We start from the raw sequence: 72089 nt of genomic DNA, 5'->3' as shown, positions 1-72089 counted from the left end.
AAAAGGACCTAGGGGTTACAGTGGACGAGAAGCTGGATATGAGTCAACAATGTGCCCTTGTTGCCAAGAAGGCCAATGGCATTTTGGGATGTATAAGTAGGGACATTGCTAACAGATCGAGGGACGTAATCGTTCTCTTCTATTTGACATTGGTGAGGCTTCATCTCAAGTACTGTGTCCAGTTTTGGGCCCCACACTATAAGAAGGATGTGGAAAAATTGGAAAACGTCCAGCGGAGAGCAACAAAAATGATTAGGGGACTGGAACACATGACTTATGAGGAGAGGCTGAGGGAACTGGGATTGTTTAGTCTGCGGAAGAGAAGAATGAGGGGGGATTTGATAGCTGCTTTCAACAACCTGAAAGGGGGGTTCTAAAGAGGATGGATCTAGACTATCCTCAGTGGTAGCGGATGACAGAACAAGGAGTAATGGGTCTCAAGTTGCAGTGGGGGAGGTTTAGGTTGGATATTAGGAAAAACTTTTTCACTAGGAGGGTGGTGAAACACTGGAATGCGTTACCTAGGGAGGTGGTGGAATCTCCTTCCTTAGAAGTTTTTAAGGTCAGGCTTGACAAAGCCCTGGTTGGGATGATTTAGTTGGGGATTGGTCCTGCTTTGAGCAGGGGGTTGGACTAGATGTCCTGCTGAGGTCCTTCCAACCCTAATATTCTATGATTCTATATTTCTGTGTCAGCATCAGGAGAGTGATATAATTCATGGTCACCTGATTGAAATAGGGGAATTTTTGTAAGGGAACAGTAAAAGAACACGGTTCATTTTGGGCTGTTTGTGCTTGGCTAAAAGGGATAATCCCAGAGAATAGCCACATGGTAGGGGGATGGGTGTGCTGCACGTCCACTCCAAAACTGTAGCACCTCCTTTTAAACGGAAAGCCCAACTGGCATTGCTTGCTATGGGAAAGGAGGGTGCTGCGGTTTGAAACCATTCCCACATGTTATGAAGACGGAAGAAGCCAACCCCACATACACTTTGGCTTACCTTGGCTGCCTGGAAACCGAACTCTGTTGCCCACCTGTGTATGATGTGTCACCATACCGGCAGGTGCTCAATATAAAAGGCAAAATGCGATCTTGTACTTAAAGCACACGTGCTGTTAGCTGTGAATTGCTTGATTCACTGTGAAAGTCTCTCTTTTGTTCTCAGAAATGTATCTTCTTAAATTTTACTCTCCCTTATTATCCCCCCTGCAGGTGCAAATGTTTCTATGCTCCCCATATCAACTCCGTCTCTGAGGTTATCGCAGATTAGAAGGCAAAAAAAAAACGCACTCGCGATGACATAGTTCTGAGCTCATGCAGTCCTCCTGCACTGATAGGGCACAGCTGAATGCATGGACTTCAGAAAAGCAGACTTTGACTCCCTCAGGAAACTGATGGGCAGGATCCCCTGGGACAATATCATGAGGATGAAAGGAGTCCAGGACACCTGGCTGTATTTTAAAGAATCCTTATTGAGGCTACAGGGACAAACCATTCTGATGTGTAGAAAGAATAGTAAATATGGCATGCGATCAGCTTGTTTAACAGTGAAATCCTTGCTGATCTTAAACAGAAAAAAGAAGTTTACAAGAAGTTGAAGATTGGACAAATGACCAGGGAAGAGTATAAAAATATTGCTCAGGCTCGCAGGAGTGAAATCAGAAAGGCCAAATCTCACTTGGAGTTGCAGCTAGCAAGAGATGTTAAGAGTAACAAGAAGGGTTTCTTCTGGTATGTTAGCAACATGAAGAAAGTCAAGGAAATTGTGGGCCTCTTACTAAATGAGGGAGGCAACCTAGTGACAGAGGATGTGGAAAAAGCTAATGTACTCAATGTTTTTTTTGCCTCTGTCTTGACGAACAAGGTCAGCTCCCAGACTACTGCACTGGGCAGCACAGAATGGGGAGGAGGTGACCAGCCCTCTGTGGTTCGGGACTATTTAGAAAAGCTGGATGAACACAAGTCTATGAGGCCAGATGCGCTGCATCTGAGAGTGCTAAAGAAATTGGGGGATGTGATTGCAGAGCCATTGGCCATTATCTTTGAAAACTCATGGTGACCGGGGGAGGTCCCGGACAACTGGAAAAAGGCTAATGTAGTGCCCATCTTTAAAAAAGGAAAGAAGGAGGATCCTGGGAACTACAGGCCAGTCAGCCTCATCTCAGTCCCTGGAAAAATCATGGAGCAGGACCTCAAGGAATCAATTCTGAAGCACTTAGAGGAGAGGAAAGTGATCAGGAACAGTTAGCATGGATTCACCAAGGGCAAGTCATGCATGACTAATCTAATGGCCTTCTATGATAACTGGCTCTGTGGATGAGGGAAAGCAGTGGACGTTTTATTCCTTGACTTTAGCAAAGCTTTTGACACGGTCTCCCACAGTATTTCTTGCTAGCAAGTTAAAGTAATATGGGCTGGATGAATGGACTATAAGGTCGATGGAAAGCTGGCTAGATTGTCGGGCTCAACGGGTAGTGATCAATGACTCAATGTCTAGTTGGCAGCTGGTATCAAGTGGAGTGCCCCAAGGGTCGGTCCTCGGGCCGGTTTTGTTCAATATCTTCATGATCTGGAGGATGGCGTGGATTGCACCCTCAGCAAATTTGCAGATGACACTAAACTGGGAGGAGAGGTAGATACACTGGAGGGTAGGGATAGGATATAGAGGGACCTAGACAAATTTGAGAATTGGGCCAAAAGAAATCTGATGAGGTTCAACAAGGACAATTGCAGAGTCCTGCACTTAGGACGGAAGAATCTGCTACAGACTAGGGACCAAATGGCTAGGCAGCAGTTCTGCAGAAAAGGACCTAGGGGTTACAGTGGTCGAGAAGCTGGATATGAGTCAACAATGTGCCCTTGTTGTCAAGAAGGTTAACAGCATTTTGGGCTGTATAAGTAGGAGCATTGCCAGCATATTTAGGGACATGATCATTCCCCTCTATTTGGCATTGGTGAGGCCTCATCTGGAGTACTGTGTCCAGTTTTGGGCCCCACACTACAAGAAGGATGTGAAAAAACTGGAAAACGTCCAGCGGAGGGCAACAAAAATGATTGGGAGACTGGAACATATGACTTATGAGGAGAGGCTGAGGGAACTGGGATTGTTTAGTCTGCGGAAGAGAAGAATGAGGGGGGATTTGATAGCTGCTTTCAACTACCTGAAAGGGGGTTCCAAGGAGGATGGATCTAGACTGTTCTCAGTGGTAGCAGATGACAGACCGAGGAATAATGATCTCAAGTTGCAGTGGGGGAGGTTTAGGTTGGATATTAGGAAAAACTTTTTCACTAGGAGGGTGGTGAAGTGCTGGAATGCGTTACTAGGGAGGTGGTGGAATCTCCTTCCTTAGAATTTTTTAAGGTCATGCTTGACAAAGCCCTGGCTGGGATGATTTAGTTGGGGATTAGTCCTGCTTTGAGCACGGGGTTGGACTAGATGACCTCCTGAGGTACCTTCCAACCCTGATATTCTATGATTCTATGATTCAGTGGCAGAGGCCAGGAAAGCATTCAGGGAGTGTGATTAGAACATGCCAGAGGAGATGCTGAGGCTAATGGGGAGGCAAATGGATATGATCAGGCATCTGGTGGAGCTGCAGGAAAGGCAACAAGAGCACAGATCGCCACTGCATCCACTGAATAACTGCCTGCACTCCTCGCCAACTTTCATATCCTCCGCACCCAGATGCCCAAGAATGCGGTGGGGAGGCTCTGGGCACCCAGCCACTCCACTCCAGAGGATGGCCCAAGCAACAGAAGGCTGTTATTCAAACAGCTTTGATTAGTAGTGTAGCTTCAATAAGGAATGTGGCCTTGTTCTTCCCTCCTCCCTTATCCAGTCCCGGGCTACCTGGTCAGTGATCTCACTTTTTTTTTTTATAAAAAAAGAATGCATGGATTGAAAACAATAGGCTAACAGCGCCAGCGGGCTTTCAAACGTCCAAAGGCGCATTCTACCAGCATTCTGCACTTGCTCAGCCTATAGTTGAACTGCTCCTTACTACTGTCCAGCTGCCTGTGTACGGATTCATGAGTCATGGGAGCAAGGGGTAGGCTGGGTCCCCAAGGATAACTACTGTCATTTCAACATCCCCAGTGGTAATTTTCTGGTCTGGAAAGAAAGTCCCTTCTTGCAGCTTTTCGAACAGCCCGGAGTTCCTAAAGATGCGAGTGTCATGCCCCTTTCCCGACCATCCCACGTTGATGTCGGTGAAACGTCCCTTTTGATCCACCAGTGCTTGCAGCACCATTGATAAGTAGCCCTTGCAGTTCACGTACTGGTTGGCAAGGTGGTCTGGTTCCAAGATAGGGATATGCGTTCTGTCTATTTCCCCACCACAGTTAGGGAACCCCATTGCAGCAAAGCCATCCACTATGACCTGCACATTTTGCAGAGACACTACTCTTGCTAGCAGAAGGTTACTGATTGCATTGGCTACTTGGATCACAGCAGCCCCCATGGTAGATTTGCCCACTCTGAATTGATTCCCTACTGACCAGTAGCAGCCAGGCATTGCAAGCTTCCTCAGGGCTATCGCCACTCAGTTGTCAGGGCAGCTCTCATCTTGGTATTCCTGCACTTCAGGGTGGGGGAAAGCAACTCACAAAGTTCCAGGAAAGTGGCCTTACACATGTGAAAGTTTCGCAGTCACTGGGAATCATCCCACACCTGCAATATTATGCAGTCCCACCACTCTGTGCTTATTTGCTGGGCCCAGAATCGGCGTTCCACTGTATCAACTGTATCCACTGCCACCATGATGTCCCAGTTGCCACATCCTGTGCTTTCAGGAACATCTGTGTCCATGTCCTCCTCACAATTGCCCTCGTGCTGGTGGCTTCTAGCCAGGTTCTGCAGATACTGCAGGATAATGCACGAGGTGTTTACAATGCTCACAACAGCAGCGCTGAGCTGAGTGGGCTCCATGCTTGCTGTGCTATGGCGTCTGCATGGGTAACCCAGGAAAAAATACGTGAAACGATAGTTTGCCATTGCTTTCAAGGAGGGAGGGAAGGAGGGAGCGGAGACTGATGACATGTACCCAAAACCACCTGCGACAATTTTTTTGCCCCATCAGGCATTGGGAGCTTAACCTAGAATTCCAATGGGCAGCAGGGACTATGAGATAGCTACCCACAGTGTACCACTCCGCCGACTTACTGCGCTTAGTGGGGACATACACAGTCGACTGTATAAAATCGCTTTCTAAAGATCGACTTCTATAAAATCGGCCTAATTTCGTAGCGTAGACATATCCTAAGTCCAGGAAAGTGGCAGGAATGGACAGAATATACCCCAAGTTGCTGAAGAACCTTGGCCTGAAGGCAAGAAGTTGACTGGCAGACTTCTTCAGCAACATCCACTCTTCTGGCATAATACCGAAAGAGTGGAAGGTAGCCAAGCTCATAGCATTTTGAAGCCTGGAAAAGAGGTCACTGGCTCCAAAAGCTACCAGCCCATCTCCCTCCTTAACAGTTGCTATAAACTGTTGGAGCAGGTCCTATTTCAAAGGATACAGTCAACTCTAGAGCAACTGGTTTTCAAAGAACAGGCTGGATTTAGAACTGGTCGCAACTGCTGTGGCCAGGTGCCAGCTTTAACCACCTACATAGAATCTGTCTACCAGCGAAAATTAAAAACAGTAGCAACATTCACTGATATTTCTTCTGCATACAATACTGTATGGCACAAAGGTCTCCTGCTGAAGTTATCATTAGCTCTCCCATGCCAATCAGTCATTAGACTCATCACCGAGATGTTGAGTAACAGAAGATTCACTGCACACCTTGGTGAGTCTTCTAGCAAATTATGAAAATTGAACAATGGCCTCCCACAGGGATCTGTTTTCATGCCTCCACTGTTCAATCTCTATACCAGTGATATTCTGGTCACATCATCCCATAAATTCATGTATGTGGATGACATTGTGCTAACAACACAAGCATCCTCTCTGAAGGCCACAGAAAAGGTCATGAACAATGAACTCTGGACACCTGAGACATATTTCAAAGCTTGGTGACTGAAACCCAACATTTTGAAAACACTTATTTCTGCCTTCCACTTGAACAACCACGATGCCAAAGTCTGCTGAAAGTGGACTTTTATGGTCTACCTCTTTTGCATGACGACAAACCATGGTACCTGGGAGCTACTCTGGATTGGATGCCGAGCTATCACCACCTTGACAACACTAAAAAGAAGATAAAGATGAGGGTTTGCCAGACGTTTGCTGGCACATTCTGGGTATGTGATGCACATAAGCTTTGAACATCAGTACAAGCCCAGATTTTGTCAACAGTGGAGTATTGCATGCAGGTTTGGTGCAACAACTCCCACACCAATCTCATTAACACTGAAATGAATGCTGCACTCAGGATTGTTAATGACTATCTCGCATCAATGCTAATACTGAGGCTCCCATTTTAGGTGCGCATCACACCCGCCAACATCAGGTGAGACATTGCTGTAGTCTGGAAGTTAAACAAGATTCTGGCCATTCCGGACCTGCCAATAAACCAAGACTTCAATTCACTGTCACTCTCCTGACTCATATCCAGGAAGCTTGCTGAAACAATGCATCAAAGCCACAGGCCAACAGAAAGGATGCTAGCACTCGCTGACTCAAATTGTGGAATGGTCCCAAACAAAGACCTCATTGAAAACCCAACAAAAGAAATCCCAGGATTCTGTCTTCCCTATAGGCGGTGGACTGCATGATCTTCATTCAGACAATGTATGGAAAGTATGGCTAACTCCTTCATGAATGGAAAATAAAGAATCACCAAATTGCGACTGTGGTGAGGTACAAGCCATGTAACATCACAGATAACTGCCCCTCTCACGCTTACTGTGGTGGTAAATGTGGGATCCACCAAGGTCCTCTAGGAGCATCAGAATGGCTTTTGAATCTTAGGATTCAATTATAATCCCAGCCCACTTCTTTTCGATTTGACATGAAAGAAGAAGAAGAAGAAGAAGAAGTGGAAACTCATTGATTCTGTGATCCCCAACACACTGGTGCTGGAGGACTTGTGGGTTTGGTATTTGGGATAATAATAGGTGTGATATTCGAGAGTCTGTGAAGTTGAATGTAAATTTAAAAATTAACAAAAAGCAGAAACAGTAGTGATAAAAATAATTAAAAAAATAAGAACTAGGCTGAGGTTTAAAAAATAAAAATTAAGATAAAAAGTTCAAATTAAAAAAAACAAAACAAAAACTCTACTTCCTCTCTCCCCCCAAAGAAAAAGCTAACAACAACATGATGTAATTGAATCAATTTCACACAGATACAGATGGTTGGATCATATGACTTTCTACAATACTGCGGTAAGTAACTGAAGTCAACATAGCTTAGGTGGACTTACCACAGTGTCGACACCCCACTGTGTCGACAGAAGATGCTCTCCCGCCAACTTACCTTATACTTCTCAGGAAGCTGGAATCAACCAGAGAGCAATCTGCCATAGACTTAGTGGGTCTTCACCAGATCCACTAAATCAACACCTGCTGCATTGATCTCAGATCTACCTGTAAGTGTAGACATGGTCTTAGTACTGTTAACATAATTTTCCCTATTTTCTCTTACTTGTTGAATCTTATTTTAACTTACAGTGTAAGCACTTCAGAACAGGGGCTGTGCCTTTCTATATGCCTGCACAGTCACAGTACAGCCCCAGTCAACAGTAGACACTAACGTAATATAAACGATTACAATAATTATTAAGAACATTAGACTGGCTATACTGGGGTCAGTGCAATGGTACATCTAGCTCAGTACAGTGGCCAATGCCAGGTGCTTCAGAGGGAATGAACAGAACAGGCAATCATAAAGTGATCCATCCTGTCGCCCATTCCCAGCTTCTGGCAAACAGAGACTATGGACACTCAGAGCATCGGGTTGCAACCCTGACCATCCTGGCTAATAGCCATTGATGGACCTGTCCTCCATGAATTTATCTAGTTTTTTTTTTTTTATTTATAGTTTTGACCTTCACCACATTCCCTGCCAACAAGTTCCACAGGTTGATTGTGCATTGGAATCTAAATCTGCATTGCCCATAAAAAGAGTCCATAATACAATCATATAAGTTGGATTTTAAACATAAAATCCTCTCTGGGTTTCCCACTGTGTTCTGCTTCTTCTGTATCGCTCTTGCTTAGACCGTAATAACACTAAAAGAAAAGGAGTACTTGTGGCACCTTAGAGACTAACAAATTTATTAGAGCATAAGCTTTCGTGAGCTACAGCTCACTTCATCGGATGAGCTGTAGCTCACGAAAGCTTATGCTCTAATAAATTTGTTAGTCTCTAAGGTGCCACAAGTACTCCTTTTCTTTTTGCGAATACAGACTAACACGGCTGCTACTCTGAAACCTGTAATAACACTGGTAGTGTGGCCTTTGAGAACTGGACTAGGACTCAGGAGTCCTGAATTCTATTTGCAGGTCTACCACTGGCCTGCTGGGTTACCTGATTGAGTCACTTCACCTCTTTTACGTCCCCATCTGTATAACGGGGATAATGATGCTGACATCCTTTGTTAAGTGCTTTCAGATCTACTGATAAAAAGTTGTAGGTATTTATCTGGAGCAAGGACTATCTTTACTGGATGTTCTGTATGATGCTGAGCCCCTTGATAATAATATGTTGAAATTAGATATATTTTTGCCCTTATGAACCAACTCCATGCTAATATCCATGGATTTGCCACCAGTCCTGCCACCTACTTTCTGAAGCCTTTAACAGCTTGTTGCTCTTTTGGGAAGAGCTCCTCGGGAGGGAGGACTCCTGGAAAGCAGGCACTCATTAATGTCACTTTCTGGCTGTAACATGAATCTCACATGAACCCCATTAGTTTCATTTGTTTCGAAGGGCTGCTGTGACTAACTGTGTTTCCTTGAATATGCCTTGGCGCCGGAGTCTGTATTTATCACTAGCCCAGAAAACATGCACTGCCAATCTGGAACTGACCTTTGGGGTGGGGAAAACAGTTCAATTTCCCATCCCTTCTAAATGTCTTGAAGGGGCTCCTAAAGTATGTGTTGCTGTTGGCATCAGCCTCTCCTGCCAGGTACCCACTGACCATCTCCTCCTGCTAGATAGGTCTCTTGATCTCTCCCCATCACTTATACTGTGGTAACGGCAGTGGCAGATAGGTAAGAACCTACATAGATCAGACAATAAGCTGAAAGTCTGAGGCAGACGGTTGGCTCGCCCTGGACCCTGTGCTGCCCTCTAGGATACAGAGATGGAAGTTTTTATAACAAGTTATCAAGCGGTGGGAGATATTGAACAAAGAGAGGAAAAATATAGCATGGGTGGTAAAATTATAGCTGATTATCTCTCCCTAGTTGCACTTCCAGAAGCCCTGTCACTGGCAGAGACATGGCATGACATTAATTTGACCTTTTGGGTCAAGGCTTCCCAGGGCTCCTGCATTTAAGTAGCAGTCATGTGGAATATCATATTAGATCATATTGGTATAGCCTTACATTCCTGTGGGGGCCTGAGTGTAACTAAATATTGCCCATGTTGAGCAGTGGAATGTGACATCAGCCTTCCCTGCAAGAGCAGGAGTCCAAGATTCCTTCTCCACTGCTCACAGAGTGTGTGCTACAGCTCCGCCAATGGCCCTCAGACAGTGTGTTATTACAGCATGCAGGGATGGCACATTGTTTGGAACAAGTGTAAAGCAAGACCTGGCTTTCAGATCAGCAGCAGATGCACCCAGAGTTTTCACCAGTGACTTTGCTTATGTGTTATGAATTTAGAGAGGATTTAGGCATTGTAGAAACAAGCAGAAGGAGCAGTCTGGGGGTGGGAAGTCAGCAGTCTTTCAGAGAGCAAAGTTTTAACAGGAGCATTCAAGTGGCTGAAGTACGGGACAAAGAGCCAGAAACATGGACAGCATTAATCCCAGAACACTAACTCCAGATGGATGCAAATGCTTGGAAGGAGAGTGATGCCAGCTGAAAGGCACAGACTTACCACCTGCTTGAAAAGAGCCTTCTCACATGTCTGCTGGCTAATGAATCTTACTCGTGTTCTGTAATTGCTCTTCTATGGCTCTGCCCCCAACAGATTATTTTCCCCATCTCCCTCTGTGATAATGTGCTATTTCAGGGCCCTCTCTACTCCATCATCAGTTTTCACTGGCACTTCAGCTGCCTAGAACCTGAAGAAAGATATACGATTAGCTGTAAATCTGTCACTATGAGCACTGATATAAACACTTCATTATTACGTTTTGGCTAGCTGGCTGCTATGCTAGATTCCATTCCGGTGCCCATGGTTAGAAGAGAACTTGAAGCCTGGTTTGTCAAAACTTGGTTAATTTTCATTGGCTGGCTGAAACAACCTGCTATCTTGGTTTGACTTAGAATTCACCTTACATGTTCTTTCAGAGTGGAGACTCTCTTCCCATCTAGAAGAAATGCCAAGGTCTAAATGTCCAATACACCTGCCCAGTCCCTCAACAGTTCAGCCTATCAAACAGTCTATTTTTGCCTGCTGCAGCTCCTTGGGGGTGGATCCAAATTCCAGTTTGATTCCAATTATGAGACAAAAGAATAGCATAAACAAGGCAATGTCTCTTTTTGACAAGAGCAGGTAGAATAAATAGCTTGGGAGCAAAATCTGATAAGAAAGCTTGAGCCATATAGTTTTTTTTTTGTGTGCACAACTGGGATAACTGCTATCCAGATTTACAAACAGGCTATCAGTTGATGGATCTGGTGACTAGCTCTTCTAAGATCTCATCTTTGGAATTTGTTTCCACGTATTGGACCATCATAGTTTGAATGTATTCACCTCTCAGGCAAAGCTGACCTGATCACTCACAATTTTGCCTAATGAGGAGATTGTGGGGAGTGTGTTGAGCTTTATTCTGTAAATGAAGTCTATGTTGTCTGACATGTCAATCAGTGAGAATATATGTGTATTGTTTTGATTTTCTGTCCATGCATCTAAAGAGGGTGCAATAAGCCAATTTTATAACAAACAAAATAAAGTTAGCAGAGTGCAGTAACCAGAAGAGAAACAAAATAAGCAGCATTTCTCACCACTGGGAAATTGTGACCTGCATTCGATAATTAAGTTCAAAATTGAAAATTATGCCTTTTAAAAATAAAGCAAATTTGGTGCTTGTTTAAAACTGTGAAGTCCGAAAGCCTTGGAGGCTGAAATCCTCTGGGTATCCACAAAAAGATCTGGCATGGACAGTAACAGTCCCTTTGCTATCTTACTTCTTGGGTTCTGCAAAGATTTTCCTCATCTCAGCTAGTACCTTTGTTGACATGTGTTTGCAAAGACCTGGACTGAGATCATAAACTAGGTCACACAAGCACTGAATAGATGGACAGCAAGAATCTTCAGTCACTATCAACCTAGTAGCTTCTGAAGCAGCAACCTAGAGGTAAAATGATCCCTATTGCCCCTACTCTAACCTTTGTGATATACACCCACCTGCTTTACTATACTTTTGTTATTGTTATTTACATCATTGGGAAAGGTTCTCTCAAAACTAAGAGCTGAAGAAAAGAGTTCCCCTCTGACACAGATGGCAAGAATATCAACTCTTGAGAACTATTAGAGTGCCCAAAAGGCACCTCTGGTTGTATTTGTAGCATAAGTACTTTGGGATATGGATCCATTAGGAGACAATAACGACCAATTTCTATCCTGCCTTAATACTAATGTAACAATCACAAGAACTTTACTGGGCACCAGTTAGACATTTTGTTAAAATTCTTCCTCCAAATGTTAAAGCAGTATGAAACTGAAGGCAGAAAATTGAGGTGGGGGTGCTATTTCCTCCAGACCTGGACTGCTCTAGAACCTGATCCAAAAGCCCGCTTAATTTACTGGAAAGACTCCTATAAAGCTGTGGATTGGGCCAATAGTCCTGATATTTCATGCTATGGGTCAGATTGCCCCCTCCCAGGGGTAAACCAATGGATCCTGTGGGATGGGCAGCAAAATGTCTTGAGATTCTCCTTGTGGAGTATCCTGCACATTATGATGACTGCTCATAGCAATGCCAATTTGAATGTAACAGATTCTGCCCAAGAAATGCTTCCCGTCCTGTGAGCTCCAATGACAGAACAATGAAAAGAAAATGTCACCCAGTTTTTTAACAAGAGAAGAACAATCCTTTAGAAGAAACAAAGATGGAGATAATTTGAAGGTCTTGTACAAACCTGTTTTAAGTGAATTTTGGTCTCCAACAAAATACACATAATATTAATAAAGCCAAATTGTATTCACTCCATGTTGATAGGCCTGTACCTGAGCTGACGAAGGAGAATTTCTAAAGCATTGTTACAGCTGAGACAAAGGTGAAGTAGATCTGCTGTGGTAGTGTTAAAATGTACTTTATGGAGAGCATTCTTTATGATTCTTTCGTTAGGCAAAGCCAGTCTTCAACTTTCTCCCATTCACTCACCTGCAGTAGTGTCCAATCAGCATTGATAGAGAGGTGTGTGTGTACACAACTAAAGCAAAAATCCCATTAGCAGTTACTGGTAATGAGTGGCAAAAAAATTAGAAACTTAAATTCAGCAGGCTTTGGATCAGCCCTACAGCAGTTCAGTCTCAGAGGGGAAAAAAACCCACCCAATTTTCAGCCTTCCTTTCATACTGCTTGGATGGCAAAAAATATAAATTCAATAAATGCACTGAGTATTTATATGACACATTGCTTAACAACATGTTCCATGTGGTAGAACTGTTTTTCCAAAACTCCTGGCCAGAGCTCTGGTACAAACTCAATTAAAGGAGCTGGCCAAGGGCATATGACTGCACTCTTCGTTCCCTGTACTTTTCAAAATCCCAGGACCAAAGAGCATTAAATAGGTCATGCAAGTATCTGGTCATTACCTTCATGTCTGGGACCATGGATGCACACATTACACACTTATATTACCATAAACTGCTTTTGTTAGCAGTGATGTCTCAGTCAATGCCTGACTTAAGTGGCAAGTAAAGGAAAAAGTTGAAACTATCCTAAAATTTCCCTAGTTATGATTAGCTCCTAACTCCCACAACTGCTCCCACTCTCTTCCTCAGAGAATCATGTTGTGTCACACTCGCCTCCTTTTACCGCAGCTATACTCATCCAGCTAAAAAAAATGCATCCGATGAAGTGAGCTGTATCTCACGAAAGCTTATGCTCTAATAAATTTGTTAGTCTCTAAGGTGCCACAAGTACTCCTTTTCTTCATCCAGCTAGGAGCAGAACAAACACCATACAGCTAAGATGCTTCATTAACCACACAGCAGTGATAAGACATGCAGCAAATGACCCAAAGCTGAAATATGTTCGCATAAAACAGTCACACAATTACGCAGTACAAACAAAGGTGGGGCCATTTGCAAAACTTCAGATCTGTGGTTTCAACCACTCCCTAAGTTTTAGGAATGATCAGATCTGTGGTTCTGATTCAGGCTCAGATCTAGTTTAAAAAAGCACAACTAACTTGTTTGGGATAAAACATCATTCTTTTCTTCAGAATTCAAATATCCTTACTAATTTACATAACAAGCCACACCCACTCCCAATCCCTATACCTCCACTGAAAATTCTAGATCTACTAACATCGGGTTGGTTCAACATGACCAAAAACAGTGACAAAAATGGGGTGTCTTTTTAGACCTTATTTATTTGTATTGCCGTAGTGCCTAGCAGCCCCAGTCATGGCACAGGACCTCAGTGTGCTGGGCGCTGTACAAAAACACAGAACAGAAAGGTGGGCCCTGCCCCCGAGAGTTTACAATCTAAGATTGGGTTCTTTATTACTCCTCAATTTCCTAAATAGTGAACTGTAGTGGGCAAACCTGCAAGAAGTCCTGCCTGCTGCCTTACCCAAAGTACAAACTACTGAAAGGCCTAACTAAAAAAAAAAAGTGGTTGATGTTGCCATCTTCTCCTTGCTGGCAGAGCTGATATACTCACATCAGCATTGCTGATTGTGGGCTGACGTTATAAACTGCTGGGATATACTGGATTCTTACAGGGCCTCATAGATTACATGTTGATTTCATAGCCAAATGGAAGTTAAATCCTGCAAATTTACAAAGCCTAATCTGCTATATTACAAATATATTAAATGTCACCAACAGCTGAGCTATAGGCCCTGGTCCCAGAAGTGAGAAATTTTGGACCTGTAATAAATGATTTCTAGCTCTGAACCTGCAAAAGACATTATCATCCTACTGGATCTTCCACTCCTAGGCCTTACCTTACAGCATGCAAAAGGTGTGGTGTGTGTGTGTCAGGATGGATTCCTCAACTTAAAATAGAAGCACTAGAGTCCCTTGCTGCAAAATTCAAAGCGATTGGAAGTCATCAGAAGTCAGTTAATAGAAAGCCTACTAGTCTCTTTAAATTTGGGGTGAGTGAAGGAGAGGGGCCCATTCTTGTATCATAAGAGGCAACACTATCAAGTATGTATAATAAATACTTCCTTTCAGTTGTCCACTTGCTGTAATAAATGCCAAACACATATGACTTAGACTTATACTAGCACTATCACCAAAAGCAGTTTCCTGGGTATAGCTTTCTGAGGCCTGCTAAAGGAGACCCACATTTAGGACAGCCCTAGCCCTAATACTGGAAAAAAGCTACTTGGTTCAGAAGCACTGGCTGTAGGCACGTCCACTGAAAGAAGAGACTTCACCTGATCGTCTGACCAAAGGTGAATCCAGTGTGAATAAGAGAATAAAACTATATACAGGTCCATATTCTGGTCTCAGTTACACAGCCAGGAAGTTACTATGGATTTACAGCACTGATATCTTAACTTAATTTTACAGTCAATGATCGACAGCACAGGCTCTAGCTGTAAATACTCTAAGGAGACAGACTAAGACATGCTCATGCCAAATTTTAATTTGCCCTATCATGCATCCTTACCCCAATCTACAGCCAAGCGGATTTGGACACAACCCCCATGTTGTCATTAGCTGGGTTACTACACTAGCCCGTCACCCCGGAATGGCTAAATTGGCATGCTTTGTTTTTAAAGCCCTTGGCTATGCTGAAGACTTCCTATTTCTGCCTTGCCCTAATGGGTATGTGCACCCTGACACCCCTCTTTAGGGTACCTTAAGATTAGCAAAAACAACAAGGAGGGGATTAGCAGGGGATCCCACTTTTCCTGGGGGGAGGGAGAGGCATCCTCTGCGCCATCTGTCTCAGTTCATTTCTCTCCATCTTTAAAAAACAACTTGAGAGTCTGACCCTGCTCCAAGAGACTTCAGTGGAGCAGGATTCCCTTTATTTGTGTTGCATTTTCATAATATGACTGCTGTTGGTCCCATATTTATGACCTATACCCACCTAAGCCTCCTGCCCTTATATTTGAGTACTGAATCCCTTCACCTGTTTTTGTGTATTTGAATTCTAACAAGTGTTCATGTTACTAGACTGTTCAGCTTCCACAAATATGGGTGGAGAGAGATGGTTTGCAAAATAAATTATCTAAAAATCAAGTGTAAAGTTCAATGTAAAGACAATTGGAGATCCCAAGGTAAAATGGATTTTTTTTAAGGGGCACCTATCCAATGGTCTGGGTAACTGCCATGAATTACAAAAACAACTCTAGTTCTTTGAGAGTTTGTCTGTATAACAGGATGACTATCCCTGGTGGAAGATGGAGTAAGAGAAGGTGCAAATTTAACACCATTAATTTGGGCTTGAATAGGGACTGGGAGTGGCTGGCTTACTACAAAAGCAACTTGGCCTCTCCTGGAATTGACACCTCCTCATCAATTATTGGGAATGGACTACATACACCCTGATTGAATTGGCCCTGAATTGGTTCTCCATTTGTGAGGTAACTCCCTTCTCTTCATGTGTCAGTATAATAATGCCTGCATCTGTAATTTTCACTCCATGCATCTGAAGAAGTGGGTTTTTTACCCATGAAAGCTTATGCCCAAATAAATCTGTTAGTCTTTAAGGTGCCACCGGACTCCTTGTTGTTTTTGTGGATACAGACTAACACGGCTACCCCTTGATACCTGTCACAGTGTTCGCCTTCACATCATCCTCTAGTAAAGAGTTCCATGTGTTGATTGTGCACTGTATGAAGAAATACTTCCTTTTGTTTGTTTTACACCTGCTGCCTATTAATTTAATTTGGTGACCCCTAGTTCTTGTGTTATGAGGAGTAAATAACACTTCCTTATTTACTTTTTCCACACCTGTCATGATTTTATAGACCTCTGTTGTATTACCCCCTATTAGTTCTCTTTTTTCCAAGCTGAAATCCCAGTTGTATTAATCTTTCCTCATATGGAAGCTGTTCCATACCCCTAATAATTTTTGTTGCCCTTTTCTGTACCTTTTCCAATTCCAATATATCTTTTTTGAGATGGGGCAACCAGGTCTGCATGTGGTATTCAAGATGTGGGCGTACCATGGATTTATATAGAGGCAATATGATATTTTCTGTCTTATTCTCTATCCCTTTTTTAATGGCTCCTAACATTCCATTTGCTTTTTTGACTGCCGCTGCACATTGTGGATGTTTTCACAGAAATCTCCACAATGACTCTCAGATCTCTTCCTAGAGTGTAACAGCTAATTTAGACCCCATTGTTTTATATTTATAGTTGGGATTATGTTTTCCAATATGCATTACTTTGCATTTATCAACACTGAATTTCATCTGCCATTTTGTTGCCCAGTCACCCAGTTTTGTGAGATTCCTTTGCAACTCTTTGCAGTCTGCTTTGGACTTAAAATATCTTGAGTAGTTTTGTATCATCTGCAAATTTTGCCATCTCACTATTACCTCTTTTTCAAGATCAGTAGTAGAAGATATACTTTAGTCAAACATAAGTTACTGGGTTCCATACAGGGGTAACTGGATTAAATTCTATGGCCTGTGTTATACAAGAGGTCAGATTTGGTCTAATGTTCCCATCAGACTTTGAAAAATCTATGTATCTATGAATGTATCAGTCTAGTTTTATAGAGCAAAACAAGTGTATTTGGAAAATACATACATACTTGGGTTACCAAATGTCAGTTGACCCACAGTACAATGGCAGAAATAAGAAACCGTAACAATCAAGTTTCATAAATACCAAGGAAAGATAATCCATAATCAGAAATTAGATTTTGTATCCAACTCATCAAAAGCGGCTTCAGAGCATCCATAGTAACTATTTTACAAATGAGATAGTCAGTTACTTCAAAGTTCTTACAAAACTCACGCTTTAGTAATGAAATGCTCCCCTTAATTTTGTTAGATTTGTTAAATTAGCTTAACTGGATGTTGCAATAACACAATCATATACTTTTACAAGACTTCAATTTTATGATTGTGGCAACTGACTATATTTAAGGAGTACTTGTGGCACCTTAGAGACTAACAAATTTATTAGAGCATAAGCTTTCGTGAGCTACAGCTCACTTCATCGGATGCATTCATCGGATGCTGTAGCTCACGAAAGCTTATGCTCTAATAAATTTGTTAGTCTCTAAGGTGCCACAAGTACTCCTTTTCTTTTTGCGAATACAGACTAACACGGCTGCTACTCTGAAACCTGACTATATTTAAAAATTATTCATTATCAGGTACCAGAAGTGAACAGCAGCTGTTCTTTAAAACTACTAGATTTCTTGGCACCCAGCATAGCACGATATGGGAGAAGGGACAGCTGCAGATATATTAGCTGAATACTTCCACTGGAGGGCCCAAGATTTCCCATTGGAACTTCTATGATCAGCCACATTGGAAGCATGGAAATCTAGCCGGGAAGAGATGCATCCCAGTTCAGCTTGAGGCTCCTTGTCTCTGATGAAATGGCAGCTCAAGACTCTCAGCTGTTTCTAGTTCAGAACTAGAGCTAAGTATGTTTCAAACTGAGTAAACATGGATGTAAAGTTTCACTTCAGGTGAATATCTATGGGTTTTATACTGCTGCCATCACTATAGCATCTGAGAGTCTTCCATATAGAATCAACAGCAATAGCAAAGCCCCTAGTGCAGGGGTGGCCAACCTGAGCCTGAGAAGGAGCCTGAGAATTTACCAATGTACATTGCCAAAGAGGCACAGTAATACATCAGCAGCCCCCCGCATCAGCTCCCTCCCCCCCCACTCCCAACGCCTCCCACCCACTGGCAGTCCTCCCCACACCTCCCAATCAGCTGTTTCGTGGCATGCAGGAGGCCGGGGGAGCGATGGCACTGCAGGCTCAGGGGAGGGAGTGGGAAGGGGTGGAGTGGGGGCAGGGCCTGTGGCAGAGCCAGGAGTTGAGCAGTGAGCACCCCCTGGCACACTGGAAAGTTGGCGCCTGTAGCTCCAGCCCTGGAGTCAGTGCCTACACAAGGACCCACATATTAACTTCTGAAGAGCCACATGTGGCTCCGGAGCCACAGGTTGGCCACCCCTTCCCTAGTGGACTTCCCCTCTGACTAGATGGCATAGGTACCTGGTAATGTAATACAGCACCTTTCACTCAAAGGTGCTGGTTCAAATCAGTGGTGTCTTAACATTACCATATAATGGCTGTTGGGCAACCCATGTGAAATGAATTGGTCTTGGTCCAGTTCCTAATGGATAATGATCCACATCTCAAAAATCACCAGCACAACTGGCGCTACTGCTGGCACTTTCAGGGCTGAGTGAACCATGGAGACTGAGCCCCGGAGGTGGCCAGCTCAGCAGAAGGTTGAGGCACTTAGTGGGGTAAGCTTGCATGCTACCTTCCAAACGGTCTCTGTTCAATGAAGACTCCAATTCTGAGAGGTCCCAAATCACCTCCTTCCACCAACACTGAATTCACTTTGAATTATTATAAGACATTAAAAGGTGAAAACACCCTCAGACTGCTAGTACAGTGGAAGGATCAAAGGGTCTCATAGCCTCCTGGATCAAGACCCAAAAGTCTTCATCTACAGCTGCACTTTCTGGTGCATCCAAATGGCACATTAATCAAAGCCCTTACACCCCCTTTCCTGGGGAGGCTTGAGAATAATATCCTAACCAACTGGTTACAAAGTGAACACAGACCCAAATCCCTGGATCTTTGGACACTGAAAAAAAAATAAATCAAATCAGTTCTTAAAAGAAGAATTTAAAGAAAAGAAAAGAAAAAAAAAAGAAAGAAAAGGTAAAAATCCTCTCTGTAAAATCAGGTTGGAAGATAACTTTAAAGGGTAACAAAAGATGCACAAAACACAGAGGAACCCCCTCTAGCCTTAGTTTCAAAGTTACAACAAAACAGGGATAAACCTCCCTCCAGCAAAGGGAAAATTCGCAAGTTGAGAAAACCAAGATAAACTAATATGCCTTGCTTGGCTGTACTTACAATTTCTGTAATATGAGAGACTGGTTCAGGATGGTTTGGAGGACATGGATTGATGTCAGGTCCCTCTTAGTTCCAAGAGCGAACGAACACAGAAACAAAGAACCCAAAACAAAGCCTCCCCCACCCCTCCCCAGATTTGAAAGTATCTTTTGTCCTCATTGGTTCCTTTGGTCAGGTGCCAACCAGGTTATTTGAGCTTCTTAACCCCTTACAGGTAAGGAGGAATTTTAGGCTACCCTTATGGTTATGACAAAAGGGTCTATAAACAAAAATGAATGCCATTATTCCACTGGATGAGCCACAGTGCTTCAAATACAGATCTTTGCCATTTTCAGCCTACTGAAGAGAGAATAAAACTAACAGCACCTACACTTCAAAAAAATACATGCTAGGGAGTTTGTCGTTTACTGAGTTATTGGGTCTCTCAATACATGCTGCATGAAATAATCTCACATTTTGGATATCCTCCACCTCTACCTCCCTTTAGTTAGATTATTTTAATCCATAAATAGCCACTCTGTCAGCTGCTGCTGACTGGGAATTTAAAATGGGATTTCTTAGTCAGCTGCTCAGAGTCTAGTTAACTGAAAACGCAGTATGCAGTGGTAACTCATACCAGTGGAAGTTGGGAGCATCTCTTGCTGCTTTGACAAGAAATGGGATATTGACATCAAGTGCCTGTCTGCATCAGGGACTCAGCCTTTAGAAATATCTCCCCTTGAGCAAAGAATTTCTTATCTCACTAGTGGGGTACTGGCAATGGAAGACAGCTGCTAGCAGAGAGTAATAGAGTTTTGCAAAACTGCCACAAAACTGTCTGCCCAAGCACAAAAATCTGATTTATTGTGATGAGAGCAATGATTAAAAAAATATAAAGGTATTTAACTTGTCTCCAACCCCTTGTAACTTTAGCACCCTCACGGCCAAGATGGAGTCTGCTCTGCAGGCAGCTCTGGCCAAGTCAGCGCGCGCAGGAATGCAGCAGGAAAAATTCCTTCCACCCCAGGGACACCTGTTCCAACCCCCCCCAGAGTGAACACACAAACCCACAGGAAAAGTACTATGGATATAACAAAGGGAGATATTTATTTACAGAGGGATGAGAGGAAAAAAACAACAAGGGGAAATGTAGGGGGAACAGTAGTACAGGGTTGCATCCAAACCAAGGTCCCACAACCCAGTGATACCACAGTCTGAAAGGGCAGCCACTGAGCAATGTGTCTGCACACACAGTTCAGGAGTCCTGAGCAAAGTTCCAGTCCAGTGCTGAGTCTTGGGTGCTCCTGGTCATCTTTGGCGCCAGTGAACTTTCCCCAACAAACCCCTCCGGTGACCTCTTCTGCCGCTCTCTGCAAAGCCATACAGAGCGACAAACTCCCCACTTAACTTAACTAACTAGCAGCCTCCCTCCTTATTCCCAATGTAGAGTCACAAGCCCCAGTACTCACAGCCCCATGTAGCTCTGGGCAGCAGTGATACTGGGTCCAGCTCCAGCCTGTCCTTCTCGGGCAACTCCTCCCTGGCACAGTGCTCCTCCTGGCTCCTGTCCTGGGGTGTCCCCGATCGGCCGCCCTGTCTTTCCCAGGCTTCAGACAGGTTCTCTCTCCTTCACTTTGTCCAGAGCCTCCCTGCTGCAGCCTCCCTCTCCCTGGGCTCCACAGCCACACCCTCAAGTTTCCCTCCTTTCTCTCACTGCTCACCCCCCCAAATAGGAAAAAGATTTAAAAGGGCCATGCTCTCTAAACCCCAAGGGGTTATACCCTTAAAAAAATTACTTGCCCAAGGCAAGTTGAATTTTACAAGTCTACAACAGCATCTTTCATATTCTTAGGAGTTAGGAACAACACCAAAATAATATGAATTATCACCCCACATAAGGGCAAATATATATATAAACACTGTCCATCATTCAGCATTATACCTGCAACAGGCAAGGGTGGGTGTCAGAAGAGCATCTATACTCTTTAAATGGTTTACACAGATGCATTAAAGTCTAAGGAGTTTTGCAGATTTGTACTAGCTGAGCATCTGGCCCATTATTTCTTAAAATAAAAAAAAATCCTAGTTACTTATATGCTTAGTACAGTCAAAAATAAGGTGGATTTACCAGGTTCATATACACACAAGTGGGAAATATCTATAGTCCATACACACTACATGGAGCTTAGGGTTGAACTGTTGGATCATGTTGAAATACAGCATAAGCCTCTGCGTATCCCCATCCCCACCCACCGACCCACCATATATATTTCAACAAGACTCAATATATCAACCAAGAGCTCAATGTAGTGCTGACTCTGAAATTCTTGGGTGGCCTTGCTCCATTACCTGAACCCTGTGCTGGCTAGATAGATGCTGAGAATGTCCTGGCCCCATTCCCATTAGCTCTTTAGTTTCAGACCCTGCATCAGGTGCTTTGTGATGGTGATAGGCTTCTGCCTTTGCTGTTTTCTGCTCATGGTGGGTTTCCCTTTTTCTAGCATCTATCTCATACAAGATACTGGTTAGCCTCTCCAGGGATTTCTCCATCTCTTCTTCGGTGTACTCCAGATGTTTGCCAGCACCACTGGAATAATAGGTGGTTGGCACTGGGGTGCTTTGTGTTTCCATAACTTTCTTTGCAGCCTCCAAATCTGGGTCATGCTTCATTAAAATAAGCACCAAGACAAGCAAGAACAGGCACAAATAGACAACCCACACTTCTTCCATCTCGACACTTAGACACTAGGAAGATAGGTGCCTTAGACAGACCTGAGAGAGAGAGAGAGAGAGAGAGATCTGCCAACCAACACAAGGGTTCAATTCACAAGCCTCACTGTTTTCATTGTCAAGGGGGAAAAGGTCTATTACTATGAGGAGGACCAGTAATTAAACCATCCTCTAATTTACCTAGAAAAATGCTCAAAAAAAATTTAAGCAAACTTAGCTTAAAAAGCATTCTTCAGATGAAAATACCAAGTAAGAAAATAGCATAAGCAGTAAACAGCCAATAAAACAGATATTTTCTTCAAGAGAGGAAAATAAAATGATTTCTTCTAGCTTTTGAATAAAACAGCTTCAGTGGAAAGTTACAAGCTTATGCCTGCCAGCTCTTTATAGTCCCAAAACACCAATATTTCTTTTTTTACTGGCTTGAAACTTTTAGATGCAGTCTCTTAGGGGTGGGACTATCTTCAGGGGAAGAGAGTCCCAAAGAATCCTAGGTCAGGAACTTCACAGCTAGAGTTTCTATGTGAAATTAGGTAGCTCCAAGTCCAATTCCTCTTTAGAGCCTGAATATTAAGTCTTTTCTTTTATTATGTTTAAATCAAGTATTGATTATTTCCTTGGCTGCCATTTTAATTAAATATCAAGGTTTTCTTCTGTTTTATTTTAAAAAAAATTGTAATACAGGATTCATTTTTAATTGAAAATATAAAATATTTTATCCCCCAATGATTGTTAAATGCAGTTTTCCCCACCCTCTTTAACACTATTAAAAAAAAAAGATTAAATGACCAAGGTGAATGACAAACAAACTGTTACTTTAGATAAAGATTCAGTGGGAGTGACTTCAGGTGGCTTCTCTCTCTGCTGGCCTTGGGGAGAGGCAGTCAAAGCAGATGATGGAAGTGGTTGCTGGGACTCCACAGATAACTCCAGCTGCACGTTTGCAGGGAGCCCAAGATCTCCCGTTGGCTGTTCTTCAATGTCTAGGCACTTGAATGCTCTGCTGTCATATCTGATTACTTCATGCACAATATGGGCAGCCCAGGGACCAATCAGTTCACTCCTTCAACCAATCCCAGGGGGAAGGAGGAGGCGGCGGCTGGCCAATCGGCTCTTAGCATTGGGTATCACGGCCAAAATGGAAACTGATAAAAGGAGCTGTCAGTACTGGGCCAATCAGTGAGTAGAGAAAGCTTGGCTGGTGGTGCTGCTCTTTCCAGGACCTGACTGGAATGGGATTGTGTTTCAGAGCCCTTGCTGTGGGATATTATTACAGATGAGGGTGCCAAGCCAAAAAGGCACAGAGACTGTGCCCAGGTCTTGGCTGCCTCCACCAAATAACACTCCTCAGCTCAATGACCAGCCAAAAACAACTCCAATTTCTTTGTTTCCAACCCACTCCCTGCTTCTTTGTGAAATAACCCTGAGCTGGAAGAGAATTTTGGACTTCTCCCATCCATTACTGACTCTGCATGATGATAGAGGCTCACCCCAGGGCAACAGCAACCTCAATTCTGCCATTTCCAACCTTTTGACTCCAACCTTAATATTCTTTTAACATAATTGTTTTGGATGTAATTTACTAGTGTAAAAAAAACCCTGAAAAAACAAATGCCATCACATGGAACTATATTGATTCCCCCTCCCAACCCAACCCCCCAGGTTGACCCTTTATATCTTCAGCACAGATCTCTACTATCTGAATTAATGGAGTGAATAGTAGCTGTAGTAGGCTGTTACCCTATGTAGGCCAGTCACTAGACCACGGGTTTCAAACACGTGGCCCGCGGGCCACATGCGGCCTGGGGGGTTATTTTCTGCGGCCCACCAGCTCCCCGCGTCACCCCTGCCTCCCCAGCATTTACCTAGAGTGGCTCTGGCCGGGCGCGCACTGGGGTCAGGGCAGGCTCCCTGCCCGCCTGCCTTGCCCTGCGCTGCTCCGGGAAGTGGCTGGGACCTGGGGGGGTACAGGGGTCTGTGTGTTGCCCTGGCTGCTCTTCCAGGTACCTCCCCCAAAGCTCCCATTGGCCGGGAATGGGAAACCGCGGCCAATGGGAGCTTCAGGGGAGGTAACTGGAGGCGCGGCCAGGGCAACACACAGACCCGTGCCCCTCCTCCCCCAGGTCCCAGCCGCTTCCCTGTTCCCGGCCAATGGGAGCTTTGGGGGAGGTACCTGGAGGAGCAGCCAGGGCAACACACAGACCCCTGTGTCCCCCACCAGGTACTGGCTGCTTCCCGAAGCGGCGCGGGGGCAAGGCAGGGCAGGGACCCTGCCCTGCCCCCAGTGCGTGCTGGGCCAGATCCACCCCCTGAACCCCTCCTGCAGCCGAACCCCCTGCCCTGAGCCCCTGCCACACCCTGCATCCCTCCTGCACCCACTGGGGGCAGGGAGGGGGCAGAATTGGGGTGGGGATTTCAGGGAAGGGGTTGGAATGGAGGCAGGGAAGGGGTGGGAAAAGGTGGGGCAGAGGCGGGGCCTCACGGAAGGGGTGGAGTGGGGGCAGGGCCAGGGCAGCGGGGTGGTGGTGGTCAATGGTGTGGCCCTCTGGCCAATGTACTAGTCCTCATGTGGCCCTCATGGTCATTTGAGTTTGAGACCCCTGCACTAGACACACACTTTGCCAATGGATTTCAAAGTTATTTGCTGACAACAGAGGAATGTAGAGACTGAAGACTTCTGGATTCAGCTCCAAGTTCTGGAGGAGAGTGTACTCTAATGGTTATAAACCTTTTTGTTTATGTGTCCCTGGCCAGTCTCTGCCCCCCTTCAGCTCCTTTCCTCCCCTCTACCCCCAACCTTCTCATTCCCAGATGCCATTCCTCAACCCTCTGTATTCCAATAAAGTATCCTCCTCCTCCTCGCTGCCAGGGCACCTGCAAGGGTGGACCCTAAGACAATCTCCCTGCTCAGTTCTGGCCCCCTGCACCTCAGTAGCCTCTTGGCAACCAGGAGGAGCAATTGCAAGGAAAGTGCTACTCAACCCCTGCAGCCCTAGGATGGAACATGCTCAATCGCTCTGTGGGGATGGAGCATACTTAGTGCAAACAGAAAAAGATGAGGAGTCGTGGCACTTTAGAGACTAACAAACTTATTTGGGCATAAGCTTTCATGGGCTAGAACCCACTTCATCAGATACATGGAGTGGAAAAGACAGGAGTAGATATAAATACATGAAAAGATGGGAGTTGCCTTACCAAGTGTGAGGTCAGTCTAATGAGACAATTCAATTAACAGTAGGATACCAAGGGAGGAAAAATAACTCTTGTAGTGGTAATGAGAGTGGCTCATTTCAAACAGTTAACAAGAAGGTTGAGTAACAGTAGGGGGAAATTAGGTTTAGGTTTTGTAATGACCCAACCACTCCCAGTCTTTATTCAGGGCTAATGTGATGGTGTCCAATCTGCAAATTAATTCCAGCTCCGCAGTTTCACGTTGGAGTCTGTTTTTGAAGTTTTTGTTGTTGAAGAATTGACACTTTTAGGTCTGTTATTGATGGTTACTAACCTTTCCATAAAGCTGTTGTTCTTTGACATATGTTGGTCACGTCCATTCCAATATAGGTGTGAGCGTGCCGCATACACCATTGCCAGAAGTTTTTCCCCTATTGGTATTTGTTGGATCGACACTGGTGCCTCCTGGAGTGGCACCTTCATGGCATAGTATATAGGCACCTGCTGACCCGCCTCCTCCTCAGTTTCTTCTTGCCAGCAACTCCAACAAAGGTGCAGATGGGTTGGTTGTGGAATGGACATGAGCAACACATCTCGAAGAACAACAGTTAGGAAAGGTTAGTAACCGTCTTTTTTTCTTTGAGTGCTTGCTCATGTCCATTCCAATGTAGTTGATTCCCAAGCATTCAGTTAGGTGAAAGGATCAGAGTTTCGCTGCAACACAGACAATAGGACTGCTGTGCAAAAAGCTGCATAATTTCTGGACTGTTGAGTCATGGCATAGCGTGAGGTGAATCGGTGTATTGAAGACCAGGTTGCAACCCGGCAGATATCCAGGATTGGGATTTGAGCCACGAATGCTGCTGAAGAGGCTTGAGATCTTGTGGAGTATGGAGGACACCAAAAATCCAATCCTGTTCTTGAAAAAAGTACATTTTATTAAAGGCTGTCAAGTGTGGAAGTAAAAAGAAAAGGAGTATTTGTGGCACCTTAGAGACTAACAAATTTATTAGAGCATAAGCTTTCGTGAGCTAGGTCATAGCATATAGATTCATAGATACTAAGGTCAGAAGGGACCACTCTGATCATCTAGTCCGACCTCCAGCACAGCGCAGGCCACAGAATCTCACCCACCCACTCCTATGAAAAACCTCACCTATGTCTGAGCTATTGAAGTCCTTATATCATGGTTTAAAGACTTCAAGGAGCAGAGAAGCCTCCCTCAAGTCAACCATGCCCCATGCTACAGAGGAAGGCGAAAAACCTCCAGGGCCTCTCCAATCTGCCCTGGAGGAAAATTCCTTCCCGAACCCAAAAATGGCAATCAGCTAAACCCTGAGCATATGGGCAAGATTCACCAGCCAGATACTACAGAAAATTCTTTCCTGGGTAACTCAGATCCCATCCATCTAATATCCCATCTCAGGGGATTAGTCCTATTTACCCTAAATATTTAAAGATCAATTACTTATCAAAATCCCATTATCCCATCATACCATCTCCTCCATAAACTTATCAAGTAGAATCTTAAAACCAGATAGATCTTTTGCCCCCACTGCTTCCCATGGAAGGCTATTCCAAAACTTCACTCCTCTGATGGTTAAAAACCTTCGTCTGATTTCAAGTCTAAACTTCCTGGTGGCCAGTTTATACCCATTTGTTCTTGTGTCCACATTGGTGCTGAGCTGAAATAATTCCTCTCCCTCTCCTGTATTTATCCCTCTGATATATTTATAGAGAGCAATCATATCTCCCCTCAACCTTCTTTTAGTTAGGCTAAACAAGCCAAGCTCCTTAAGTCTCCTTAAGACAAGTTTTCCATTCCTCAGATCATCCTAGTAGCCCTTCTCTGTACCTGCTCCAGTTTGAATTCATCCTTTTTAAACATGGGAGACCAGAACTGCACACAGTATTCTAGGTGAGGTCTCACCAATGCCTTGTATAATGGTACTAAAACCTCCTTATCCCTACTGGAAATGCCTCTCCTGATTCCTCCCAAAACCGCATTTACTTTTTTCACAGCCATATCACATTGGCAGTTCATAGTCATCCTATGATCAACGAATACTCCAAGGTCCTTCTCCTCTTCCGTTACTTCTAATTGATGCGTCCCCAACTTATAACTAAAATTCTTGTTATTAATCCCTAAATGCATAACCTTACACTTCTCACTATTAAATTTCATCCTATTACTATTACTCCAGTTTACAAGGTCATCCAGATCCTCCTGTATAATATCCCGATCCTTCTCCGAATTGGCAATACCTCCCAGCTTTGTATCTCTGCAAACTTTATTAGCACACTCCCACTTTTTGTGCCAAGGTCAGTAATAAAAAGATTAAATAAGATTGGTCCCAAAACCGATCCCTGAGGAACTCCACTGGTAACCTCCCTCCAACCTGATAGTTCGCCTTTCACTAGGACCCGTTGCAGTCTCCCCTTTAACCAATTCCTTATCCACCTTTTGATGTTCATATTGATCCCCATCTTCTCCAATTTAACTAATAATTCCCCATGTGGCACGGTATCAAATGCCTTACTGAAATCTAGGTAAATTAGATCCACTGCATTTCCTTTATCTAAAAAATGTTACTTTTTCAAAAAAGGAGATTAGGTTGGTTTGGCACGATCTACCTTTTGTAAAACCATGTTGTATTTTGTCCCATTTACCATTGACTTCAATGTCCTTAACTAATTTCTCCTTCAAAATTTTTTCCAGGACCTTGCATACTACAGATGTCAAACTAACTGGCCTGTAGTTACTCGGATCACTTTTTTTTCCTTTCTTAAAAATAGGAACTATATTAGCAATTCTCCAATCATTGGGTACTACTCCTGAGTTTACAGATTCATTAAAAATTCTTGCTAATGGGCTTGCAATTTCAGGTGCCAATTCCTTTAATATTCTTGGATGAAGATTATCTGGGCCCCCCGATTTAGTCCCATTAAGCTGTTTCAGTTTCGCTTCTCCCTCAGATATGGAAATATCTACCTCCATATCCTCATTCCCATTTGTCATGCTACCATTATCCCTAAGATCCTCTTTAGCCTTATTAAAGACTGAGGCAAAGTATTTGTTTAGATATTGGGCCATGCCTAGATTATCTTTAACCTCCACTCCATCCTCAGTGTTAAGCGGCCCCACTTCTTCTTTCTTAGTTTTCTTCTTATTTATATGGCTATAGAACCTTTTACTATTGGTTTTAATTCCCTTTGCAAGGTCCAACTCTACTCGACTTTTAGCCTGTCTCACTTTATCCCTACATGTTCTGACCTCAATTAGGTAGCTTTCCTTGCTGATCCCTCCCATCTTCCACTCCCTGTATGCTTTCTGCTTCTTCTTAATCACCTCTCTAAGATGCTTGCTCATCCAGCTTGATCTCTACAACTCCTTCCTATGAATTTTTTCCCCTTTCTTGGGATACAGGCTTCCGATAGCTTCTGCAGCTTTGATTTAAAGTAATCCCAGGCCTCCTCTACCTTTAGATCCATAAGTTCTTCAGTCCAATCCACTTCCCTAACTAATTGCCTTAATTTTTGAAAGTCAGCCCTTTTGAAATCAAAAACCCAAGTTGCAGATTTATTTTTGTTAATCCTTCCATTTAGTTTGAACTGAATTAGCTCATGATCACTTGAAACAAGATTGTCCCCTACAACCATTTCTTCTATGAGGTCCTCGCTACTCACCAAAATTAAATCTAAAATGGCATCCCCTCTAGTCGGTTCAGCAACTACTTGGTGAAGGAATCCATCAGCTATCGCATCTAGGAAAATCTGAGCCCTATTATTATTACTAGCACTGGTGCTCCAGTCTATATCTGGGAAGTTAAAGTCTCCCATGATCACGCAGTTTCCATTAGTATTTACTTTATTAAAGACATTAAAACAGATGCAAGATGTGATCCAAGAGGAGTTTCTCTGTACTGAGACAGGGTTCCCCTTCATCCTGTCCGCGACAGCGATGAAAAGCTGGAGTTGTCTTTTGGAACGGCTTGGTCCTTTCTATGTAAAAGGCCAATGCCGCTCTAACGTCCAGAGAGTGTAGCAGCCTCTGCTCTTGCCTATTAGCCTGAGGCTTGGGATAGAAGACTAGAAGAAAAATGTCCTGGCTACTGTGAAAATGTGAGACCACTTTCAGGAGAAAGGATGGATGTGGTCAAAGTCAGACTTTAATCATATAAGTGGTTCAGGGTGAGGGCCTGGATTTCTGAGACTCTTCTGGCCTAAGTAATGGCTACTAGGAAGACAGTCTTCCTGGATAAGTAGAGCAGGGAGCATGTTGCCACTGGCTCGAACGCTGGTCCCATCAGTCTTGACACTACCCGGTTGAGGTCCCAAGGAGGCAAACATTGGTGCACATGTAGATACAAACACTCTAATACCTTCAAGAATTGGGCGCAGATCGGGTTTGAAAATACTGACCAGCCATTTGCCACTGGGTGGAATGCTGAGATTGCAGCAAAGTGAATCCTGATGGATCATACCGCAAGACCTTCCTTTTTCAAGTAGAGCAAGTAGTCCAGGACAATAGGCAGTGGGGCCTCCAAAGGTAGGATCTTTCTCCACAGTGACCACAGCGTAAACCACTTCCACTTAGCCAAATAGGTCATTCTAATTGACAGCTTTCTGCTATCAATAAGAAAAGCACATACCAATGCTGAGAAACTCCATTCTGCCTCAAATGGGGCTTCCGGGCTGTCAAGTGTAGGGACTTGAGGTTGGGGTGGAGCGTATGTCCGTGCTCCTAGGAGTTCAAGTCTGGCAGCACCAGCAGGCTGACTGGCGTGTCTATCGAGTGGGCCAGCAAGGTTGTGAAACAATGTGGGCGCAGCCATGCTGGTGTTATAAAGGATTATGTGCACCTTGTCCCTCCTTACCTTACGCAAGACCCTGTGGATGAGCGGGGGGAAGGTGTAGAGAAACCTCCTTCCCCAGGGAAGGAGAAAGGCACCCGAGAGTGAGCTCGGGCTGTTTCCTAGGTACAAGCAATACTGGGGACATTTCCTATTGAACCTGGTTGCAAACAGCTCCACCTAGGGAGACCCCCATTTCTGGAAAACTGTATTCAAGATGTCTGGTTGGATGGACCACTCATGATGATTGGTGAAGAATCTGCTCAGGTGGTCCGGCACCCCGTTCTGAGCACCTGGTAGATAGGAGGCTTCCAGGTGAATGGGGTGAGCTATGCAGTACCCCCATAGAAACAGCACTTCCTGGCACAGGGGAGAGGAGTGAGCCACCCTTTGTTTGTTTATATAAAACATCATGGTTGGTTTTCTGATTACTGACACGCATTTGCCATGTAGGTTGTGACAGAACATCTGACAGACTAGGCTCACCACTTTTAGCTCCCAAACATTGATTTGTAGGGCTAATTCCTCTGGCGTCCTGAGGAGTGAGTTCCCCATCCCATGTCCAAGGCATCAGTTACAAGCATCATTGAAGGAGTTCCTCAGGGATCAGTTTTGGGACCAATCTTATTTAATCTTACTGACCTTGGCACAAAAAGTGGGAGTGTGCTAATAAAGTTTGCAGATGATACAAAGCTGGGAGGTATTGCCAATTCAGAGAAGGATCGGGATATTATACAGGAGGATCTGGATGACCTTGTAAACTGGAATAATAGAAATAGGATGAAATTTAATAGTGAGAAGTGTAAGGTTATGCATTTAGGGATTAATAACAAGAATTTTAGTTATAAGTTGGGGATGCATCAATTAGAAGTAATGGAAGAGGAGAAGGACCTTGGAGTATTCGTTGATCATAGGATGACTATGAGCTGCCAATGTGATATGGCTGTGAAAAAAGCTAATGCAGTTTTGGGATGCATCAGGAGAGGCATTTCCAGTAGGGATAAGAAGGTTTTAGTACCATTATACAAGGCACTGGTGAGACTTCACCTAGAATACTGTGTGCAGTTCTGGTCTCCCATGTTTAAAAAGGATGAATTCAAACTGGAGCAGGTACAGACAGAGAAGGGCTACTAGGATGATCCGAGGAATGGAAAACTTGTTTTATGAAAGGAGACTCAAGGAGCTTGGCTTGTTTAGCCTAACTAAAAGAAGGTTGAGGGGAGATATGATTGCTCTCTATAAATATATCAGAGGGATAAATACAGGAGAGGGAGAGGAATTATTTCAGCTCAGCACCAATGTGGACACAAGAACAAATGGGTATAAACTGGCCACCAGGAAGTTTAGACTTGAAATTAGACGAAGGTTTTTAACCATCAGAGGAGTGAAGTTTTGGAATAGCCTTCCAAGGGAAGCAGTGGGGGCAAAAGATCTATCTGGCTTTAAGATTCTACTTGATAAGTTTATGGAGGAGATGGTATGATGGGATAATGGGATTTTGGTAAGTAATTGATCTTTAAATATTCAGGGTAAATAGGACTAATCCCCTGAGATGGGATATTAGATGGATGGGATCCGAGTTACCCAGGAAAGAATTTTCTGTAGTATCTGGCTGGTGAATCTTGCCCATATGCTCAGGGTTTAGCTGATCGCCATATTTGGGGTCGGGAAGGAATTTTCCTCCAGGGCAGATTGGAGAGGCCCTGGAGTTTTTTCGCCTTCCTCTGTAGCATGGGGCATGGGTCACTTGAGGGAGGATTCTCTGCTCCTTGAAGTCTTTAAACCACGATTTGAGGACTTCAATAGCTCAGACATAGGTGAGGTTTTTTGTAGGAGTGGGTGGGTGAGATTCTGTGGCCTGCGTTGTGCAGGAGGTCGGACTAGATGATTAGAATGGTCCCTTCTGACCTTAGTATCTATGAAGGGGCAGGCATTGTGAAGGGGATGCTGGCACTCACTGGTGTCCTGGTCCAGCCACCACTGAAGAGTGAGCGTTACTGCTGGGGGAAGAGTGACCACCTTGTCCAACAGGTGACAGCCTGTTATACATATCAATGCCAATCATGCTTGAAGAGGCCACAGTCTGAGCTGCACATAGTTCATAGATAGATTCATAGATACTAAGGTCAGAAGGGACCATTCTGATCATCTAGTCTGACCTCCTGCACAGTGCAGGCCACAGAATCTCACCCACCCACTACTATGAAAAACCTCACCCATGTCTGAGCTATTGAAGTCCTTAAATCATGGTTTAAAGACTTCAAGGAGCAGAGAAGCCTCCCTCAAGTCAACCATGCCCCATGCTACAGAGGAAGGCGAAAAACCACCAGGGCCTCTCCAATCTGCCCTGGAGGAAAATTCCTTCCCGACCCCAAATATGGCGATCAGCTAAACCCTGAGCATATGGGAAAGATTCACCAGCCAGATACTACAGAATATTCTTTCCTGGGTAACTCAGATCCCATCCATCTAATATCCCATCTCATGGGATTTGGCCTATTTACCCTGAATATTTAAAGATCAATTACTTACCAAAATCCCATTATCCCATCATACCATCTCCTCCATAAACTTATCAAGTGAATCTTAAAACCAGATAGATCTTTTGCCCCCACTGCTTCCCATGGAAGGCTATTCCAAAACTTCACTCCTCTGATGGTTAAAAACCTTCGTCTGATTTCAAGTCTAAACTTCCTGGTGGCCAGTTTATACCCATTTGTTCTTGTGTCCACATTGGTGCTGAGCTGAAATAATTCCTCTCCCTCTCCTGTATTTATCCCTCTGATATATTTATAGAGAGCAATCATATCTCCCCTCAACCTTCTTTTAGTTAGGCTAAACAAGCCAAGCTCCTTAAGTGTCCTTTCATAAGACAAGTTTTCCATTCCTCGGATCATCCTAGTAGCCCTTCTCTGTACCTGCTCCAGTTTGAATTCATCCTTTTTAAACATGGGAGACCAGAACTGCACACAGTATTCTAGGTGAGGTCTCACCAGTGCCTTGTATAATGGTACTAAAACCTCCTTATCCCTACTGGAAATGCCTCTCCTGATGCATCCCAAAACCGCATTAGCTTTTTTCACAGCCATATCACATTGGCAGTTCATAGTCATCCTATGATCAACCAATACTCCAAGGTCCTTCTCCTATTCCGTTACTTCTAATTGATGCGTCCCCAACTTATAACTAAAATTCTTGTTATTAATCCCTAAATGCATAACCTTACACTTCTCACTATTAAATTTCACCCTATTACTATTACTCCAGTTTACAAGGTCATCCTTGTTGCACCGTGTAGGTATAGGAGGCCATATATCCCAGGAACCTCAAGCATCTTCGTGCCATGGTGATGGGAAAGGACCTTGGGCCGTTTATGATCTCTTTGAAGGCCTGGAAGTGGTTCTTTGGCAAGGAGGCTCTGGCCTGGTTCGAGTCGAGAACTGCTTCTATGAACTCCTTTGTATAGGAGAGAAAGTCGACTTGTGCTTGTTTATCAGGAGCCAAAGGTTCCTGAAAGTGGATTGTATGAGGTTCACGTGCCCTTCCACCATGTCTCTGCATCGACCTTTGATCAGCCAGTTGTCCAGGTAAGGGTAGACCTGGACTCCTTGCCTTCTGAGAAAGGCCGCCACTACTGCCATGCACTTCATGAATACTCATGGGGCAGCCGACAGGCTGAAGGATAGCACCACGAACTGTTGTGGCCTACCACAAACCAAAGGTATTTTCTGTGCCTTGGGAAGATGGCTAAGTAAAAGTACACATCCTTCAAATCGAGGGCGGCAAACCAATCCTCTGGGTCTAAGGAAGGGATAATCGAAGCCAGGGAGACCATATGGAACTTCAGCTTCTTCATGAATTTGTTGAGGTTCCACAGGTCTAGGATGGGTCTGAGATTCCCGTTGGCCTTGGGGATCAGGAAGTAGTGTGAGTAGAACCCTTTGCCTCTAAACTGCAAAGGAGCCTCCTCCACAGCTCCCACCCTTGGGAGTGACTGTATCTCCTGGGCCAGAAGCCTCTCATGAGAAGGGTCCCTGAAGAGGGACAGGGAGTGAGGGTAGGAAGGAGGGGAGGAAATGAACTGCAGGGTATATCCCACTTCTACCATGCAGAGTACCCAGCAATCCGAAGTGATATTGATGGTAAAAATGGGACAAACGGTCCACAAACATAGAGGTAAGATCCAGGCTTTGGTCTGGTGTACCATCCTTGGGCACACCCTCATAAGGACTGCTTAGATCCCGCAGGTTGTTTTGCAGGTGCAGACATGGATGTTGAAGGGGTGTAAGGTGTATGTCTCCTCCTAAAGCCCTTGTTTCTCTGCTAACTGAAGTCCTGCCTCTGCTGTTGAGGCTGGTGGAATAGACCCATAATGTTTACAAAACGGGGCCAGCATGTAAAGTCCTAACGACCTCAGAGCGGCCCTGGAATCCTTCAGTCTATGTAGGCAGGCGTCTGTTTAGTCTGAAAAGAGGGAAGTTCCCTCAAACAGCAGGTCCTGAATTGTTTCCTGGACCTCATGACAGAGTCCAGAGGACTGGAGCCAAGAGCTCCATCTCATCATTACGGCTGTGGCCATGGCCCAAAAGCCACCTGGAGGGATGCCTTGGATACAGCCTTACCGTCCTCCATCGAAGCTGCAAACTCTAATTTGGACTCTGTTGATGAGAGTTCCTTGAACTTTAACATGGCAGACCATGAATTAAAATGGTAAGCAACTTAGGAGGGCCTCCTCAGTTGGAGGCTCTGCATAGAGCAGACTTTTCTCCCCAACAGGTCCAGTTTCCTGGCCTCCTTGCCTTAGGTGAGGGTCCTTGTTGTCCCTCTCTCCCCCACTCATTGGCAGCAGCCACAACTAGGGAATCTGATGGGGGATGGGTACAAAGGTACTCATAGCCCTTCAGGGGCACAAAGTACTTCCATTCCACCTGCAAAGCCTTGATGGGCTAGAGAATGACCTCGTTTAAAGATAGGACCACTCTGACTGGACCTGAGTGTGCCAGTATGTCTACAAGCAGAAGAAATAGAGGAGTCAGCCCTGGCACATTCAGGATTTGAGCCACTCGACACAAGAGCTCCTGATGGGCCTTGTAATCATCTTGTGTGGGTGCTATGGACTGCCTCATCAGGGGAAGAGGATGAGGAGGCTTGTACCATCATCTGGGCCTTCATGTCTTTCATTCCTGGTCACTCCCCCGCGGGGGGTATCCTGGGTCTCATCCACTTCTGCGCCCAGAACTGAACCCCTCTCCGAAAGGGAAGGTGGAGGTGCCCTTGCCTTCCAGGGTGCCAAGTGGGACCGACTCATGTGGAAGGCTCGGTAGGATTGTGCTGCCCACGGAGTCCACATTGGCCACTGTAGTGGCCTCTGCCACTGCACAGGTGGCCATGTTGGCTGGGTCAACCCCTGGGTCACAGGCACAGGATGCCCAAGATCTTGCTAGATGTCTGCTCCGTTGCAAGGTATATGACCTTGCCATCGACTTGGAGCTTGAGGACCCACTTCTGGGTGACCATGGAGGTGCCTTACCCACCCGTGCTGTGTGGTGGTATCACGACTGAGGAGCAGTGCCTTGATGATTTGGTCCAGGAATGTGACCGGTGCTTCAATGTGGGATGGTGCCAGGTCATGACCGGTGTTGGGATTCCAATCAGTGCTGTGATTGCGAGCTGTGCCGGGACTATGATCGGCAAGGAGTGGAGCCTCTAGAGGATGAGTGAGATACCAGGCAGTGTTTCAACATCATTGAAGGCTTGCCCAAGACAGGCACTTGCATCCATGGGACAATTCCTGCGGTACCAGGCCTACCTCCGATGGGCCTCGGTTCAGAGAAGGTGCTAGAAGGGACTGAAAGCCTTTTGCTGCCTCATATGCCTCTGGCGTAGGGGGCATGGCCGGAGCTGAGTCATCTTTCTGCCTCACCCTAGGTGGGGAGTCCATGCGCACTGGTCTCGATGGGTCCCTTCGCGGGGTCAGAATCAATGGCGCAGGCTGGTCGTTGCCAGTGTGAGAGTAGCCTGGCACAGGTCTCACTTTGTCTGTCGTTTTTCCCAAAAAGGATCGTCCCCAGTCCAACTTCTTTGTCCTTTTGTTCGGCACTGGCGATGAGTATTTGCTTGCAGTGCAAGAGAACAAGAGCGTTCCAGCAACCATCACAGTCAGAAAGAAGGAACTGAGGAGGCAGCAGGTTGGCAGGTCCCTATGTACCAGAGTTGACCCGACAGATATCACCAGCCAGAAAAATTTCCAGGGACGGTGCACGCAGCACATGCACCCCTATATTGGAATCGACATGAGCAAGCACTCAAAGAAAAACCTCAGATTTAGCTATCAAACTCTAACAAGTGTCCACCGAGTCTGAGCAAACTGAGATTTATCAAAGGTTTACAACTTGGCCAAGTTTAGTCAGATATTCACAGTGATGGCAAAACACACGTTCCTGATACAAGGGCCAAGCTCCCACCCCATTCCCAATGAAATTTCAAGTCCCTGCTCCACAACATGGGGTCACTAGAGCGTCTCAATGAAATGGATGTAAGATTTTCTTCTTTCCAGCACAAGCAAACGGCGTATTTTCCCCAACCTCATTCTTAGAAATGGCCACTTGCTTTTAACTAAAATTTAAAAAAATTAAGTTAAAATAAAATAAAAAAATTGCAGCCTGAGGCAAACAGCTGGCATGGAAAATTTCTGCCCAAATAGCTGGAAATTTGACAATGTTATGAGTAAGGCTAAGTTTTTGTCATGGATATTTTTAGTAAAAGTCAATGACAGGTCACAGGCAAAGATAAATTCACAGAAGCCTATGACCTGTGCCTGACTTTTGCTAAAAATATCCATGTTAAAATGGGAAGGGACTGGGCAGCTGCGGGGCCCCCACCACCTGTGGGGACTCAGAGCTCCAGGGTTTCCCTGTCCCCACAGTGGCAGGGAGCTGCAGGGATCCCCCTGCTCCCCCCATGATGCGGGCCAGGGAGCTCCAGGGGTCCCTCTGCCCCGCTGGGGTGGCCATGGGAGCTCTGTGGGTCCACCTGCCCCACCGATCCCCCTGTCCTGCTGCAGCTGGCGAGGAGCTGCGGGAATCCCCCTGCTGCCATGGTGGCCGAGGAGCTGCAGGGGTCCCCATGTCACCTGTAGCAGCTTGGAACTTCGGGGTACTCCCCCTGCCCACAGTGGCCAGGAGCTGCGGGGTACCCCAGCTGCCCATGGCAGCTTAGGAGCTCGCTGCCTCAGGCAGAGGGCATACCTCACAGCTCCCTGCTGCTGAGGAGGCGATAGGACCCTGCAGCTCCCAGCCCCAGGGGCTGAAGTCACGGTGGTCTTTGGAAGTCAGATTCTCTGACTTTGTGACCTCTGGCACAAAATTGTAGCCTTTGTTATGAGCAACCTGTTCTGGGCCAAGGTGTTCGAAGCACCACAGGCCTGGCAGGAGTACTCTGAAAAAAACGAGGCTTACACACAGCTGTGAGTGATTGGCTTTACTGAAGGTTAGTGACACACCCGCAACAGGGACTCCAAGCATTGCAGTCACGGAGATGGGGAACCCAGCACACCGGAGCTCTGCCTGGGATGGAGTCCCCATTGCGGGTGTGTCACTAGCCTTCAGTAAAGTCAATAACTCACAGCTGTGTGTAAGCCTCGTTTTTTCAGAGTACTCCTGCCGGGCCTGTGGTGCTTCAAACACCTTGGCCCAGAACACAATCAAAAACACATCTTATAATGGAAAGTGGCAGATAATCTTAACTGCAGGCAGTGCTATCAGCTCTGCCTATAATAAAGATCAGCCTCAACTTTTTCTAGTCTATCATCTGTCCCTTTGATCTATTGAAACAAAATAAAGTCCCCAATTCGGCAAATCACTTTAGCATGTGCTTGACAGCTATGTGAATAGGGACCACTCACATGCTGAAAGTACTTTGGTGAATCAGGGCCTTAAATTTGCACAATGCCACTTTGGGCTCCAACAGGAAACCCTCTCTCTCCAGTGGGTCACAGTGCATATTCATCAGTGGGTACTACTGAATTTTAATTCTCCACCCTCTTCAACACCCTCACTTTTCCACAACTATAAGATGCATCATTATAAGAGGAATTAGCAGCACTCATTCAAAACAATTGCCTCAAGTAAAAATATATAGCTCAGGTTAATCCACTCTCTAGGCAGTCAAACAGCAATTAGCAGTATAAATGAATCCATTCCATTAATTAATGGCATTTCTTTCAAACAATCCAGCTTGGTGAGCAGTTGGATCATTATTGCCTGGTAAGAGTTTTGAAAAGTAAAAGTTTAACTATCATAAAATAATCCATAGAATTTTCTTTTAGAAATTGCTAACACCAAATCAGAGGTGCACAAAAGATTACACAATGCAAGCTTCCTCCATCTGACTGCCGTATCATAAGGAGGGACCCACCGCACTTTGGCTGCCATACTTGATTCCCACAGGAAAGGGGGATGACAAGCAACCAACCCTCCACTCCCCCGACCTTCCAGCCTTCTTGCTTCCACAACCCACTCTCTTCCTCGCCTGAATGATAATTCTTAGGGCCCCAGACACTTCAGTGCTATGCTGCAGTATGTGACTGCCCATCCTCTCAGACTAAATTTCACTGGAACAATGCTTTAGGAGTTGGAGCACCTCAATTTTGCACAATTCACTTGTAGAGGCAGCCTACACACAAGGAAGCAATACAGGCAGTATGAGCTGAAAGTTCCCCAGTAAGGAAATGAGTGGGGTGTTACAGCAGAAGGCTGGTTAGATCATTATAAGAAAACCAGAACAAACGCCTACTTTCAGTGTAACTTGGCCAGCACTATAAAAGCAGGCTATCTAGTCAGCCTGTGCTACAAGACTTTCATTAACACTCAGCCAAGTACAAAAGCAACTCCTTTGTGAGATGTCCATGATCCCTACCACGCCAAGCCAACTGCACAAGCAAGCCTAGAGGTGTGGCCACAAAAGGCCCAGCAATGCAAGGCTACAAAGAATCATATATAAATGCAAAGGGTGGAAGGTATCCAAGAGATGCTCATAATTTACAGGGATAGTCACATAATCTAGGCCCCATATTTTTACAAACAGTGACAAGGAAAGTCCCCCAGATTCCAAATAGATGATAAAATTTTAAATTAAAAGCCACTGTGTCTTTGCTATGAAACAACATTTTTGTGGAACCCACAGCATCTGGTTTGTGCGGTTTCAAGCAAAAACCATCAAGAGGTACATTAACAACGGATAATGGTCCAGAGATGCTTCAAGCATGAGAAAGCAACAAGGGTGTAGTTAAAAACTGCTGTAAGCTCGCTTCTTATACAGCAGTTATTAATTAACGTTCAACAAGTCTTTGAAGCAGGCAAGCAGTATCCCCATTTTACAATTGGAATGACTTGCTCAGGGACACAGTGTGTCTGTGAAAGAGCTATCAACTGAACACAGCCTACTCCCATTCTTGTGATCAGTCAACTTTCCAACTTACAAAGGTAAGGTATTGTTGCCTGGGACTGTAATGTACCCCTTTACTGAACAGCTGCATTCTAGATCCTCTCATGCTGAAGCAAAAGGAAATGAATATGGGAATATAGCTTTATAGACCAGCTTTACAGAGGTCCAAAGCACAGACCTGTGAAAGCCCACAGAATGGCTTTCCTAAGTTTTGGAAGAAGTCTTCATGTCCCCTGCCACCTTTGGAGATAGCAGGATTTTATGGTAAACTGCTATATTAATTCCAGCCTCTTTGGAAGCAAGACAAAAAAGACAAAATTTGCTAATGGAGACCACAAAATTAGTGAGGATAAAAGACCACCATAATTCTACAGCAATGGAAAAAAATTATTGCAGTGTCTTTGTAGACTGCATCAAAATGCGAGAACTTTGGGAGTGACTCAGCTTTTTCATGTTTAATACAAAAACTTTTTATACCCACAAGGAGTTTCAATCCTACTTTGTTACTCTGTTCCATACAGCCAGCACGAGAGCTGCACTTCGCATACAACAGAATTGCCTTCAAAGTGCTAAGCTATCACCCTTCTCTTCACCTTTACTTATCCCTTTTCTGACCATATATCTTCTCCTTATTAAATTTGTTTCCAAGCTCTAGGTGTTCCTCAGGGGTGCAGCCATAAATATATATTTTTTAAAGATTTTTAAAAATATAAGCACACTCCAGGAGGCAATTTATTATACCAGAGACAAGGAATAAAATAAGTTCCTTGTTATGTTCAGCAACAGTTTTTTGAAGTCCTCTCCAGCAAATATTCTTGCTCTCAGTACATTCAAGAATCTGCTTGTACAGCCATTTGTTCTGACGATTTACTGGGCCACAAAAAGGGAGGAAAAGAAGATTCAAGCGGAGCTCTTCAGGGACATGTGATGTCAGGTCTCCATTTAAAACATGGCCTGTTCCTCAGATTTTCAAATTCCCTCAGTAGGGAGGATGCTCTGCATGCACACAGCATACACATAGGCACATTAATTGAAGTATCATCAAGACTTTGGAAACAGACTCATTTAATTGTCCAAAAAATAAAAATATTCACTGATTGGATATTGATCATATAAATATTTTTATTTCAGTAAGTCCTCTGCTGGGCTCTCCCATTTTATTTCATCTCCACCCAAGGCTTGGCATGGAGCTGACTCACCCTTCTGATGAAAGAAAGCTAGGTATGGTCAGTCATTACTGTTCATTAGTTGGCTGCTCAAGAGCAAAGCTTCTTTTTCCAAGATTGACTGTGCTTCCTTCACAGAGCTCCCACCAACTGGCCCAGAGATCAAGGGACTGCGGCTCAAACTAAAATCCTTTCTTGTCTGGTGGTAGCTGGTGCTGCCCCTATACCACTTTGTTGGTTTAAGTTAATCTGTAGACCTTCATAGAATTCTCCTCTCAGACTACACTCTGAATGGCCAGTAGTCTATGATTCACACTCTCTCTCTCTCTCTCTCTCTCTCTGAGTGATGCTGAATCTTTGCACATTGCAGAGGATGGGGATACCAATACTGACCAGGACCTGTGAAACCTGAAAGCCATAGGATCCATTCATGACTAATACAGAAAATAAATATCAGTACTTCTTCCTGATGCCTTCTTCATTTACCAATGGAAACTTGGATCCTCTTGTTAACAGTGCTACTTCCTGTATGTGTCTCCTTCTTCCCATCATAACTGGTTTGTGCTATTTTAAAAAAAAAGGGGGGGGGGGAATCTCCCCTTTACAAAAAGATTATCCCATGGAATTGCCATGAAGATAAAAGAAATGCAAAGTTCAACTCACTCCATACTGATCATTTGCAAAGGCACCTCCCAAAGGTGTGTATGAGGAAAGGAGCCAGCCCACAGTCTGAGTCTGTGGAGTTGTATGCATTATAGGTAGAGCTGTTACATACACTTGATCTAAGGCACTTAGTGTCTTTTCACTATGAACTTATGCATGTTTCCCACAACATGATCCTTTTTCCCTGCTCAGCATCCTCCCACCCCCTAAGATTATTCCAGTTTTGGCAACATTTTCAGCCATTAAACAAAAACAATAAATGTTCAAGGGACTTTCCTAAAAAAAGTTAAAGCGGAATTCCTCTTGGGAAGTTGGGAACATGAACAAGTTTGTGCCAGATACCTGTGGTTACTCAGGATGGCTGGGAGGATGAAAAGGGGATCCTGCAGAACTTGGGCTTTTCCTGGATGCCTCTGAACGCTTCCTGAAGACCTGGCTGCTCTTTCTGCGGGCATTCTCCCTCACCTCCACGACCTGAGCAGACTTTGCAGCTTATAGAGTGGAAGAGAAAGACAGAAAGAAAAACCATTAAGGCTTCTCATGCACCAGAATTCCATTCTCTAGAGCTACATGGACAATGGAGGGATTAGTATTCCTGCTCCCTTTTTTCAGGCATGGTTTCCCATCCTGGTCCCTTATGTAGGTCTGCCTCTCATACCTTCCTGCATGAGCTTCAGCTGTTTCTGTCTCTCCTCCTCCATCTTCTTCTTGTAATCTCCAAACATGGCTCGCATGACCTGACACTTCTTTGCCAGCACAGCCTTGTCACTGCGGAGTGTCTTGATGGCATGGAGAGCTTCTTCAGCTGAATCATTGGAAAGGAGAGACATGCGCACACAGAATATAAATCTCTCCCTTTGCTCTTTCCCTGCACTACTGCTTCTGCCTCCCTTCCCTTCCAACAAGACACTCTCTGGCTTACTCACCCTGTTTTGGAGTGGATTTCTGTGTCTTCAGGCCAAGTTCCAGCTGTTCCACACACCAGTCCACTTCCCTCCACAGCTGTTTATCTGACTGCTACATAAAACAGAACACAAAGAGGGGAGGAAACTAAATTGCCCCAAAACTAAAACTGCACCTGTTAGTCAGCAAGGAAAATCAAGGATCAACAGATTTAGGTGTTGTATGTTCATGTTTTCACACCCTCAGAGCCGGCTTCACTTCGTATTCCTGAAGCCACTATGTCCAGCACCTTCCACTTGATGATCTCAAGCCTTTGCACAAACAGTACTGAAGCCTCCCAACACCTGTATGTGGAAGGTTTGCTTGCCTATGTTTGTCCAGCACCATGGGAGCCTTTGGTCTGACAGCAGTTATACAAACATAAAATAAGTCAGTTTCCAGTGGGGAAAACTAAGGAAGAGAGAGGTGAAGTGACCTTCCAAGGTTGCATAGTGAGTGAGTTACAAAATCCAGAAGAGAATCTAGTGTCCTGTCTCCTATTCCCCTGCCCTCCCAGGGATGTGCAAGAGTTAGCTAGTTAATGTCTAACAGAAAACAGAAGGAGCTATCTAAGCACTAAGGCCTGGTCTACACTACAAGTTTAGGTTGAATTTAATAGCGTTAAATCGATTTACCCCTGCACCCGTCCCACACAACGAAGCCCTTTTTTTCAACTTAAAAAGGGCTCTTAAAATCGATTTCTTTACTCCACCCCCGATGAGGGGAATAGTGCTGAAATCAGCCTTGCCGGGTCAAATTTGGGGTATTGTGGATGCAATTCGATGGTATTGGCCTCCGGGAGCTATCCCAGAGTGCTCAGTTGTGACCACTCTGGACAGCGCTCTCAACTCAGATGCACTGGCCAGGTATACAGGAAAAGGCCCGCGAACTTTTGAATTTCATTTCCTGTTTGGCCAGCGAGGGGAGCTCACCTGCACAGGTCACCATGCAGAGCTCATCATCACAAGAGACTATGCAGTCCCAGAATCACCGAAGAGCTCCAGCATGGACCGAAAGGGAGGTATGGGATCTGATTGCTGTATGGGGAGATGAATCTGTGCTGGAAGAACTCCGTTTGAAAAGATGAAATGCTAAAATATTTGAAAAAAATCTCCAATGGCATGAAGGACAGAGGCTATAACAGGGACCCGCAGCAGTGCCATGTGAAAATTAAGGAGCTCAGGCAAGCCTACCAAAAAACCAGAGAGGCAAACGGCCGCTCCGGTTCAGAGGCCCAAACATGCTACTTTTATGATGAATTGCATGCCATTCTAGGGGGTGCAGCCACCACTGCCCCAACCCTGTGCTTTGACTCCATCCAAGGAGTGGGAGGCAATCCGGAAGCAGGTTTTGGGGGCAAGGAAGATGATGATGAGGAGGAAGAGGTTGTAGATAGCTCACAGCAAGGAAGCGGAGAAACTGGTTTCCCCAACAGCCAGGATCTGTTTATCACCCTGGACCCAGTACCTCCCAAACCCACCCAAGGTGGGCTCCCGGACCCTGAAGACGGAGAAGGGACCTCTGGTGAATGCACCTTTGTAAATATTATACATGGTTTAAAAGCAAGCATGTTTAATGATTAATTTGCCTTGGCATTTGCAGCCAGTACAGCTACTGGAAAAGTCTGTTAACGTGTCTAGGGATGGAGCGGAAATCCTCCAGGGTTATCTCCATAAAGCTTTCCTGGATGTACTCCCAAAGCCTTTGCAAAAGGTTTCTGGGGAGGGCAGCCTTATTCCATCCTCCGTGGTAGGACACTTTACCATGCCAGGCCAGTAGCACATAGTCGGGAATCATTGCAGAACAAAGCATGGCAGCGTATGGCCCCGGTGTTTGCTGGTATTCAAACAACATCCGTTCTTTATCTCTCTGTGTTACCCTCAGGAGAGTGATATCATTCATGGTCATCTGGTTGAAACAGGGTGGTTTTAGTAAGCAGACATTCAGAGGTGCCCATTCCTGCTGGGCTGTTTGCCTGTGGCTGAACAGAAATCTTCCCTGCTGTTAGCCACACGGTGGGGGGAGGGGGTGAAGCCATCATCCCAGAGAATTGGGAGGGGTGTGGGGGGGGGCAGTTTAGTTGGGTTTCTGCTACACGTGAACCTAAAAACCGCAGCCCCTCCTTTTAAATTGCCAACCCATTTTTAATGGGCAACCCAACAGCTATTTCGTATGGGAAATGAGGGCGCTGCTGTTTGAAACCATTCCCACATGTTATGAAGGTTAAAGAAGCCAAAAGACTGTGGCTTACCATGGTTGCCTGCAAGCCGAATTCTGCTGCCCAGCACTGTGTGAATGATCTCTCACATCAAACCGGCATACCCTCAATAAGAGGCAAAATGCGACCTTGTAATGAAAGCACATGTGCTATGTAATGTTAACAGCAAGGTTTACTGTGAAAGAGTGTACTCATTGTTCTATAAAATGTGTCTTTTTAACTACCACTCTCCCCTTTTTTTCCCCCCCCACCAGCTGCATATGTTTCTCCTTTCCAGAGGCTAGTGAAGATTAGAAGGCGAAAAAAACCACACTCGTGATTAAATGTTCTCTGACCTCATGCTGTCCTTCCACACTGACAGAGCACAGTAAAATACGTGGAGGCAGACAATCTCAGAGTGCAGGAAAACACAATATGACTGCGAGGAGAGGTGGTGGGCTGAAGATGGTAGGTGGCGTCAGCTTGCTGGAAGAAGGCAGGACTCAATGCTCAGGCTTCTGGAGGATCAAACTCATGCTCCAGTGTATGGTTGAGCTGCAGGAAAGGCAGCAGGAGCACAGACTGCTGCTATAGCTCCTGTGTAATCAACCGCCCTCATCCCCAAGTTCCATAGCCTCCTCACCCAGACGCCCAAGAACGCGGTGGGGGGGGGCCTCCAGCCACTCCACCCCAGAGGATTGCCCAAGCAACAGAAGGCTGGCATTCAATAAAAGTTTTAAAGTGCTGTGTGGCCTTGTCCTTCCCTCCTCCACCACCCCACCTAGTGCTTCCCTCCTCCACCACTCCCCCCAGGCTACCTTGGCAGTTATCCCCCCTATTTGTGTGATGAATAAATAAAGAATGCATGAATGTGAAGCAACAATGACTTTATTGCGTCTGCAAGCGGTGATCGAAGGGGGAAGGGGAGGGTGCTTAGTTGGGAAAGTACAGTGAATCCGGAAAGCTTACAGGAAAGTAGAGTGAATCCGGAGGGGGGGGGAAGGGGGGGTTTCCATCAAGGAAAAACAAACAGAACTTTCACACTGTAGCTTGGTCATTCCTGAAACTAGTTTTCAAAGCTTCTCTGATGCGCACCATGCCCTCCTGTACTCTTCTAACAGCCATGGTGTCTGGCTGTGCGTAACCAGCAGCCAGACGATTTGCTTCAACCTCCCACCCCCCATAAACGTCTCCTCCTTACTCTCACAGATATTGTGGAGCACACAGCAAGCAGTAATAACAATGGGAATATTGGTTTCGCCGAGGTCTAACCGAGTCAGTAAACTGTGCCAGCGCGCTTTTAAACGCCCATATGCACATTCTACCACCATTCTGCACTTGCTCAGCCTATAGTTGAACAGATCCTGACTACTGTCCAGGGTGCCTGTGTATGGCTTCATGAGCCATGACATTAAGGGGTAGGCTGGGTCCCCAAGGATAACTACAGGCATTTCAACATCCCCAACAGTTATTTTCTGGTCTGGAAAGTCCCTTGCTGCAGCTGTTCAAACAGACCAGAGTTCCTGAAGATGCGAGCGTCATGTACCTTTCCCAGCCATCCCACACTGATGTTGGTGAAAATGTCCCTTCTGATCCACCAGTGCTTGCAGCACCATTGAAAAGTACCCCTTTCGGTTTATGTACTTGCTGCCTTAGTGCTCCGGTGCTAAGATAGGGATATGGGTTCCGTCTATTGCCCCACCACAGTTAGGGAATCCCATTGCAGCAAAGCCATCCACTATGACCTCCACATTTCCCAGACTCACTACCCTTGATAGCAGCAGCTCAGTGATAGTATTGGCTACTTGCATCACAGCAGCCCCCACAGTAGATTTGCCCACTCCAAATTGATTCCCGACTGACCAGTAGCTATCTGGCATTGCAAGCTTCCAGAGATCCATCGCCACTCGCTTGTGAACTGTGAAGGCTGCTCTCATCTTGGTATTCTTGCGCTTCAGGGCAGGGGAAAGCAAGTCAAAGTTCCATGAAAGTGCCTTTATGCACGCGAAAGTTTCGCAGCCACTGGGAATCGTCCCAGACCTGCAATACTATGCGGTCCCACCAGTCTGTGCTTATTTCCTGGGCCCAGAATTGGCGTTCCACGCCATGAACCTGCCCAATTGATACCATGATGTGCACATTGCAGGGGCCCGTACTTTGTGAGAAGTCTATGTCCATGTCCTCATCACTCTTGTCGCCACGCTGCAGTCGCCTCCTTCTCGCCTGGTTTCGCTTTTCTTGCAGGTTATGGTTCTGCATATCCTGCTGGATAACGCGTGCAATGTTTATAGTGCTCATAATTGCTGCGGTGATCTGAGCGGGCTCCATGTTCCCAGTGCTATGGCGTCTACGCTGAAAAAAGGCGCGAAACGATTGTCTGCCGTTGCTCTGACGGAGGGAAGGGCGACTGACAACATGGCTTACAGGGAATTAAAATCAACAAAGGGGGTGGCTTTGCATCAAGGAGAAAGAGAATGGTCCCCTCAAGGACAGAATTCAAAACCCTGGGTTTAGCAGGCTGTTGATTACACAGAGGGAAGGAGGAGAAAATGAACACAAAACAAATCTGGTCTATTTCTTGTTTTGATCCATTTCATCTATCTTTATACATCTTGTTAGCAGCAGACGGTGCAGTATGACTGTTGGCCATTGTCGTCTCCTGGCTGCTCATTAGAAGATGGTGCAGTAGGACTGCCAGCAGGACTGAATCTCCATGAGACGAAACTTGAAAGGGAAATGACCTGGCTGAGTCACTCTCATTTTTGCCCAGACGCTCCTGACCAACCTCACCAAGGTCGGCTAAAAGAGCACCCTGGAGTACAGAGACGATGGCTACCAGTCATACTGCACTGCCTGCTGCCAAAAGGCAATGAGCTGCTGCTGTGTAGCAATGCAGTATCGTGTCTGCCAGCACCAGGAGACGTACAGTGATGGTGAGCTGAGTGGGCTCCATGCTTGCCGTGGTATGGCGTCTGCACGGGTAACCCAGGAAAAAAGGTGCAAAACGATTGTCTGCCATTGCTTTCACGGAGGGAGGGAGGAAAGGTGGGGCCTGACGATATGTACCCAGAACCACCCGCGACAATGTTTTTGCCCCATCAGGCATTGGGATTTCTACCCAGAATTCAAATGGGCGGCAGAGACTGCGGGAACTGTGGGATAGCTACGCACAGTGCAATGCTCCGGAAGTCAACCGTTGCCTAGGTACTGTGGATGCACTCTGCCGACTAAATGCACTTAGAACATTTGTGTGGGGACACAGACACTCGACTGTATAAAAACGCTTTCTACAAAACCGACTTCTATAAATTTGACCTAATTTCGTACTGTAGACATAGCCTAAGTGTTATCCAGCATACCCAACAGACTGGATTTATGTCACGGTTACCTAGGAAAGCTACCCACTGGTGCCTTATATACAGTGCCCACCTGAGGGATGGGTACCTCAGGAGACAGGTAAAGGGCTGTGGGGCTTTTCACTTCAGGCTGGTCTGGTCTAGGGCAGTAGTTGCTGAGATTCATCTTCTTAGATGTGTCTGTGGGTCTCAGTCCAGTTCCTTGGATGGTTTCTTCTTCTTCTTCTTCTTCTTCGGTGCTCCAGCTGCTGCTGTCTTCCCTGCCTTCACCTCATCTACAGCAGCAATCTCTGATTTTGGGGTCTCTAAAATGAGAGCCTCTCTCCCTAATCCTCCACCCACACAGCCCACAACCTCAGGCATATCAGCCTCCAACAGGGTTGAATGCTTCATTGGTCCTGCAGATGCTAAGCCATCTGATGTCACATTTTCTGCTACACTCTCCGCTCTTTGGCCTGTAACAACAAATGGCATCATGGGGCCATCTTTATCTGGGATGACAAAATTGAAAGCAAACTTGGGCTCTTGTCCAGGGTGGAAAACACTCCCTCAGAACTAGAAGATTTGAGTGAACTTACACTGATGGGCCTCTTTTCAGAGCCACCTACCTCCTGGGCCTCTTCCAAAGTTCCATTGGTTGCTTGTGGATCCATATCAGGAAGTGCAAAGCTGAATTGGAAGCTATTATCAGATGTTGTGAACCAGTTTGTTGTTGACTCAGAGGTCTGTCCAGATCGCTTCTTATACACCACGCTCCCTGAAGCCTGTGCCTTCTCTTGCTGTATTTGCACTTTTCCAGGTTTTATGGCTAGAGAGAAGAGGAAGATGTGTTTCTATTAATTCTCTGATTTCTTACCATGTTGGTGCCACATTAGAACAATTCACTTCTATAAGGGACACCCAACCCATGTGTATGCAGAATGCTATTGTATTTTGGTACCAGCAAGGGATTGTGGGCAAAATACTGTGGCAAACTGCCGGCACTACTATGATGGGTCTCGTGCTCTCTCTTCTTGGAGGGGGGGGGTTCAGGGCACCGTTTCTTGCCCCTGAACTGAGGTATTAACTGCCCCACTAGCATCCTAGAGGAGGGGAGTGGAGAGGGAGGGACCCGGGCCCACCCTCTACTCCGGGTCCCAGCCCAGGGGCCCTAGGGAAACCACTAGAACTAGCGGTTCCTTCCCCTAGGCTACTTCCCTCTCCTGCCCTTCAGCTTGTGGGGCTTCCTGCCCTCCCTCTGCACAAACGAGGTGTCCCTTTACCTAGGGTCTTGGTCTGCTTAGCCCACCGCAGCACTTCTCCAAACTCTCCTCTGCTTCCCTCCAAAACTGCTCTCTGCTCCAATGCCAATCCACTCTGCTTCAACTCCTCCTTTTGTCTGATTGAAGCAGGGAGTTTTTATCATGTGACTGGCTTCAGGTGCTTTAATTAATTTATAGCAAACTTTCTTCCCTCTATGGGGAATAAGGCTCCCTTCTAACACTCTCCTGCTGCCCTCTGGCCATGCTGTATCACAATACCCAGTGCAGCAGAACTCACTGTCTCTCCATTTCCATATGTGACTGCCTGACATGCAGCGGGAATGGGGGACTCGGTCCTATTTATTCAGGCCTTGTGCACCACCACTCTCACCAATCTCACACACAGATCCACAATGGATTCTTGGAGGAGTCCCATCTTCTGCTATTTCATCCTGCTCAGTGCCATGTTAGGCCTTACTCTAGCTGTCACTAATAAGGCTTCCAAAACTATGAACTTCTCCTTAACACTGGACCTCACCCCATGGTGATGCCATGAAGTTCAAATAGATACAGCCTTTACTTCACCCTCAAAACCCACTTCAGCCCTGGGATTACATGTGTTTAAAGGCCCTTCCACTTTAATGGCTTCTGGCTGGCCCCTTAAAGAACAGGACAGGGGAAAGGAGGTTTATTCCTCATGGGAATGACTGGACGAGAAGCCTCAAGAAAGGTCATTTGCTAACACCTGGACACCACATCAGAGGAACCAAATAGTTCTGTAGACTTCAGGGATGGCCCCAGCCTCACCAGCTTTCTCCGTCCTTTTCCGCTCCTCAGCCATCTTCAGTCGGTAATCCCCAAACACGTGGTTCATCACCTGCCGCTTCTTCACAAAGGCAGCCTTGCGGGAGCGCAGGATTTTGAGGATGTGCCGTGTCTCCTCTGCTGCACTCAAGAAACCGACTGACACAAAGACAAGAAATGGGATCACAGTGAGCCCTACGAATCATAGTCAGGGAGGGAAATGATGGTGATTCTTCCCTCGGTCAGGTACTCAGATAGGAGAAAAGTCTCAAAGCGGCAGTACTACAGACGTGTCCCAATCACTATTCTTTGACTGCATGAAGACTGGAATGGCTATTGGTTGGGACACTGGGTATTTATACCACATACAGAATTAGTCCCTTATCAGTGGTTCAGCAATAGGGATTTTCAGGATTTTTACAAATGGATGCAATACCATGTAATGCTTTTTGGGAGAGCACTCTTATGTGCTTATTATTATTGCATATATCTTTCTATAGTACCTGTCCCCATAGTATGTGGGCATTGAGTACAGCAGGCGTTCTCAAACTTCACTGCATGGCGCCCCTCTTCTGACAACAAAAATTACTTCACGACCTCAGGAGGGGAACCAAAGCCTGAGCCTGCCCAAGTCACACTGCCCCGGGTGGGGGGCCAAAGCCCAAGCCCCACTTCTCCGGGCAGAGGGGCCAAAGCTGAAGCTCAAGGGCTTCAGCCCCAGGCTGGGTGCCTGCAACCTGAATTCTGCTACCCAGGGCTGAAGCTCCAGGCCTCAGCAAGTCTAAGCCAGCCCTGGCAACCCCGTTCAAAGGGGGTTGTGACCCACTTTGGGGTCCCAACCCACAATTTGAGAACCGCTGGATTATAGGATACTACACTTGTATGACCAATAGCATATGAAGCAATGCTCTAATATATAAATGATCAAATCTCATGTTTCTGCATAAACCAATGGCTGCAGTGTTCAGGAAAGAATTTTGTATCCTCATGTGCACCACGACATAGACAGCCAGATGCCTTACAAGGGAAGTTTCACTTTCCTTTGAACCACTAAGTAGTGGTCACTGAGGGAGGCATGATACAGGGCCTGGTGGATCAACAGGTATGAAATCTTGAAACGTTCCGGAATACACCTGAAGCCAGTATTTCAATGGGCAGTAAAGTTTCTCTTTTAAGTGATTTCATCTTTTTCCAGGGACAATGCTTAAAAAAAAAAAAGCTACAAGCATTTAAGGAGTATCTCTATTGATACTATGCAGCAGCAGTCACTTGAGATTGTGGGATTATGCCACAGATAAGTATCAGACACAGAATGTGATTGATCAAAGCACCGAGGGGGGTAAAACCACTGTCTGAGCTGCAAAGCAGTGTAGGAAGCCTGAAGTAGCTGAACAATATGTAAGTGGAAGAGTACAACTAAGGGGAAGGGAGGAATGAGGCAAAGGGGCTAAAAGCAAAATGAGGAGAGAAGAAACAATGCATAAGGAAGGAGACAGTCCAGGTCACAGGAGTAAGGGCAGATAGGCAGATGGAGTTCAAAGTAGAACAGACATAAAATAAGGCCAAAATGTTTAATTACATTTCACATTTAGAATGAATTCCAATTATAATTTAACAGACAGAGAAATTAGAAAGGCTTCTGGGTGAACTGAACCAGCATAGAGTTTTGATTTTAGCCAGAAATCTTGGAGGAGGCAACATACCTTGTTTTGGGGTTGGGTTGAGATGAAGGAGGACTGTTTCCAGCTGCAAAATACACCACTCCAGCTCATCTTGGAATGTCCCTTGGGGAGCCTGGGATATTCGGAAGTGCACAGATGGGACAATATTTATTTTTAATGTATGGACGTGTACGTAAACCAACCCCACACCCTTGCATCTGACACCAAAAAAGTTTGTTCTAAAATTCCCTGGCCTGAGCTATGATAAGATGACCACAATGGTCCCTTCTAGCCTTAAATTCTATGAATGCTTTGCAGCTGATATGCAACAATGAAGAATAAAAGTACAATGGGCCCGGTATTAATCCAGGCTCAGAGTGAGGGTGGTGGTGGTTTTATGGTTAAATTTTTAAAAGCCTATTGAATGAGGCTTATGAAAGCTCACGAAAGCTTATGCTCAAATAAATTTGTTAGTCTCTAAGGTGCCACAAGTCCTCCTTTTCTTTTTGCGGATACAGACTAACATGGCTGCTACTCTGAAACCTATCTCCCTTGTATAACTTATACCCCATCCCCACCCAATCTCTCTTGGTTGCATTACATAACTTGTATCTATGTTACAATGGAAAGAGCAAAGTATGTCAAACAAAATCAAGCAGATAATTTAAATACATTTGAACATACAAAATTAAATTACAATGAACAAACAGAGGACTCACTAAACCCAAAAGATTAAGGGCAAGATTTTCAAAACTGACTAATAATACTAATACCTCAACTGGCCAGAATTCAAGAGGGCAGGTGCTCATCATTTTCAGAAAACCAGGCTTCTTTAAGGTATCTCAAGTTGGGCTCCCAAAATCACTAGTCAGTTTTAAAAACTTTGGCTTGGATTCTTTTTCATTATTACTATAAAAGTGGTAGACCTTAGGACTGATTGTCAGCCAAGACTTCTTATAGTCCTCAAGAATATACCATAGGTAAAGTTAAAATGAAAATAGTTTGTGTAGGTTTAAAGATGACAAGTTTAAAGACAATTTAGAAATTATATTGGTCCCTTTTTAATTTTCTGAAATGTTTTAAATTAGGGTTTCATTTTGCAATTGCATAAAGTTGGGGATCAATACAAACTTTTTTACCTGAATGTAATACTGTTAACAAAGTGCTGTACTCTGAACAGTATGTTCCATTGCATTTATCACTATAAAAATATGAAAGCTTAAAAAAAGCTATTATAAGTATCAACAGCCTGTTGATATGTGGAGAATTGGGGGGAGCTTTAAGGAGGGGAAACAACGCATGGCAATCTCTGCACAGGGCAGCAGGAAGACGCCTTGAAAGATCAGGGCAGGTGGCAGTTTTAATTGTATCAATTAACTTGAGTGCAGAAGACAGAGAAGAGCACACTGAATTTTTACCTGTTCCATTAGGAAAGTTGGCCTTGCTGATGTTCAGCTCTGGAATCCTCCTACATCGCTCCTGTTACCTAGAAGCGCAAGACAGTAAATGAGCTTTTGCTTCCTTTATATCATAAGGAGGAATGAAGAAATCCAGAGGCAGCAGAAAGCAGTGATGGAAGCAGCCCTTGGAATACTTCAAAAGTAACATTTCAGGAGTGGGAAAGGAGTAAAACCATTCAACCTAGCTGCTTGTTTCAGAAAGCTCCCTATTGTGAAGAATTTCTAAGGGTGGGAGGAAAGAATGGGATCAAAATTAAGGTGGCCACTTTCAATTGGTGCTCCATCTCTGACAAGACTCCAGCTTCTTCAGCAACCAATCACTGATGTCATTAGGGGAGGCTGCAGTGTCAGTTGACTGGTTTGCACAGAATGCAAAGTGACTGTTTTTGTCTTTTAATGATCGGCTGCACACCTAATATGGTCAACCAGACTTTTAGCAGCTGGAGCTGCCAGTGTCCCTTTTTGACCGGACGTTCTGGTCGAAAACCGGACACTTGGCAACCCTATGCTCACAACTGAGGGTCAAGGCCCAACAGAATAAAAGATGCTGCCAGCAGCTGTTGACCCAAGCCATCATCATGATTTAATTATGTCTAGTGCAATAATGTCTCCTACCAAACTCTGAGAGCTTGTACGTTTCTTTACTAACAGATCCCACTGGAACCATATTTACAAAACAACCACCCAGCCCTCCACAAATTCAGTACCCCACTTCTCCTCCCCAAATATTCATGCCCCATTCAATCAACCTACTCAGGGTAAGTCCAGGTTGTAGATAAATTTGTTCTGATCAAAAAATCAGGGCTCTGTGGAGTAGGGGGAAGAGAGTAGGTTCCACAGCCAAGGAATCCTTACTGAAAGCACACAATCCCCTACTACAACGGGGCTACAATTGAGTATTGTTCAAATGTGCAAAGTGCTACACAGTAAAGGGTCAACAGCCCACAGCCCAGTTGGCACAACTGGGTACAGAGACCCCTTGGTCTGTTTAATGATGAAAGAGATGAACCAGTAACACTGTCAGGTTGGCGATGGCTGTCCAAGCTATAACCTACTCCCTGCCAGCCTCAACCCCATGAGCACCAGGACAGCCCCTCTCCCAGCTCCGCATACACCCCGTGGGGAGACGGGGAGGGCTCGGCACCGGGACAGCTCCCTCAGCTCTGTAGACAGACACTCCAGGGCAGGGCTCAGCACCGAGACAGCGCTCCGAGTTCTGTAAATAGATACGCCCCGCCCGCGGGGGGGTGCCTCAGCACCGGGACAGCCCCCCTCAGCTCTACAGACAGACGCGCGCGCACACACACACACATCCCGGGGGGGTGGGGGGGGAGCTCGGCACCGGGACAGCCCCCCTCAGCTCTGTAGACAGACGGACAGGCGCGCGCGCGCACACACACACACACACACACATCCCGGGGGGGTGGGGGGGGAGCTCGGCACCGGGACAGCCCCCCTCAGCTCTGTAGACAGACGGACAGACGCGCGCGCGCACACACACACACACACATCCCGGGGGGGGTGGGGGGGGAGCTCGGCACCGGGACAGCCCCCCTCAGCTCTGTAGACAGACGGACAGACGCGCGCGCGCACACACACACACACACATCCCGGGGGGGTGGGGGGGGGAGCTCGGCACCGGGACAGCCCCCCTCAGCTCTGTAGACAGACGGACAGACGCGCGCGCGCACACACACACACACACATCCCGGGGGGGTGGGGGGGGAGCTCGGCACCGGGACAGCCCCCCTCAGCTCTGTAGACAGACGGACAGACGCGCGCGCGCACACACACACACACACATCCCGGGGGGGTGGGGGGGGAGCTCGGCACCGGGACAGCCCTGTAGACAGAGACAGGCGTCCCTCCCCCCAGCCCTGCACACAGACACCCCGAGGCCGGCTCTGCTCCTCACCTGTCGGTCTCGGGCGGGGCGGTCCGGCCCCGGACTCCTTCCGCCACCGCGCTCCTTTCCCACAGGTTCCGCCCTGCGCTCTGGCCCGGCCCGGCCCGCTGCACTCTGCGGGGATTCCCGAGCCGGGGCTGGGCCGGGCGCGGCCTGGAGGTGCGGGCTGGGGAAGATTGGGCTCCTAGGGGGTTACTTACCTGGCGTAAATTGCAGGTGAGACGCGGGGCCTGTGGATGGTGCCGAGTCGGCGCCTGTGCTGGAGGCCAGTGTCTGTTGCGAGTGCCCGGGTAAAGGGCGGTATCAAGCAAGAAGAGCGTTTTGTGCAGGGTGTGGGCTGGGTCCCCAGGCCGGGGCTTGCCCGCCACCCACCTGCACGTGCTTCAGCAGTTGGGTCCTATTGACTGAGGTTCGCTCCTTTGTCACCCCTCATTGCATGTAGCTCCACTCGTCCCTACAGCTGGGTAAGGGCACAGTAGGCCACAGTTCCCTCATGGGGCTGTGGTATCTGAGCAGCTCCCCACAGGAAAGGGGCATCTCCCTTGTTCCCAGGAGAACTCATTTTAGATGTAGGGGGAAGGTGTGAGCATCTTTGCTTCTAGCTCTGCTCTTGGTGCACTGGGTGTATGTGTTAAACTGGAGCAGTAGTTTCTGTACCCCAAGCACTGAGGAGAGAGAGAGATCTGGGGCAAGGCTGCTTGTCTTGGAGGATAGCAACAGCAGCATGGTCCTGGTGGCAGGGAACCTTGTCCCCACTCTGCTCCTGTAGTGGGGGCAGAAGGTGGGGAAAAATGGAAGTTCTCTAGGACTGATGCCCCTTCCCATAATACAGCAGCCCCAACCCTGAGCTGTGTCTAGTGCTTCATGCCTGAAGAACCAAGGGAAAGACCAAACAGCACCATCCACAGTATAGCAGCAGACTGCCTCAGAACATACTACTCCTAAGAGGGATTCTGTCTCTCCCCTTATTACTAGACCAGTAATAGAGATCAGTGAAAAAACACAAACGCAGTTTATTGCACACAGGTGCACTCTGCTGGACACCACAGCCCAAGTGCACAGCCTCATTTTCCCCTCAGCTGGCAGTAGTTCCTCCCTTCCTTCTGCAAAAGCCTTCTGGAGCAGAAGGGTGAGCTGATTTTATTAGCACTGGACCAGGTCAGCACAATTATTAAAGGGAAATCTGTAATAAGAACATTTTATTGGGGATGGTGGGGGGATGAGAAAGTGAAGCAATAATATCTAATTTGAAGCTGGACAGGCAAACATTAAGCCCCTGAGACTGCATTTTGCAACTGCTTCAATAAAGAGTATCCCCAGGAGGGCACTGCAGCTACTCTGCTGTTAAAGTTAAGTACATTTAGAAGTGTTTGCAAGTCTGAGGCCACTTCAACACTTACCAGTAGATCAAGGAGCTTCTGCAATCAATGCAAGAGGTGTCTATTTAGTGGGTCTAGTGAAGACCTGCTAAATTGATGGGAGAGCATGCTCTCCGGTGGACTCTGGTACTCCAGATCCTCGAGAAGCATAAGGGAAGTCAGTGGGAGAGCGTCTTCCATCAACACAGTGCAATGTAGATGCTGTGGTAAATCGACCTAAGCTACATCAACTTAGGTAACTGGAGTAGTGTAACTTAGATCAATTTATCACAGTAGTATACAGTATACTGTGACGTTCTGTACCTTGGGGGAACATCCAGCACCCTCATGTTCATCCTTATGATTGTGTGGTATCTAATGCAAAGTTTTCATGTCGGGTGTCTTTGTAAGGCTCATGATGCACTGAGCATTGTTGTTATAGTGTTGTAATAGTAATGTTATAGGTTGTAATTTCATGTGTATTGTTAATGGACTTAACCTCCTTGAATTTATCCAGTTCTCTTTTAAACCCTGTTACAGTCCTAGCCTTCACAACCTCCTCAGTAAGGAGTTCCACAGATTGACTGTGTGCTGAGTGAAGAACTTCCTTTTATTTGTTTTAAAGCTGCTGCCCATTAATTTCATTTAGTGGCCCCTAGTTCTTATATTATGGGAACAAGTAAATAACTTTTCCTTATTCACTTTCTCCACACCACTCGTGATTTTATATACCTCTATCATATCCCCACTTAGTCTCCTCTTTTCCAAGCTGAAAAGTCCTAGCCTGTTTAATCTCTCCTCATATGGGATCTGATCTGTTCCAAACCCCTAATTATTTTAGTTGCCCTTTTCTGAACCTTTTCTAATGCTAGTATATCTTTTTTGAGATGAGGGGACCACATCTGTACGCAGTATTCAAGATGTGGGCGTACCAGGGATTTATACGGGCAATAAGCGGAAGAGGCAAGGGAGACTACACCAAATATGAGCCCCAGGAGGATACAGGATGGGTTGAAGAAGATTATAAGAGAAAATAGGAATGGAAAGAACTTGCAGCCAGAGGGACAGGGGGGAGACTGGAGAATAGCACTGTCACCAGGAAAAGGCAGGTCTATGTGATCGGGGACTCTTTATTGAGAAGAATAGACAGGCCTGTAACTAGAGCTGATCCTGAGAATAGAAGGGTGTGCTGTCTTCCGGGTGCTAAGATACGGGATGTAGACCTGAGGTTGAAAAGGATCCTCAAGGGAGCGGGAAAGAATCCCCTAATTATCCTTCATGTGGGAACAAATGATACGGCTAGATTCTCGCTGGAAAGTATTAAGGGAGACTATGCTAGGCTGGGGAAGACACTTAAGGAAATTGAGGCTCAGGTGATCTTTAGCGGGATCCTTCCTGTTCCTAGAGAAGGGCAACAAAGGTGTGACAAGATTATGACTGTCAACAGATGGCTTAGGCAGTGGTGCTATAAGGAGGACTTTGGGATGTATGGCCACTGGGAGGCATTCACGGACAGAGGACAGTTCTCTCGGGATGGACTTCATCTGAGTAGGGAAGGAAATAGACTTCTAGGATCGAGGCTGGCACAACTGATAAAGAGAGCTTTAAACTAGGAATTAGGGGGAGATGGATGGGAGATGTCCAGGAAATCTCCACGCCAAATTTTAGCATTGAGAGGGAAGAAGACGAAGAAAGGTACAGCCGTGGGTAGGAGAATGTATATAAGGAGCGAGGGCGGTGTGGATACTAGTCTAATAGGTTATACTGGCTGTAGAATGACTGTGCCTAATAGGGTACAAAATGTGAGCGAGGCCAAACAGCAAAAATTAAGATGTTTATACACCAATGCGAGGAGCCTAGGTAACAAAACGGAGGAACTAGAGCTACTGGTGCAGGAAGTGAAACCAGATATTATAGGGATAACAGAAACATGGTGGAATAGTAGTCATGACTGGACTACAGGTATTGAAGGGTATGTGCTGTTTAGGAAAGACAGAAACAAAGGTAAAGGTGGTGGAATAGCATTGTATATCAATGATGAGGTAGAATGTAAAGAAATAAGAAGTGATGCAATGGATAAGACAGAGTCCGTCTGCGCAAAAATTACATTGGGGAAGAAAACTAGTAGAGCCTCTCCTACAGTAGTGCTTGGGGTGTGCTACAGCCCTCCGGGATCTAATTTGGATATGGATAGAGCCCTTTTTAATGTCTTTAATAAAGTAAATACTAATGGAAACTGCGTGATCATGGGAGACTTTAACTTCCCAGATATAGACTGGAGACCAGTGCTAGTAATAATAATAGGGCTCAGATTTTCCTAGATGCGATAGCTGATGGATTCCTTCATCAAGTAGTTGCTGAACCGACTAGAGGGAATGCCATTTTAGATTTAATTTTGGTGAGTAGCGAGGACCTCATAGAAGAAATGGTTGTAGGGGACAATCTTGTTTCAAGTGATCATGAGCTAATTCAGTTCATACTAAATGGAAGGATTAACAAAAATAAATCTGCAACTAGGGTTTTTGATTTCAAAAGGGCAGACTTTCAAAAATTAGGGAAATTAGTTAGGGAAGTGGATTGGACTGAAAAACTTATGGATCTGAAGGTAGAGGAGGCCTGGGATTACTTTAAATCAAAACTGAAGAAGCTATCGGAAGCCTGTATCCCAAGAAAGGGGAAAAAATTCATAGGAAGGAGTTGTAGAGACCAAGCTGGATGAGCAAGCATCTTAGAGAGGTGATTAAGAAGAAGCAGAAAGCATACAGGGAGTGGAAGATGGGAGGGATCAGCAAGGAAAGCTACCTAATTGAGGTCAGAACATGTAGGGATAAAGTGAGACAGGCTAAAAGTCGAGTAGAGTTGGACCTTGCAAAGGGAATTAAAACCAATAGTAAAAGGTTCTATAGCCATATAAATAAGAAGAAAACTAAGAAAGAAGAAGTGGGGCCGCTTAACACTGAGGATGGAGTGGAGGTTAAAGATAATCTAGGCATGGCCCAATATCTAAACAAATACTTTGCCTCAGTCTTTAATAAGGCTAAAGAGGATCTTGAGGATAATGGTAGCATGACACATGGGAATGAGGATATAGAGGTAGATATTACCATATCTGAGGTAGAAGCGAAACTGAAACAGCTTAATGGGACTAAATCGGGGGGCCCAGATAATCTTCATCCAAGAATATTAAAGGAATTGGCACCTGAAATTGCAAGCCCATTAGCAAGAATTTTTAATGAATCTGTAAACTCAGGAGTAGTACCCAATGATTGGAGAATTGCTAATATAGTTCCTATTTTTAAGAAAGGAAAAAAAAGTGATCCGAGTAACTACAGGCCAGTTAGTTTGACATCTGTAGTATGCAAGGTCCTGGAAAAAATTTTGAAGGAGAAATTAGTTAAGGACATTGAAGTCAATGGTAAATGGGACAAAATACAACATGGTTTTACAAAGGTAGATCGTGCCAAACCAACCTAATCTCCTTTTTTGAAAAAGTAACAGATTTTTTAGATAAAGGAAATGCAGTGGATCTAATTTACCTAGATTTCAGTAAGGCATTTGATACTGTGCCACATGGGGAATTATTAGTTAAATTGGAGAAGATGGGGATCAATATGAACATCAAAAGGTGGATAAGGAATTGGTTAAAGGGGAGACTGCAACGGGTCCTAGTGAAAGGCGAACTGTCAGGTTTGAGGGAGGTTACCAGTGGAGTTCCTCAGGGATCGGTTTTGGGACCAATCTTATTTAATCTTTTTATTACTGACCTTGGCACAAAAAGTGGGAGTGTGCTAATAAAGTTTGCAGATGATACAAAGCTGGGAGGTATTGCCAATTCGGAGAAGGATCGGGATATTATACAGGAGGATCTCGATGACCTTGTAAACTGGAGTAATAGTAATAGGATGAAATTTAATAGTGAGAAGTGTAAGGTTATGCATTTAGGGATTAATAATAAGAATTTTAGTTATAAGTAGGGGACGCATCAATTAGAAGTAACGGAAGAGGAGAAGGACCTTGGAGTATTGGTTGATCATAGGATGACTATGAGCTGCAAATTTGATATGGCTGTGAAAAAAGCTAATGCGGTTTTGGGATGCATCAGGAGAGGCATTTCCAGTAGGGATAAGGAGGTTTTAGTACCATTATACAAGGCACTGGTGAGACCTCACCTAGAATACTGTGTGCAGTTCTGGTCTCCCATGTTTAAAAAGGATGAATTCAAACTGGAGCAGGATGATCCGAGGAATGGAAAACTTGTCTTATGAAAGGAGACTTAAGGAGCTTGGCTTGTTTAGCCTAACTAAAAGAAGGTTGAGGGGAGATATGATTGCTCTCTATAAATATATCAGAGGGATAAATACAGGAGAGGGAGAGGAATTATTTCAGCTCAGCACCAATGTGGACACAAGAACAAATGGGTATCAACTGGCCACCAGGAAGTTTAGACTTGAAATCAGACAAAGGTTTTTAACCATCAGAGGAGTGAACTTTTGGAATAGCCTTCCAAGGGAAGCAGTGGGGGCAAAAGATCTATCTGGTTTTAAGATTCTACTTGATAAGTTTATGGAGGAGATGGTATGATGGGATAATGGGATTTTGGTAAGTAATTGATCTTTAAATATTCAGGGTAAATAGGCCAATCCCCTGAGATGGGATATTAGATGGATGGGATCTGAGTTACCCAGGAAAGAATTTTCTGTAGTATCTGGCTGGTGAATCTTGCCCATATACTCAGGGTTTAGCTGATTGCCATATTTGGGTTCGGGAAGGAATTTTCCTCCAGGGCAGATTGGAGAGGCCCTGGAGGTTTTTCGCCTTCCTCTGTAGCATGGGGCATGGTTGACTTGAGGGAGGCTTCTCTGCTCCTTGAAGTCTTTGAACCATGATTTAAGGACTTCAATAGCTCAGACATGGGTGAGGTTTTTCATAGGAGTGGGTGGGTGAGATTCTGTGGCCTGCGCTGTGCAGGAGGTCGGACTAGATGATCAGAATGGTCCCTTCTGACCTTAGTATCTATGAATCTATAAGATATTCACCGTCTTATTCTCTATCCCTTTTTTAATGACTCCTTACATCCCATTTGCTTTTTTGACTGCCGCTGCACACTGCATAGACGTCTTCATTACCACCAAGCGACTGAAGCACTGATCAAAGGGGAAAGCCTGGGTGAAGGGCAACCAGCCAGCCTGTGGTGAGAAGCATCTAAGGTTGTAAGGGCATTGTAAGTGTTAAACTCAGCTTAGAACGTGTTTTGCTTTTATTTCATTTGACCAAATCCGACTTGTTATGCTTTGACATATAATCACTTAATATCTATCTTTGTAGTTAATAAATCTGTTTATTCTACCTGCAGTAGTGTGTTTGGTTTAAAGCCTGTCAGAGACTCCCCTTAGGAAAACAACCCTGGTACATATCGATTTCTTTGTTAAATTGATGAACTCATATAAGCTTGCAGCGTCCAGCAGGCATAACTGGACACTGCAAGACTGAGGTTCCTAGGGTTATGTCTGGGACCGGAAATATCAGCTAGTGTCATTTGGTTGCACAATCCAAGGAGCAGCTCACATACCAGAGGCTGTGTGAGAACAGTCCAGGAGTGAGGGTTCTCACAGCAGAGCAGGGTAAGGCTGGCTCCCAGAGTCAAGAATTGGAGTGACCTAGCAGATCACCGGTGTGGATAACACCAGAGGGGAATGTCACATATTCATAGTGTGACGGGGCAAAGCTGGATGGCTATAGTAAAGTAATGGGAGACATATTAGCCACAGGCTAAACAAATCCCTGTTACCAGGATAAACAAATGGTAGCTACTCCAGGTCAATTAAGATACCTGGGGCCAATTAACATCTTTCCAGAAGGCAGGAAGGACAACTAGGTTGATTGGGACACCTGAAGCCAATCGGGGCTGGCTGAAACTAGTTAAAAGCTTCCCAGTTAGTCAAGTGGGTGTGCGTGTCAGGAGCTGTAGGAGGAAGCCATTCTGTTGGAGAGACTGAGCAGCACAAACCATATCAGGCACAAGGAAGGAGGCCCTGAGGTCCAGGGAATTGTACATATCCTGTTTCTAAAAAGTCATACCATAGCTGATACTATTAGGGTCACTGGGCTGGAGTCCGGAGTGGGGGGGGCTGGGCTCCCCCCTTTGCCCCCTGATTAATCACCGAGACTGGAAGACAACAGAGACTGTGCAAGGGAGGGTAGCTTCTCACCTCCCTTGCTGGCTTATGATGAATATGGCTCAGTAGGCTGTGACACTTGCATCTAGAGAGAGAAGGGCTACATGGAGGGTCACAGTGAGCCTCTGAGGCTAGCAAAATTTGCCAGGAAACATGGGACCCATGGAGACAAGGACAGAGCTTTGTCACAACTGGTGTAAGGCATGGGATCATCATTCATAGAGTGGCAGAAGAAAGAGGTTAAAAAAAAAGTGAACTGGGGTTTTGGATTTTTGTTTTGTTTGTTCGCTTTGTACCACAATGGAGGAGGTGGTAAGAGCTCTGGTACAAGCCATGGTAGCCCAGTAGGAGGCCACCCGGGTTCAAGCAATGGTGCAACAGGAGTCTATGTGGCTACAGCAGGAAACCAATCAATTATTAATGGGTCCAGGTGACTCAAGATCGTGCCCTCTTGCAAGAGGTAATGGACCAGCTAAAGATCCTCACCACCCAGACCTGGGGGTCCGAAGGGCTGCAAACCCTGAGGGCTACTGGTTGTCTGCCAAAGATGACGTCAGAAGATGACGTAGAGACATATCTCCTCCCATTTGAAAGGACTGCTCAGCATGAGACATGACCCCAGGAGCAGTGGGCCAGCATTCTCGCCCCTTTTTTGTGCACAGAGGCCCAGAAGGCCTATTTTGACTTGCCTAGCACAGACACCACTGACTATACCCCACAGAAGGCAGAGATCCTAGCACAATCAGGGTGACAGCAGCAGTGCTGGCCCAGAGGTTCAATGAGTGGAAATACCAGGAGAACAAACTCCTGAGGTCCCAGCTATTCGACCTCAGACACCTCACATGGAAGTGGTTACAGCCTGAGGTGTGCAGCCTGGAGGAGATTTTGGAGAACCCGGTCATGGACCATTACATGCGAGGATGCCACCAGATCTCCGCAAATGGGTAGGCCAGAATGATCCATCCACCTATGGTGAGATGATCACGCTGGTAGAAAGATGCATGATACCCAGGGAATTGACCTGACTACCCAAGGAAGGTTGGGCAGCCAAATCCCTGGGGAGTCTGAGGTGGAAAAAACGGGGGGGGGGGCAAAAACCAGAAGGAAGGGATTGGCCTAAGTGTGGGGAACGCTGGGACTAAAACCCCAACCCCCATGATAGGGGAGTGATTAAAAGCAATTATAGATGTTATGCATGTGGGGAGTGGGGACACATAGCAGCACAGTGTCCCAACAATGAGGAGCCTATGCAATGTAACTTGGGGGATTAGGAGGTCCCGTGCTCCCTTATCCACCTTCCTTGCAGGCGTCACATTAGCACCACATAACTACACCAGGCCGGTCTTTTGCGGGGCCTCTGCATCCTATGCTTCAGATGGGAAGAGCAGAGCTTGAACCTTCTGTTTGCCCCGCTTCCCCCTTACTAGAACCCAGCCCTTCATGGTATCATCTGGCGGGGAGGGAAGATCCTCTCCCATGCCCGGAGATAATCCCGCTGCACCCTCCTCCATAGGCCCCGCCAGACTGCATGCAGCAGAGGCGGGGCTCTCCTGCTCATCTGGGCGCGCTGGGGGAAGTGCCCCTAGGGCCGAAGCAGGAGCAGTGGTGGACTGGGAAGGAGGAGGGGCGGCTCTAGGCACCAGGCAGCCAGCAATGACTTGGCCAGCGCCCTGCCGGGGGTCCCAGACACTTCTTCCTGCCAGGCCAAGAGGAAGTCCCTCCGGACATGTCCCATCGCCTGGCAGAGGCAGCACTGGGCCTCCCCTGTAGAATAATGCACCCGGTAGCGGGCCCCGATAGGGGACCAGGAAGGATCCCTTGAGTGCCTCTTCATCACGTGCCGCCAGCGGCAGTTGAAGCTGCACCTGCCGGCAGAACGAGAGGACATGATGGAGGGCGGGATCTTTGCAGCCCAGCGGGAGAGGGCTGACAACGGAGATGGGTTTCCCAAGGGTAGAGAGGGCGGGTAGCAGGGCAGCATTGGGAAGAAAGGGAGGGACAGAGGTCAGGACCAGTAGGACGCCCAGGTCTTCCAGGGGGATGAACACACCCCCCACCGCAAGGCCCTTTTCTACTGCTTCCTGGACGGCGGCCTTCGATGCCAGGAAGAAGACTACCTTACGGTACATTTTGGAGGCCGCCATGATGGCTGTGGGCCCCACCACTCTCGTCAACGGCTGCACGTAGGTCTCCACGTGGGGCGACGTGGGCACCAGGAGGCAACAGAGGCCATGCTTTCTGGTCAAGATGGGGAAGGGGCCCCGGCAACCAGAGATAGAAGTGGAGGCGGTGGCTGGGAGAGGTGACATAGCAGCAGGCGGGGGGGTCGCCATCACCTGGGTGTACACCCTGGGGACTGGGAGAGGGGCACCCGCAGTGCTGGTGGAGAGAGCAATGGGGAGGGACGCCGCAGCCAGTGGTGGGGCCACAGCAGAGGGGACAGCCCCTATCATGGAGGGCCTTGTCTTTTTGGTGGGGCCCTTACCCTTTTTCCCCTGGCCTTTCCCACCAGCTGGGGGACCCCTCCCCCACAGAGTCAGAGGGGGCAAGGGACATGGCAGCAGTGGAGTCTACCCTGGTGCCCACTGCTGCTGGTGCCCCAGAGGGGGCGGTAGCAGGTGGTTTGGCAATGGCAGTCAAGGTGGGAGCCACAGGGGACAACGGGGGGGCAGGTGGAGGAGGGGCAGTGGGGGCTACCTGAGGGTTCCCATTCATTTTGTCCCCCGCCATGAGCATAGATGAAGGACAGACACCGGAGAGGAGGTAGGGAAGTGGGGAAACAGGGCGACCACTCCTCCCTGCTAGGCTGCAGGCAGGGAGGAGGGTGCCGGCAGGGAGGGCTGGATGGGGAGGGCTATCAAGAACTTGGGGGGCTCAGTCACCCACACAGGATGGGATTCCGGCTCCTCTAGTTACACTAGGGGAGGAAGAGGTTATAATAGCATTGGGGAATGCAATGACACAGGTTCAAGCGAAACAGGGAAGGGGCATAAGCGCATGGGAGGGGGCATGGGTGCACGAAGCAAGGGGCTAATCAGGGCAGGGGAACCACGGGGGGAGCCGGGGACGACAATCAGGCTGGAGGTAGGACAAGGAAACCAGGAGCTAGCTTCAGAGGCTGGGGCGGGGTAAACAAAACTGGAAAGGGAAAAGGGTGGGGCAGGCAAACAAACTGAAGCTGTTGAGGGGGAAGCAAGGGGAAAGGGGGAGACTGCTGCAGGGAAGGGGAGGTGTCAGTCCAAGGGGAGGGGGACACCTGCGCCCATGTGCGCTTGCATAAAAAAAAAAAAATCAATATTGCTGGCCACTGCTTCAGGCCCAAATGGTGGAAACAAGGCGTGGCAAGCCAAGCAAGCAGCTGAGTCCCAGAGGCAGGAGCTGAGACAGATAGTAAGCAGCCAGTGGAGAGGGTGGAGGGGGCAGCGATGGTGGTAGTGGGGGGCGGGGACGGGAGGGGACACATGGATGGACCAAGGGGCAGGCTCCACACCACACCCCGTGTCCTCACAAACAGAGTCAAGACCCCCACAAAAGCACAGTTCAAAAGTCACTCAGCCTGTAGAAGGCTCCCTCCACAGAGGTCTACAGAGGCGCTGCGTGCTCCCCCAGCAGCAGATGGTCCCCTTTTTCCTTCTCCTCAAGACTCCAACAGCTCCTCGGCAGCAACAGCAGCTCCAGCAGGCAGTCTGGTGGCCAAGCAGGAAGGACCCCTCTCTGGTGGTGATGGTGTCTACAGCAGCAGTAGCAATGGCTGGGGGTGGGGTCCCTCACTCCCTTCCTCTGGGAAGCAGGCCAGCAGGCCCCCCCCAAGGGGCTGGAACAGGAGCAGCAACAACTGGGGGGGGTGGGGTGGTCCAGCAGCCAGGTAGTAGAGAAGGGGGGTGGTTGTCTGGCCCAGCCAGGGGAGTAGCTGAAGCACAATCAGCAAGAGCCCAGGGCCTAGGAGCAGCAGTCTCCCACCTCCCTCCAAGCCAGAGGGCTATAGGAGAGGAGTCCTTTTGGGATCCGGGAAATGGGCGGGTGAAGCCTGTCCACCGCTAAAGGATCCCCCCCCGCCTAAAAGGGGGATCCACAGGACCTAGATACCCAAAAAATTCCGGGGGACAACTAATAAAATAACAGGGACAGGAGTGCGGTCAAATGGTCAAACGAAGGGAACCGGACGGGAACACCTAGCAGAGAACCCCGGACAGCGCCCATTGCTTCTCAAAGGCGTCAAGGGAGTCAGAGGACGCCGCCCACAGGAACTCTGCCCAGATACGTGAACGGACCGAGGATCGGAAATAGGCCCCACAGTCAAAGGAGACTCCATCGGCCAACCTCCTCACTCTGGTTTTGTAGATGGCCATTTTAGCTAGGGCCAGGAGGAGGTTGACCAGGAGATCCCGTGACTTTGTGGGGCCACGGATAGGGAGTGCATAAATGAGAAGGTGAGGGGAGAAGTGCAACCAAAAATGTAATAAAATATTGGTGAGGAGCCGGAATAGGGGCTGCAGCCTGGCACACTCCAGGTAGACATGTGCCAGGGTATCCCTCATGCCACAAAAGGGGCAGGTGTCTGGGATTGAAGTGAACCGCGCCAAGTGCACGCCCGTGCTCACGGCTCCGTGAAGGAGCCGCAAACTGACATCCCCGGCAGGCCTCGGGACTAAGGTGGAATACAGGCTGGCCCACCGGAGCTCCTCACCCTCCAAAGGTGGCAGGAGGTCCCGCCATTTTGTATTGGGGCGGGACACGAGGGTGCGGGCGTGAAGGGTGTGGAGCACGAGCATGTAGAGATGTTTTCTTGGCGCGGTTTGAAAGCAGACCGGCTGCATTTTGTGCAGCCGGCTTCTAGTGAAGGGGTGAAGGGGTCGGTTGGGTCCACGGGGCAGGGGTCCAATTAAAAGGTCCGGCGGGCCTGGGGTAAGGGGTGGGCGGGGCATGCCCTCGTGCAGGACCCGGTCGAGATGAACCCGAGCAGGGGGCGGCAAAGCGGCCTTCACCTCCTGAAGTATGCGCCGGGGAGTACAAGGTCTGGAAAGCCCCATGCGCTGAGCGAGCGTCAGGGGATCCAGCCAGTCTCCCCGGTCATAGTCCAGGAGGTCTCCGACTCTTGTGACCTCTGCCAGGACCAACCTCTGGCACACCGAGCGGGACTCCGCCACCTGCACACGGAGCTGGGGGTTATGTAGCAGGGGCTCCGCGAGAAGATCTGCCCCCCTCGGTGGCCGCCACGGACCTGGTCGTTGAAAAGAGTTTCCAGGTCCGGAGGAGGTCCTGGTAGAAGACCAGCAGCCCAGAGAGGTCTCACGGAAGACCTCTTGGATGGAGATAAAGGAGCTGCTGGTGGTATTGGACTATAGGAAAGGAGTCTTATTGGGATCCGGGAAGTGGGCGGGCGAAGCCCGTCCACTGCTAAAGGGTCCCCCCCAGCCTAAAAGGGGGATCCACAGGACCTAGATACCCAAAAAATTCCGGGGGACAACTAATAAAATAACAGGGACAGGAGTGCGGTCAAAGGGTCAAAAGAAGGGAACCGGACGGGGACACCGAGCAGAGAACCCCGGACAGAGCCCACTGCTCCTCAAAGGCGTCAAGGGAGTCAGAGGACGCCGCCCAGAGGAACTCTGCCCGGATACGTGAACGGACCGAGGATCGGAAATAGGCCCCACAGTCACAGGAGACTCCATCGGCCAACCTCCTCACTCTGGTTTTGTAGATGGCCATTTTAGCTAGGGCCAGGAGGAGGTTGACCAGGAGATCCCGGGACTTTGTGGGGCCACGGATAGGGAGTGCATAAATGAGAAAGTGAGGGGAGAAGTGCAACCAAAAACGTAATAAGATATTGGTGAGGAGCCGGAATAGGGGCTGCAGCCTGGCACACTCCAGGTAGACATGTGCCAGGGTATCCCTCACGCCGCAAAAGGGGCAGGTGTCTGGGATTGTGGTGAACCGCGCCAAGTACACGCCCGTGCTCACGGCTCCGTGAAGGAGCCGCCAACTGACATCCCCGGCGGGCTTTGGGACTAAGATGGAATATAGGCTGGCCCACCGGGGCTCTTCACCCTCCAAAGGTGGCAGGAGGTCCCGCCATTTTGTATCGGGGCGGGACACGAGGGTGCGGGCGTGAAGGGTGTGGAACACGAGCGTGTAGAGATGTTTTCTTGGCGCGGTTTGAAAACAGACCGGCTGCATCTCGTGCAGCCGGCTTCTAGTGAAGGGGTGAAGGGATCGGTTGGGTCCACGGGGGAGGGGTCCAATTAAAAGGTCCGGCGGGCCTGGGGTAGTGGGTGGGCGGGGCGTGCCCTCGTGCAGGACCCGGTCGAGATAAACCCGAGCAGCGGGCGGCAAAGCGGCCTTCACCTCCTGAAGTATGCATCGGGGAGTACAAGGTCTGGAAAGCCCCATGCGCTGAGCGAAGGTTAGGGGATCCAGCCAGTCTCCCCGGTCATAGTCCAGGAGGTCTCCGACTCTTGTGACCTCTGCCAGGACCAACCTCTGGCGCACCGAGCGGGACTCCGCCACCTGCAAACGGAGCTGGGGGTTGTGTAGCAGGGGCTCCGCGAGGAGATCTGCCTCCTCGGTGGCCGCCACGGACCTGCTCGTTGTAAAGAGTTTCCAGGTCCGGAGGAGGTCCTGGTAGAAGACCAGCAGCCCAGAGAGGTCTCGCGGAAGACCTCTTGGATGGAGATAAAGGAGCTGCCGGTGGTATCGGACTATAGGAAAGTAGTCTTATTGGGATCCGGGAAGTGGGCGGGCGAAGCCCGTCCACTGCTAAAGGGTCCCCCCCAGCCTAAAAGGGGGACCCACAGGACCTAGATACCCAAAAAATTCCGGGGGACAACTAATAAAATAACAGGGACAGGAGTGCGGTCAAAGGGTCAAAAGAAGGGAACCGGACGGGGACACCGAGCAGAGAACCCCGGACAGAGCCCACTGCTCCTCAAAGGCGTCAAGGGAGTCAGAGGACGCCGCCCAGAGGAACTCTGCCCGGATACGTGAACGGACCGAGGATCGGAAATAGGCCCCACAGTCACAGGAGACTCCATCGGCCAACTTCCTCACTCTGGTTTTGTAGATGGCCATTTTAGCTAGGGCCAGGAGGAGGTTGACCAGGAGATCCCGGGACTTTGTGGGGCCACGGATAGGGAGTGCATAAATGAGAAGGTGAGGGGAGAAGTGCAACCAAAAACGTAATAAGATATTGGTGAGGAGCCGGAATAGGGGCTGCAGCCTGGCACACTCCAGGTAGACATGTGCCAGGGTATCCCTCACGCCGCAAAAGGGGCAGGTGTCTGGGATTGTGGTGAACCGTGCCAAGTACACGCCCGTGCTCACGGCTCCGTGAAGGAGCCGCCAACTGACATCCCCGGCGGGCTTTGGGACTAAGATGGAATATAGGCTGCCCCACCGGGGCTCTGCACCCTCCAAAGGTGGCAGGAGGTCCCGCCATTTTGTATCGGGGCGGGACACGAGGGTGCGGGCGTGAAGGGTGTGGAGCACGAGTGTGTAGAGATGTTTTCTTGGCGCGGTTTGAAAACAGACCGGCTGCATCTCGTGCAGCCGGCTTCTAGTGAAGGGGTGAAGGGATCGGTTGGGTCCACGGGGGAGGGGTCCAATTAAAAGGTCCGGCGGGCCTGGGGTAGTGGGTGGGCGGGGCGTGCCCTCGTGCAGGACCCGGTCGAGATAAACCCGAGCAGCGGGCGGCAAAGCGGCCTTCACCTCCTGAAGTATGCATCGGGGAGTACAAGGTCTGGAAAGCCCCATGCGCTGAGCGAAGGTTAGGGGATCCAGCCAGTCTCCCCGGTCATAGTCCAGGAGGTCTCCGACTCTTGTGACCTCTGCCAGGACCAACCTCTGGCGCACCGAGCGGGACTCCGCCACCTGCAAACGGAGCTGGGGGTTGTGTAGCAGGGGCTCCGCGAGGAGATCTGCCCCCTCGGTGGCCGCCACGGACCTGCTCGTTGTAAAGAGTTTCCAGGTCCGGAGGAGGTCCTGGTAGAAGACCAGCAGCCCAGAGAGGTCTCGCGGAAGACCTCTTGGATGGAGATAAAGGAGCTGCCGGTGGTATCGGACTATAGGAAAGTAGTCTTATTGGGATCCGGGAAGTGGGCGGGCGAAGCCCGTCCACTGCTAAAGGGTCCCCCCCAGCCTAAAAGGGGGATCCACAGGACCTAGATACCCAAAAAATTCCGGGGGACAACTAATAAAATAACAGGGACAGGAGTGCGGTCAAAGGGTCAAAAGAAGGGAACCGGACGGGGACACCGAGCAGAGAACCCCGGACAGAGCCCACTGCTCCTCAAAGGCGTCAAGGGAGTCAGAGGACGCCGCCCAGAGGAACTCTGCCCGGATACGTGAACGGACCGAGGATCGGAAATAGGCCCCACAGTCACAGGAGACTCCATCGGCCAACCTCCTCACTCTGGTTTTGTAGATGGCCATTTTAGCTAGGGCCAGGAGGAGGTTGACCAGGAGATCCCGGGACTTTGTGGGGCCACGGATAGGGAGTGCATAAATGAGAAGGTGAGGGGAGAAGTGCAACCAAAAACGTAATAAGATATTGGTGAGGAGCCGGAATAGGGGCTGCAGCCTGGCACACTCCAGGTAGACATGTGCCAGGGTATCCCTCACGCCGCAAAAGGGGCAGGTGTCTGGGATTGTGGTGAACCGCGCCAAGTACACGCCCGTGCTCACGGCTCCGTGAAGGAGCCGCCAACTGACATCCCCGGCGGGCTTTGGGACTAAGATGGAATATAGGCTGCCCCACCGGGGCTCTGCACCCTCCAAAGGTGGCAGGAGGTCCTGCCATTTTGTATCGGGGCGGGACACAAGGGTGCGGGCGTGAAGGGTGTGGAGCACGAGTGTGTAGAGATGTTTTCTTGGCGCGGTTTGAAAACAGACCGGCTGCATCTCGTGCAGCCGGCTTCTAGTGAAGGGGTGAAGGGATCGGTTGGGTCCACGGGGGAGGGGTCCAATTAAAAGGTCCGGCGGGCCTGGGGTAGTGGGTGGGCGGGGCGTGCCCTCGTGCAGGACCCGGTCGAGATAAACCCGAGCAGCGGGCGGCAAAGCGGCCTTCACCTCCTGAAGTATGCATCGGGGAGTACAAGGTCTGGAAAGCCCCATGCGCTGAGCGAAGGTTAGGGGATCCAGCCAGTCTCCCCGGTCATAGTCCAGGAGGTCTCCGACTCTTGTGACCTCTGCCAGGACCAACCTCTGGCGCACCGAGCGGGACTCCGCCACCTGCAAACGGAGCTGGGGGTTGTGTAGCAGGGGCTCCGCGAGGAGATCTGCCCCCTCGGTGGCCGCCACGGACCTGCTCGTTGTAAAGAGTTTCCAGGTCCGGAGGAGGTCCTGGTAGAAGACCAGCAGCCCAGAGAGGTCTCGCGGAAGACCTCTTGGATGGAGATAAAGGAGCTGCCGGTGGTATCGGACTATAGGAAAGTAGTGGGAGACAGAGATAGTAGCCACCGGCTAAACAAATCGCTGTTACCAGGATAAGCAAATGGCAGCTGCTCCAGGTCTATTAAGATACCTGGGGCCAATTAAGAACTTTCCAGAAGGCAGGGAGAACAGCTACGTTGATTGGGACACCTGAAGCCAATCGGGCTGGCTGAAACTAGTTAAAAGCCTCCCAGTTAGTCAGGTGGGTTTGTGCATCAGGAGCTGTAGGA

At 47.2% G+C, this 72089-nt stretch overlaps 1 protein-coding gene across 5 annotated transcripts; it reads right to left on the bottom strand.

Moving 5' to 3' along the window:
• Positions 1–21943: 21943 nt before the first annotated feature.
• LOC119862959 lies at positions 21944–55062 on the bottom strand. 5 transcript variants are annotated; one of them, XM_043493450.1, is made up of 9 exons: positions 54909–55062; positions 52952–53019; positions 51576–51666; positions 49876–50067; positions 48436–48635; positions 42259–42349; positions 41991–42137; positions 41675–41823; positions 21944–22077 (listed from the first exon to the last, which is right to left on the bottom strand). In XM_043493450.1, the coding sequence occupies exons 2-8, from the start codon at positions 52958–52960 to the stop codon at positions 41681–41683; spliced, it is 873 nt and encodes a 290-aa protein (XP_043349385.1). In that variant the 5' UTR covers positions 52961–53019; positions 54909–55062; the 3' UTR covers positions 21944–22077; positions 41675–41680. The 5 variants fall into 5 exon arrangements, 4 of the variants coding, with proteins under 4 accessions (XP_043349385.1, XP_043349384.1, XP_038276456.1 ...); XR_006274629.1 differs by having other exon boundaries at positions 21947–22077; positions 41609–41823; XM_043493449.1 differs by lacking the exon at positions 21944–22077 and having other exon boundaries at positions 40601–41823.
• Positions 55063–72089: the final 17027 nt, after the last annotated feature.

This window comes from Dermochelys coriacea, chromosome 10, assembly GCF_009764565.3.
Source record: "Dermochelys coriacea isolate rDerCor1 chromosome 10, rDerCor1.pri.v4, whole genome shotgun sequence".
NCBI lineage: Eukaryota > Metazoa > Chordata > Testudines > Dermochelyidae > Dermochelys > Dermochelys coriacea.
Note: the sequence above shows the minus strand (reverse complement) of the source record. Positions and strands in the feature narration are given on the sequence as shown.

Bases quoted from the DNA above. Each gene is read 5' to 3' on its own strand.
- LOC119862959 (XM_043493450.1), bottom strand. The intron at 48,636-49,875 runs GTGAGGCTGGGG...TCTTCTCTCTAG, and splicing joins GAAAAGGACGGAGAAAGCTG to CCATAAAACCTGGAAAAGTG. The intron at 42,138-42,258 runs GTGAGTAAGCCA...CCAATGATTCAG, and splicing joins GAAATCCACTCCAAAACAGG to CTGAAGAAGCTCTCCATGCC.